At 30.2% G+C, this 72089-nt stretch overlaps 1 protein-coding gene and 1 long non-coding RNA gene across 2 annotated transcripts; one reads left to right on the plus strand and one right to left on the minus strand.

Annotated features, from left to right (window-relative positions):
• Positions 1–1979: 1979 nt before the first annotated feature.
• Positions 1980–13908, plus strand: LOC129919856 (uncharacterized). Its single transcript, XM_056000945.1, has 6 exons — positions 1980–2159; positions 9967–10451; positions 10540–10625; positions 13081–13164; positions 13464–13714; positions 13782–13908. The coding sequence occupies exons 2-6, from the start codon at positions 9968–9970 to the stop codon at positions 13906–13908; spliced, it is 1032 nt and encodes a 343-aa protein (XP_055856920.1). The 5' UTR covers positions 1980–2159; position 9967.
• LOC129919858 (uncharacterized) lies at positions 13055–32613 on the minus strand. Its single transcript, XR_008773129.1, has 3 exons — positions 32137–32613; positions 22030–22070; positions 13055–13156 (listed from the first exon to the last, which is right to left on the minus strand). It is a non-coding gene; the product is annotated as an uncharacterized LOC129919858 (long non-coding RNA).
• Between the last annotated feature and the right edge of the window lie 39476 nt (positions 32614–72089).

The raw sequence follows: 72089 nt of genomic DNA on the forward strand, positions 1-72089 counted from the left end.
ATACAGACAGACAGACAGACTGACAGACAGACAGACAGACAGACAGACAGACGGACTTCCGGGACCCACTTTTTTGGCATTGTCTACCATCGTAATGTCATGCAAAAATGTTATCTCAACTTTTTTTTTTGTACAAATGCATAGCTTGATATATAGTACCTATATCGCAAGTAAAAATGAATTTTTCAGTATGTAACGAAATGTAGCTATTCAGAACGAGAAATCAAATATTTTTTTTCGAATTAATGATATCTACCAATGTTTGAATTTAAATTAATATTGCTGAAATGAGCATATTTAATCAGCAAACAAGCTAACAAACTTCCACGCGATGAAATTTCTCACAGATAAAATAATATAAAATTTTGCGCCTTGTGGTCTTAAAAAAAAATTAATTCAGCTATTCAGCAGTACAAATTAGAATTTTTAACAATATAAAATCACATTATCAGTATGTGCTCCAAATACTTAATTCTAATAATTTATGGTTCAAATGAAAACAATTTTTGATATGAAATATTTTAATTTAGTTATTTATTACAATGATTTTGAAAATTTTAATTATGTAAAATACTTCATTGTTCAATAAATATTTTTTTTTCGACAAAAAACCTAATTCAGCGTTTCATCAAATAAATATTAGCAGGATTAACAAGATGAAACTACAAAAATGTCTATTAACAAGAAAATATCATACTCAGCTATTCAGCGTTTTTATTAAATTTAGCTTCCTCATGCCAAAATCTAACATTTTTTGTTAAAAATAAGGACTACTTTTAATAGAAAAAAAATTCAGCAATAGAAACAGTTATACCTTACGAGTCTCAGAACGAAGATCAACTATTCTAAGATTTGCTGTTTCAATCGTAAATGTTTGTTTGGGGAATATTTGGCCATTCAGCATATAAACTCGGCTTCTTTTTCGAAGTAATATTACTAAAATGTAGGTATCCTAAATGTAAAATTCTAATTGTTAATAAGTTAATTCAGCTATTCAGCTAATTAAATTATCTGTTTTTCTCTAAATTCATCATCAAATTATCTCAATTAATGAACTATTTTCTAATGCAGGAAATATGTTATCTTCTCTTCAGGTAAGGAAAAGACACTTTGTGATGATTAGTCAGCAAATCTCTCAGACAATATTTTATGTATACCTAACAACCTTGTATAAAAGTACATTTAATAACGTTTAACTGTCTTTTACTTCAACAAAATAAATGTTTGACATAAAAATAAAATTGGCAAACAGCAATAGCTACAGTTTTAACTTTCTGTCATTTTCTTGTCCATTAAGTGAATAATTATTAATATTTTTTTCAACAGCAAAAAAAAAAAAAAACATGTATTAACTAATTAAATATAATTAGACACTTTAGTAACTCATCATTTCTCCAAAGATGAAAGATAATCTAATAACCATATTATCATGATATCTTTGCCACGGTTGTTGTTGCTGTTTGTTTATATTTTTTTTTCTCATCTTCTCTAACTTTTCTAATATTTCGAACTCATCATTTTTTCACTGATGATGGTTTTCTTCGAATTGCTATTCTTTTAACTTGCAATATTGAAGGTAGGAACTAACTCTTAAGGGTAAGTAGAGGAATAGAGAAAAACTAATAAAATTTAAATAACTTTCCAACGAAAATAAAATACAAAAACTGTACGGATTTTTACGGAGTTCAATTTCTTGTTGTTAATTTTTTTCAATCGATTTTTTACATTTTCCAAGGAAAATAAAAAAAAATATCAACCACAAAAGCAACAACGTTCAACCAAATCGTTGACTTTATCTTTGATTTTTTTTTTCTTCATCCATTCACACCTGTGCAGAGCAAGCACAAACTTTGAGCACACACAATCCAAACCAAACGATGCATAATAGAGTGAAAGAAAAGAAAGAAAAAATAGGTCAGAGTATATAAAGTGAAGTTCAAGGCGATCGCCGTTTCAGATGTAAGAAAAAGTTACTCGTGGTTGGATCGATCGTTGAAGATATACAAGCGGAAGTGAAAGAAAAATTAATTTTTAATTGAAAAAAAAAAGACTGCAGAACCGATAAAGGATTTTCTATCAACAAAAATTGTGGATTAATAAAATAAATAGCCGAAGGACTAAAATAAAGAAAATTGAAAAAAAAAAAAAACAAAAACCAGGTGAGATTTAATCAGGAGATGATAAAGTTGGTTTTAAGGATTTGAGAAAGTTTTTTTTTTTTTATTGTCGTTAAAATGTCATAATTCAAAAATCACGAAGGTTGAGTTTATTTTATTTTTTTTTTCATAATTGAAAAAATTGTGACTATGTAAGGAGATTCCGTTTGTTGTCACTATTAACCTACTTAATGCCAAAACGTGTTCTTTTCTCGTGAGTACTTTTCTGTGACGACAATAATTTGTGTGTGGTCACACCCTGTGCAAAAGAATGTGACCCATATGATTTTTCCAATTGATACCTAAAGTGCGGCTAGTGACTGTAGTTTTTTTTTTTTTATTTGTTTGTAATTTCAAACTGAAGCCAATACTTTCATTTGAAAGAAAAAGGAGAAAGTTTGTCGTATCGTTTGGCTTGATTGAATTAATTTTACCTTCCAATCGACAGTCAAATGAAAACCAAAATATTCGGATTACCATCAGAGATAATATCAGCCATAAAAAAACTGGCAAAAATTAACAACAAAAAAACTAAAACCGTTAATTAATTGAGTGATATTCATGTTAAAGTAGTTGTTAACAATACAAAAAGAGATCTCTTCATCTTTCATTTCTTTTGTTAGTTAGTTGGTTATTGTTAATGAAAAGTTTCTCTATTCGCACAAACATTGTGATCACGACACAACAACGCGAACAATATGGTCGTTTGGAGAAATTTATTGTTGCACTTTGCCAATGTGCATTTTTTTGCATTAGGTTTTGTTATAATATAGGTGAATAGTTTTTTTTTGTTAAATGAAAACTATTGATGCACAACAAACGAAAGAGTTGATGCACGAACTTGAAATTGGAGTTGAGAGCGATTTATAATTTTCTATAGGTAGTTGATGTGATGGTTTCTTTCTGACACAGAAACACATTAAGGATTTATGATTTTGAATTGTTTTTGGAATTAGAGTGATGAATGATGTGTGGTGTTTTGATTTGTAAAGAAAGAAGAATAACGAAAGAAAGAAGTTGGGAGGTTTGCAAAAATTAATGATAAACGAAAGAGCTGACGCACGAACTTTAATTTGATTTAAGAGTAGATTGCTGAGTCATTAACATTTTTTTTATTAATTAATCTTCTTTTATCTATGCATTTTGAATATTTCATGAATATAATTTGGGTTTATACAATTCATAGAAATATTATATTCCAATAGCCTAGGTTGGCTGATAATGACTAATAGATACAAATTATGTTGCCAGCCTCAGAGTGATTTGATGCAAGTTCATTGACAAATTAGGATTGGTAATACCAATCAAAATATGTTGAATTTAAATTATTGACGCACTTTGAAAGTTTTTTGGATTTTTTTGATTTTTTGGTTAATAGGCAGCAAGCAATTGAATATGAATACAATAATAGATTTGTATTATTTCAAATACAAATAGAAATCTACGATTAAAGAGCAGGATCTCGTTAGTCGATATATTCAACAAGAATTTTTTAATCAAAATATTAAGTAAGGTCCAGGCAACCTTTTGTATTGATGTTATCCTGATAATTTTACAGGAAAATAAAAATAGCACACTTATTGCCAAACATTTTTATGTAAGCTATAACAAATTTTTTGTTTGTGATTCTTAAGATCAAATTAAAATCAATTACTACATTTTAACAGTCAATATACAATAAGTTACGTGCGCATTAAAGAATTGGATTTTATATGAGAAAAAAAGTGACACAAAATCATAGGAAATAAAAAAAGTAAAAATTTTAGTAGAATTTTAATATTTTTAAAGACTCTATGCATTTTGATTTGTAAAAATAACGCAAATTAATAGTGAGCAAAATTTTCAATTGAGCAAACAAAAAGATTTCATATTTTGGAACAGAAAATAAAATTCATTAAATTATTTCTCAAATTATTTTATGATATAAAAGGTGTATCATCTTTTTTTTATCTCAATGACAATTTTCAACTCAGTTTCAGTGTACCCAAAAATCACTTTTATTCTTTCGGATTGTTGGTTCAAAATTGATTCAGCATGAATTAACAACTTGTTTTGTTTTTTAAATTCTTGATTTGTAGTTCAATTTTATGTAATCTATAAAAAAATCGTAAAATTTTTAACCACTCTTGAATGTTGCTCTTAAAATTCATTATGTAAGCATTAAAGTTGTGAAATTTGATGTCTATTTGGAAAATATTTTTTTACCATAATTTAAAATAAAAATAAAATTGTGATTTTTCATATACGATTTTCAGTTTTCACTAGTTTTCAAAATCCCGACTTGTGCGTTCAATTTGCTAATTTCATTTAACTTTGGTTTGGTAAAATTAAGCGCTGGAATGTGGAAAAAAAAAGTTTTCCTCTTTTGAAAAGTTAATCTTCAATTTGCATTTTATGCTAAACAAAAGAACTGAGCTGAAAACTTTTATATTGTTTATTTCTCTGCACAATAGAAATCTGGTTCCTACATAATTGTTGACAGAAAAGAAATATTTTACAGTAAAAAGAGATATTCAAACTAAAATAAAAAATATTATTATTTTAAGTTCAAGCTCTTTTATTTGAAATTTCAACTTGAAAACCAAAATTAGAGTCCATATTATTTATTTTAAAGATGATCATCACATTATGTAAATTTCATGAAGTGAAAATTAAAATTGAAGCATAGCTAAATTTAGTTTCGCTTAAAAGATAAATTTGATCTACAAAGGGATGTTTTTAATTTAACTAAACCCGAATGAGTAAGAACTCAATAAGAACTCATATTAGCAATCATTTTGCTTTTTTATCATATCTGCAAAAACCGGAAAAGACCCTATGTCACTTATTTATAACGCTAACGATTAAAACTAGTTTCAAAAGTTGATATCGCAGAATATTTTTTCGATGAACAAGGCAATTCTTAAATCATCCCAATCGTTATTAATGACAAATATTTGTTATCAATAATTGTTTTGATGTTTTTCCCCACATAATCCGTCACAATTTTTTTCCTCTACATAATATTTTATTATAAAATCTTTAAACCTGAAAGGAATATCAATTTGACCTTAAATAGAAAGTGAATAAAAACAAACACGCATCAACCAAAACAGAAATACAATTATAACTGAATTATAATTTGACAATTTATATGAAAATCTCATTCGTAAAAAAAAAACTCCAAAAGTGTGTGACAAACTTTCAATTTTAATTTAATGATGATATAGCTAGTCCCTTTTGATTTCGTTTGAATTTTACCTTGAACCATCATCATTTCTTCTTAAACACAGATTGAAAAGATAATGAAGGTACATCTTTAGTTTCACTTATTTTTAGGTTTTCTTCTTTTCTCTTTCTGTATTCTTAGTTTCAACTTAAGTTTTGTTGATCAGACCACAAAAACAAAAAAAGAGAAAAAATATTTAACTTCGAAAAGAAATTAAAATCAAAACCACACAAAATTGGGTCATTACCCCCAAAATAAAAATTTGTCGTTGGTCTCATAATAAAAATGAGATGCTTTCAGATATTTCCAAGACGTTGATTCCGAGAAAAAAGAAAGTGAAAGTAAAATTTTAATAAAGGGAATTCCAAAAAAATTAAAATATAAGCAGATATAAAATTACTCATCAATTATGTGAAATTAATTTTTATGGAAACGAAAAAAAAATTTAACAAACATTAAATTTAGATATTGCAATATTTAATTATTTTCAGATGCGTCATTTGAGATCTCTCAGTTTTTTATTTCAACTTGTTATCTTGTTAAAAAAATTATTCATAGCTTCGATAATCTACTTCAATCTCTCTACTTTTAAGATGAGTAAGAAAATTTGTAGAATAAGCTACTGAAACTGTTTATAAATAGCAATAATTTAGGGTAAAAAGAAGGGGACCAAACGTGCAACTCTGAGGAACATCAGAAGAAACTGGAAAAGGACTGCAAGGGACACATTAGTTTTAATTTTTTTCTATACAAATGTTCGTTTCAAGAAGAAATGTTCAAGGCCGAAAGGAAACAGTTTGAAAATCAGAAAAATTAAAGACTTAAGGTTAAGAAAATCAGTTCCTATATTTACATACAACGTGAATTAAAGTCAATTTATATAATTTATAACATGAAGTACATTTTTTACAAAAGGGGTAAATTTGATTTGCAAAAGAGTGAATTTGATCGGAAAAAAAGTGACTTTGGTTTGAAAAAGGGTGAATTTGGTTTGCAAAAGGGTGAATTTGGTTTGCAAAAGGGTGAATTTGATTTATAGAAAGGTGAAATTGGTTTACAAAGTAATTAATTTATATCGGAAAAGGGTGAATTTAATGTTAAAAATCTGTAGCCGCCATTTGAAAACTAGGAAAAAATTAATTCAATTTTAAAATTCATATGCCTTGCAATCAATTTAAATGAAATAGATCTAAATGTCTACATTCATTATTATATTTATTGTAATCCAACATTAACCTCAAATTTATTTAACTCTTTTTGTAATTGAGTGAAAGTTCTAGAGAAAAATTTCTATTCAAATTCTATGCTTGTCTACACAAATAAGGTTAACAAAATGACCACTCATTACTTCCATAAATACAAAAATTATAGTCCCATACTGAGACAGAAAAATAAATGACTTGTCATATTTTTTTTTCAAACAATAAAATTGCAAGAGAAATTCTTTACTCCATTAAATGCAAAGGTCACAAGACAGACAAATAAAGTTAGTGTATTTGGAATTTCTCAGCTATATACAAAACTCTATAGACCATGAATGAAAACTAGAATGACCGCCTGATTCTTTCCGCAACGCAGTTCAAATCTCACAACTTGCCACTTTCATTTTTGTGTGCGGTTGGTTTTGTGTGGCTAAAGATTAACACAAATCACATTGAATTAGGTCAACTTTATAATTTTTCTTTTTTTTTATTTATAAAAAATAAAATAATAAAAATTCATGGAATTAAGAGATACAATATCTTTATGCACGCATTGAAGAAAAAAAAAAAATGTATCTAGACTAACCACTAATTTGTTGTGCACATTTTTGTTTTCTTCTTCATTTCACGATTGTGTGTGGTGAATACGAAAAAAAGGTTCTTAGGTGTTTTTTTCTCTATGCAGGTCCAATGACTTTTGTCTGGCTATGCGGTGTAAGCCTAAGCATAAAAACACCATCAGGTATCTAGAAGAGTAGAAGCTCTTTTTTTGAATTCATATAAACTGGCTATACTCGTATTATTATTTTAACGGAACTTCGTGTACGTATGCAATTGTAGTGTGCCTGTATTATATTCGTTAACTTAGAGCATTGAATTGATTTTTTTTTCCATTCTGCTACCTGTTTATATTTTTTCTTTTATTTTATTTCTATTTTTTCCTATCTAATTGCAAAGAGTGTGATTGTGAAAATTCTACTTATGGGTTCTTTTCTATTCTGGACTTAGAATCTGTCGATTAAGTGTAACGAAAGGTAATCCAACGGATTGGACAAGTTTTTCAGGAAGTCTTTTTATGTTGGTCGGACGGCTTTTATAAATTTTTTTTTCAGATGATGATGATCATAATGGTATATTGCATAGGTCAGGGGCTTTCTTACATACTCTTTTGTAGGTACGTGTTGCACGTAACTGGTAGCTGGAAGAGGAGTTTAGGTATTAATGTATAAGTAGTAGAAAGATATTCCATTAGCAGTACGTTAAATTGTGATTTGCAAGTCATTAACATTTTGGGTTTCATCCATTGGCACAGGAGCATGCTTGTTGTTGAGTTTTGTAATAAAATTTTTGTGTGTGCCTGTTTGCCGGTTGGGTGCAAGCAACTTTGAATTTTCTTGAATTTTATGCAAAAAAGGTATCTACGTATACCTTTGACGACAACGAAGACGACGCGATGAAAACGTGCTGTGGATCTTAAAATAGGTGGCTTGTGTTCCATTTTTGTTTTTTTTTCTTGTTTTTTGCTGTCTGCAGTTATGTAGTTATAAGGTTTCGCTTCATAAATTATTTAATTGGTGTTTATTGTGTTCATTTCCCGCGTGTAATTCTACGAAATAGTTATAATCTATGCCAAAGATTAGGTTTTGGATGTTATGAACACACATTTTTTTTTTCATAATTTTATGTTGGTTTAATCCAGTTATTGAAAGATTATTCCAAAATATTAAACATGTGCCGGTGGCTGATTTTCAAACAAAAGAGTTGAGCTACAAACTTTTATTCAACTATGTACTTTGATTTAAAAGTCTAATATTAGAACTTTTATTAAAATATGTTCTAGATCAGGATAGTCAAAAAAGTCTTGGATTTTTTGAAACAAAAGAGCTGAGTATCAAACTTGAAATAAATGAAAAAAAAAAATAATAATTGGATCACTCTTTAGTCGGGAGAGTGATATAATATTTTTTATTTTTTAAAACTATTTTGTACAATTTGGACCAATTTGCAACAAATTTTTGTGCCAAAATTGATTTAAATTGAGAACTGAGGAGAATAAATATGAGTAGAAGTTTATTTCTTACAAAATATAAGTGAATCGAAGTTATTAAAAATTTGGTACGGCCAAAATTCTTATTTGATACATTCTGATCAATATTTTGAATTAACAGATTCTTGAACGAAATCCTTGCTGAATAGAACTTTTTGCCTAAAACAAAGCTATAAAATATATAATGAAGAAAATTTTAAATCAAGTGAATTGAGATCAGAAGTAATATACCTATATTTAAAATCTTCGCTCTAAAATGTTAGGTATTTACAAAAGAAAAAAAATATGAACTAACGTTTCACAAAATTCAAGCTATTTAGACCATTTTTTTTTTAAATAAAAATAGTATGTTCCAAAATTAATATCATGTCAAAATTTTTGAAAAGAGATGTCTAAAATAACTTAAGTCTTAATTAATTGATAAAAAAGTCCTTGTTACGAAATATTTGGTACAAAATGCTTACAAATCAAAAATAATTCTGTTGATCAGAAATTTCATACATATTTAAAAATATTTAGTCCAAAATGTTGCTGACTGAGTGTAAAAAATCAATGCTATTTTAATTTGTTTGATGAATTTTTTTTTTCAAAGTATTTGGTCCAAAATGTTGAACAAGTTCAATTTTTAAAAATTAATTTCTTTTTTATCAGAGTTCCGTATTTCAAAATACCTATTCCAAATTATTGCAAAACGGTTGTCAATGCGTTTATAATTTTTTTGATCAAAAATTATTCTATTCAAAATATTTGGTCCAGTATTTTTAACAAGTTCAAAATTTAAAAATTTAATTTTAATGGTCCAAATCCGAAATTCGAAACGATTGCTCGTGTGTTTCTTTATTTGTTTGGTTTAAAATACTTCCTTTCAAAGTATTTGGGTAGAAATTGTTCAAAAGTTCAATTTTTGTAAGTTAAATTTTTTGATCAGAGTATTCTATTTCAAAATACATAGGTATTTGGTCTAAAATGTTACGAAATGATTTTTCATGTGTTTCTTAATATTTTTGAACAGTAATTATTTTTCACAAAATATGTATTTAGTTTACAATTTTAAACAACTTTAACTTTTGTTCTTTTCGTTTAAAATGTTACAAAACGGTTGTCCGTTAGTTTCTAAATCTGGTTTCTTTAGAAATTCTTTTCAAAATATTTGATCTAAAATATTCAGCAAAATTGAACAAAATTCACAAATAAAAGGGTTGACATACATACAAATATTTTACAATTTCTTTTTAAATAAAAATTCTCAAACATAAGACCTGACATGCAAACTTTTTAAAATACTTCTTTAATCATAACTTTTAATTCTATCAAACTAAAATATAATTAGATATATCTTTTTTATTCCCACAGAATGATTAATCAAAGAAAACTCACCGGATGGACTTATCTTACCATCCTGCTTGCCCATTGCACCATGATGACATTTGCATATCCGCAAACAGAAATGATTATGCCACGTCGTATGGATTTTTCCACACAAAACCAGCCCGAACCATCAAATCAATTAGCACCTGTATATCGTGCTGACCAGCAACAACAAGTACAACAAACACTCCAGCAGCAACAACAGGATTCAAGAAAATTTGCCGTCAAACCAAATCATTCAAAGAAAGTAGAACTCGATGATGTAGAGAATGATATTGAGGCCAATCAATTGCCTGAGGGTAATGGTGCAAGTTTTACATGGTCAAATATGTTATCGACATTTTTACAAATGTTCTTTAATGGTGGTGCAGCAGGTGGCGGTGGTGCATTGGTTGGTCCCAATAAATCTGATGATGTTGATAATGTTGGTGGATTTGGACAATCGCCATGGGCTAATGTTATTTCAGTTGGTAAGTAGACGTTTATACAAAATCAATAAATTGAACATTTATTTTTTAAAGAAGATGTATAATTTTTGAGTTTTTTTTTTAATTTTAGGTTTGAAAATTATCAACACACTTTTGGGAGGTGGAGCACCAAGTGATGGCATTGACAAGGTCGACAATGGTGGTTCTCCAATGCAGGTAAATTTAATTTGACAGAAAATAAAACTAATTAATTTATAAGAAAAAAATCCTTAGAGCATTTTTGAAGTTCTGTATGAAAAGTATAAAAATTTATTATATGGACATTTGTGGTACACTGTAGTTTAGAATTTTGTTTATTTTGTTTGATTTTTTTTTTTTTTAATTTGAATGTATATACAGAACAAATTGCACAATTTTTTTTATTTATTATTATTTTTTTGTATAGAAAACAAAAAAATTTCACCAAACAAAACACTAACCCCTGCTTTAAATGCTTTTATATTTTTTTTAAGTAAGGAAATAAACTTTTAATAAAAGTTTAACTATATATTTTTTTAATAAGAATGAGGGATATTATAAGAGGTCATAATTTTCATTTTCTTTTGAAGAGAGATTTATTAATTTAGTTATGTCAGCTGAAGTAGGCGTTCGGTATGGTAAACTTTTTTTTTTGTTTAACCTTAACGGAAGAAAGATTAGATAACTGAAAACGAAATAAAAATAATTATTGGTAAATGAAAATAAGTTTTTCATTTTTGAAGATATTTTGTTAGCAATTTTTAGTTTTTTCCGTGTTACGGTATATAATTGCTTCAATGATGGCATTTGGTCTTGACTCAGGTCGTTCCCACTTTTTCCATAAAAAGCTTTTCATTGCGTTTTACATTTTTTTTTTCAAAGCATTTGCTTGATGGAATTTATAGAGGTGCTGGTTCATCAGAGCTCTTGCCAAAAATATATTTCCATATAATTTGTAGTACAACTGAATAGATAAATATAACAGTATAAATCAACCAATATGTTGGTGTATAGATTCAAAATATTTAACAGATCATGACGTTTCGCTAAAATTTTTGATTCTCAGTGCTGAATAGCTGAATACGCTTTGTACGATGAATTATCAAGTTACAAGCACTAGAATAAAAATTAGATAAGAAAATTTTCCATTAGAAAATATTTTAGAAGAATACGTTAATACTGTTTCTAAAAAGCTGAATTGTAGTATTATGCAAAAAATATTTATTGCTGAATGTTTAAAATATACATGTTTAAAAAATACATTTTATTTTAAGCAAATTTCTCCAATAATTTTTTAGCTGCTGAAGAATTGTGTTAAGGATGAGAAAAAATTTGTTCGATTTTAATTACCTACTCTTTGCTTAAAATTAAATTAAATGCTAGTGCTGAACAGCTGAACGCCTTTTGAGTGAAAAATTATATTTTGAGGTTGTAAGAAATTTTTTGAAAAATTTTTCAGAACAAAAGGCTTAGTTAAACATTAACTCGAGAATAAATAAAACAAAAAATTTTCCACTTTTGATACATTTTCGTTTTTAACAATTTTGCTGAATAATTGTATATAATATTGTACCTAATGGAAAGAAAGGTACATAAATTTCAATTTTTTCGATGGACATGATTCCTTTCCAAGAAATTTATTGAATACTAGTGCTGAATAGCTGAATGCCTATTGAATGATCAACAATGTGAGTGGATGTTTATAACTCCTAAAATACTATATTTTTTAAGGATCTTTTAGTGTGAAGGTTTAGTTGAAATTTTAATTCGGGCTGAATAGCTGAACAAAGCAATATTATAAAAGAAATAGACAAGTTATTGAAGTGGAGCATTTCCTTTGCTGAACGCTTAAAAATTCATTGGTTCTGCTATGAAACAAAATTTGTTGGTGCTGCTGAATTATTGAACAATTGCACTATGTGAAAAAAATAAAGCGGCATAAATTACAAAATTTACTAAATTTTAAGGCTATCAGTGCTGAAAAGCCGAATTCAATAGCTATAACTCCAGTCAATGAACTTGGTGGTAACACACAATAATTGTTGTTGTTAACAAAAAAAACCTTCAATTCAATTAATATATTACATATTTTTGAGACATAAGTGCTGCTGAATAGATGAAAAGCACCTCTATGGAAATAAAAATATATTGAACTATGTACAATAAGAATTTGTGAGCATGTCAACTTTAAACCCAGTTTTAAAGGGCTTATAGCTGAATAGCAATCAATGCTGAATATTTTTTAATAATTGGGTAGAAAAAAACGTCAATTTTTAAGAAACAATGTTATTAGAACTACTGAAAACTGTTCTGGAGCAAAGGTTTAATGAATTTTAATAAATCAATAGATTCGGATGACATTTTCAGAACAAAAATTATTTAGTAAAGTCTGATCACTGCCAGCTCAGTTACCAAATTTCATCTATGAAAAGTTAACCTAAAACTTTTAATTTTTGTTGACACACTGTTAGTTAACTACTTTAAACTCTCAAACAAAATTAGTTAGGGAATCCACATAGTCCATTTTAAGTTTTATTTTTTTAATTAATTTCAGATTATATTTATTCTTTATTTAACATTAGAACAAAAATTAAAATAAAAAAAAAAAAACAAAAACAAAATTTTATGGTAAATGGTTTCTCGCTTGCTACAGGGTATCTTAGCCGCGGTACTATCATCAGTTCTTGGCACCAAAGATCCGGAACAAGTGAATTCGATGGCCAAACAAGCTGGCGAGGTAAAAAAAAATCAACAAAACAAATCAAAAAAAATCAAAACAAAAAATATTATTTAACATTTACACCAACAATAATAAAACAAAGCTAAAATAATTTAGTTTAATTTTAAATTAACAACTAAAAAACTCTGCACAATACTATTATCTTTCTTATTTTTTTTTTTTTTATTTTTTTGCTAAATGGTCCTTTGTAAATTTTCCGCTTTCTTTAAGCAAAATTTTCTTTCAAATTTTTGTTTTTTATTTTTTTCTAAAACTGTTTAATTCAATTAGCCAAAAATCTATTTCTTTATCCACAGTTCATTAATATTGTTATGAATCTATTGGATGCTCTCAAGACTTCATTCTCCCATCGTTCTTTGGCTGCTCGTTCAATTGGCAAACGAGACTCGATGAGTGATGCTACTGTAGCTGGAATTTCAATGCTTAAAGGATATGTAAGGACTTATCGCAATGCCGAGGACAAATGTATGCAAAAATATATTTGTGATGCCAATACAGAGTGTGTTAAGGAAATTGGTGGAACAAGCATTTTCTGTCAATTGGGAACGTGAGTTTTGTTGTCTTGCATCAAAATTCATTATATTTTTTCAACTTTTGAATATTTCATTTTTTAGTTATGCCACAAGTTTGATTCTTGAGCGAACAAGCGGTAGCCAATTTGAAAATCTATACGATGCTGGTAAACGTGGACGATCTGGCTTGGATTGCAGTCAACTTTTCTTAGAATGTAATGAAGTCTAAGATTATGCAAATGCATGGACGTGATTTTGATTATTTAATTTAAAACAAAAAAAAAAAAAAAATAATAATAATTTTTTTTAAATCGACTGGGGTAACATTTTACGTGTGATTTGCTGCCACTAGCTAGCTAATCATGTGTTCATAGTGTTTTAAATTAGATTTGTAAGATTAGCTTAAGTATTTAGTTAATTTATTTTGTATTTTAAACACACAAAAAACAAAACTATTATTTATTTAATTTATTTGAATGAAAAACAACTTCAAACATCTCAGAACAAAAAATGGACGATGAGAAATAAAACGAAAATAAAATAAAAAAAAGCGTTTTTGTTTTTGCTGAATAGCTGAATAAGGCTCATATATCATTAAATTAAAGAAAACAACGATTCTTCTTGATGATTTTGTGGTCAATTCAAATTTATACGTGTCTTTGAGTGGTGCTGAATAGCAGCTGAATATAGAGAAAAAAAATATTTGCTACAGAAAAGTTTTAAAGACAAATTGAAGCATGAATCTTATTGCTGCTGAGTAGCTAAAAAGAAGTTTTATGCGCAGCGTTGAATAAATGAAAAAATTGTAAATTAAAAAGCCGTAGTAACCACTTAAATTTTTTTAAACCAGATTTATCTGATTAATAAATGATAAATACATTAGTACAAATATTTTGTGGTTGCGTGAAAAATAAAGTGCTTAAATAGTAAGCCAAACAAAATGTTCTTATATAGATATTTTATGGAAACCAGGCTTAATAGATTTGTTGTCAATGCTGAATATCTGAATAAAGCTTATATCATAAAATATGGAAAAATAATATATCTGCTTGATGGTATTCATATAAAAAAAAATGAAATCTCGTCCTTAAGTGATGCTGAATAGCTGAAGAATGTAATGAGGCAAGAAAATAAATACAATATAAGTATTATAGTTTTGATTAGCTGAGAATAAAAATAATTTTTTTTGTAGGTAAGTTCTAGTGGTTGAAAAGGTAACCTTACAAAGTCTTTGTATAATTTGTTTTAATGCTGAATAGCTGAATTGCTTATTATCTTTAAAAAGAGTGATTTCTTGGCTTAAGTAAGTTCAAAATTGTTCGCTTACAAGTTCTATTTATTAAAATTTATAAATTCCTTCCTAACTGCATAACATTTAATGGATCTATTTGAAATTCAAAATAAAAATTCCATTTCATTAATTTTCTTCCTATTGGCATTTTAGTTAAACGAAATATCAACCAATTTTCCTTGTTAAAAGATAAAGACGTACTCTTATTAAGTCGACATGCAAAAAAAAAGACGAAGAAAAAAAAAAGAGTAACTTTTCTCAATAAAAATAAACTCAATTCACCCCCTTAGGCCATTTGAGAACCCATCATAAAAACCCTTTTTTCTAGTTGGACTTGAAGCACTTTTTCAATCAAATAAAAAGAAAAAAAAAATATAAAAACGCCCAAAATAGGAAAAGAAAATCAAACTTTCCTACCGAATAGACTATCATTTACCTATTAACCCAACAAGCTGAATAGCAATCAACCCAACTTTTTTTTACAAAAAAAAAAAAAAAAAAAAAAAATGAGAAAGAAAATGTTGTACAAGTCTGAATAGACAAAAAGCTATTTTCATAGGGAAATTCGAAACGCTACTTCCTCCCTCGTTATCACAGTTGTTGTCCGCTTCTTTTGGGGATATAGTCTGTTCCGCTTGCGGCAGATGTGATTCGATTAAGCGCAACGTTTCCTCAGCTTGTTGCTGCTATTCGCAAAATCCCTTCGGGATGGGTAGGATTGGGTATCTTTCTGGATAAATTCATGGACACGTTTTTTTTTTTTTCTGTTCATCATCATCATGCCTATCAGTCTTTCTATAGGTATGGAAAAGTAGAGGAGACCTTTAAATATAACCAATTTCGACAGGCTATATGGCAAATGGAGAGAAGAGAACACTTAAATTTGTGAGTCGTAACTCATAAAATGTTGTACATCTGCCAATGACATGACTAAAAGGCATCAATTTATCGATCGAGTGTCACCAAAGGCAAAAGCCAGCCAGGCAGCCACTGTATTCATTTGGCCTGAAAGGTTTCATTCCAGAGTCGGATTGTTCATGTACATTCATTGGATTAAAATGTTGGCTATGCTGACAATTTTTTTTAATGAAACCTCATTTTTATATGTAGTTTTAGGAGCTGAATAGCTGAAAAGAGTTAATATGTCAAAAAGAAAGGCACCAAGTAATGACTCATAATTTTTTCCACTCCTTTTAAAGATTTAAAGTGTTGCTGAATAGCTGCAACTATGACAAGATTGGTAAAAAATTAAACTAGCACAAATTTATTTGTACTAAGTTTTTAAAAGCTGAAGAATAAAAGTATTCTAATGATGCTCCTTGCAGTTAAAAGCAAATATTACTACATTTATTAATTAAATCCAACCTCATTTTTAATAGTATGAGGCAAAAAAAAAGTTTAGTATTATGGGGATAAAAAAAGGTGTTTACATGCAAAGTATAACAAAAATATTTGAAATATAAGTGTCTAAGCACAAACTAGAAGATTTAAGGTTTTCAGTGTTAAACAAAAAAGGATAAAAAGAGTAACAGACCCATTGATAGAAATAAATACGACTAGGTATACCGTAAATACCACAGTATAAGTGCTACTGAATAGCTGAATAATGGCATTTCATACATTAAACTCAAGATGTATGAATAGATTTTTGAATAAACAAGCTTAACTAAAGATTTTAGTAGTGCTGAATAGCTGAATATTGTCATTATAACGAAAAAAATGCAAAAATAGTATTTTAACGGTAATTCAATGTTTAGAGACTTCAAAATGAACTGATTTTTACATAAACTCTGAAGTTGATAAATCTCTGAATTATAGTTTTGTATAGAAATGACAGTGGGACAAAACAGCTAAAAAATTATTATAATTTTGTTACATTTTTTTTTATTGAAAGAGTCATTTTAGTATCAGGAGCTCCTAAAGACCTACTCCGCTACTGGTTCGTTTCCGTGGTTTTCGGCTCCTTGGTGATAAATCACTCTCAGCACGTTGAAGTTGGAGTCTATATTCCTACCAGCTCTCACCTATCCATTTGCAATCCCTGGAAAAGTCCCACTTCTCTATTCAGAATAAGCAGTCAGGATAAACATCATCAACAACGCCCAACACCCGACCACCCCACTTTTCCAAAAAATACTTTGAAAAATAAAACGTTTATTGTTTCAAATTTAAATATGAAGAAATAAATTTACAGATTTGTCAACGCTGCCGCTGCTGGGTGCTGTGTCCTTTGTTGGGTCCCATTTTCCTTTTTTTTTTTGTTTTGTTTTTGTTCATGGCAAATTGTTTGGCTGTGATTTCATGTTGCTCTCCAAGTCAGATAGTGAAATTTATTGCATGACCCCTATAATTTGAGGGCGCATTACCCAACAAAGGTAGAGATACACACACAGACAGACAGAAAAAGGACATTTTATGGAGCAACAATTGCGTAGGTGAATCCTTACTGATGCTACCCCAAAATACTAAATTAGTTCTGCAGATTTTCCAAAAATTCCTAATAAGTCTATGGAGGACAAATGAGAGTGTATGTGTGCGTGTGCTGCTTATGATATAACACGCTTTTTGGCAAACGATATCTCTCCTTTCTTTATTATAGAAAACTGAATTTCGTTGAACTGGTATTTTATGACTCATGGGAAACCAAATCACACAATCCCAAAAACCATCTCTCTTGTCGAGTAAGGTCGTCCACCAAATTGGGAAGCGAGAGAGAAAGAGATTCGGATGAAATTCAGAAAACTAATTAAAATTAATTATACGACATTTTTGCCAATTTGCATTGCACGTTGAAACAAAAGCTGCGACTTTTAAAATTATTCAAATTTATACAATTTCTCATTGCAAAGCAGAGAGCATAAGCTTTATATAGCTAGAGCTGTTTTTTGGGTGTTTTTTTTGTTCTTTTTTTTGTATTTTTGGACGAAAGGTGGTGAATTTTATTTTTATATTTTTTTGTTGGTTCATTATTTTAATATCATTTATGTCGTGACATGTCACTGGAGAATTGTATTGCTGCGTTTTGAAATTTAAAGTCAAAATAATAGAAATAAATGGATTTTAATACAAGATTTGGTTTCTTTAAGACCTCTAAGTTTTATTTAAGTTAAACTTTTGAAATGGTAAATTTTTTAAAATTTGATTCGAATTTTAGACCTCCTGAAGCAATCACTAAAAAAAGGTAGTTTAAAGAAGACCCTTTTTCTACTTAAACTTCGACTTAAGGTCTCAAAAATAAATTTTTATTAAAACACAAAATATTTTGGAGTAGATGATAAAAAATATTATTAAGGTCTCTAAGTTCTTAATGTATATTAAAATTCTAATAATGTTCTATTTGCATTTATGATCTTCTAAGGCAGTCCTAGAAAAATGTAAAATATTGTCAAAGAGAAGGGTCTTAACACGTGAACACTTTATAAAATATGTGTCGAGGTCTTTTAATAGTATTTTTTTTATAGAATTTCACAAGATTCAAAGAAATATTTTGAAATGTCAGATTAAAAAAAATGGTAAAACTTGAGTTTGAGTCACTAAGACCCCTAAATTTTTTGAGTTCGAAAAATATTTAATAGACAATAGATCTGCATTTTTTACGCCTTAAAATTAAAGTGTTTTCTATTATTTTGACTAAGATTGGCTTCGATCGATTTTTCTCTATGAGTTAAGGTCTTAAATAAAATTTTCATATGATTGCTCAAAAACTAAAAGAAAAAATTTAAAAGTTGCGTTAAGGGATTCAATATCAGCCAGGCTAAGGAAATGAGAACATTTCAATTTGAGAGCAGCATTTGTCAGCGATTGGGAGTTTGCTATCTGACGGACCAAATAAGACAATAGAATATAAAATATAATGTTCGGACCTCTAAAAATTTTAAAATCAAGGTAGTAAATTTTAAACCTAACCTTAGAACTTTTAATACACTTGGTAAAAAAATATAATTTTGCTTTTTTTTATGAGGGACTGAAAAGTTTTTAATATATGGGCCAATGAGGTTATGAATGTTATTGAATTTTATATCAATGAAAAAAATAGGCTTTTGCCGAGTCACAGAGAAAGTGAACATGATTTGAATTTTTTTTTTAGGGTCTCAAAAATTTATTTTATTGGAATTGTTCAATTAAGTGAAGAAGATTTGCAGAAGCATTTTATCGCTATTTATTTGTAACTAATTTTAACAGATAGAAATGAGAATATTTAAAATCGGAAATGGGATTTTGAGAACTCTCAATTTTTATATTAATTTGTAAAGGTCTCAGAATCTAAATATTCTCGACACAAAATTAGATTTCTTATAAATGTAAAAGAATTTCTTATAAATGTTTGTATTCAGTCAAAATATCTAATTTATTTTACCAAGGACTAATTTTTCTTTCAAGGTCTAAAATTTTTTACTTACGGAAAGAGTACTTGATTACAGTTGAACAAAAATTATCTTTCTACGTGTTTTTTTTTAGCTTAGCATCAAAATACGATTTTTGCATGACTTCATCCTTTTTTATGCACAACCTAAGCACTCGAAACTGTTGAATTATTATTTGTTGATGATGAATCAAGCTCATTTCCAATTTTACACTTTTTGACATATTTCCATGTTAAAACAGGATACAAAACAAAAAACTATGATAACCCTTCGTTGAAATTCCATGGCAGCGGAATAATAATAATAATTTTGACAAAAATTTCCGGTTGCCTGTGCTTGGTGGTCAGAAGGTTGCATGCATACAATGAGGCGTAACTTACGGTTAGAAAATTGTTATTTCCGCATTGCTTTTTTGTTAAAAAAAAAAAATGTATAAAAAAACAAACACAATGAAATAACAACAAGAATTAAAAATTACGATGAAAAACATCTGAGCTAGTTTTTCTTTCATATTTTTTTTTTTTTTGTTTTAAGTTCAAACAATGAAACTTCACTCAGATGTTTCTTGACAATAAGGGTTTCTCTCTTTAGAAGAAGAAGAAGAAAAAAAATTAAAGTTCATCCTTGGAATGAAATTATTTTCACAAGTTCGTTAGAGCCAACAACTATGACGATGGACGCGTTTTTGTTCAGTGGTGGATTGACGACGACGGACCTAGTAAATTTAAAAGCAAAAATCGCAAACAAAATTAGAGTGCTGCTGAATCAAAGAACTGCAGTTAGTAAGAAGAAAAGTATGGGTAATTCAGTGCTGATGAAAATTAAGAGGTGCTGAATAGCTGAATAGGATTATTTTGTGTTGAAATAAAACAAAATACAGGAGTCTTGATAGATTTTTCTCAATAAGCAAACCTAACTGAAAATTTTACTGCAGCTGAATAGCTGAATTCAAAGCTGGTGATATAAAAAAATCGTTTGAGTTTCGTTTTGAGAAAGAGAAAATTTAAAATAGGAACTACCTCATAAGGAAGTTACGAGACCTTGAACATCTGGAAATTTTAACTTTATCAATTCCGGTCTTGATTTCGAAGGGAAGGGCAAAAAACAAAGAGTGGCTATAGTTTTTGTTTGCGTTTGAAGGTTGATTGTTGTAACTTTTTTCTTTGCTTTTTTTTAAATTTTGTTTTGAAAAATGAAGTGAATGTTTTGACTTAAAATATGAACAGTAAACAAGAGAGAAGGATTTATAATATAATAATTTATTGCAGTTTCTTTTTTCTTTTTTGCTGTAGTAAACTTCATGCTAGACTTAACAAATATTTTTCCATTCGTTAAGAAATAATTTGATGTTTAAATGGAAACATTTTAAGGTAAAGTAGGGTCAATAAATACTAAAATACTTTTTTTAATGAAAAAAGTTTATAGTTTCAACAAAAATTAGACTAAAAATAGAATTTGTCTCTAAAACATGCTTCTAAGAAATGGATTCTCATTAATTGATGACGGAAAATTTGTGTATGATGAGCAAGGTACTTATTAATTTTATTGAACTTTAAGTTACTCAGAATTGGTTTAAAGGCTGCTTACATAAATTAAGTTGTTCCATTTTTGATCAATAAATAATTGAATTATAAATACATTTCGTTGAATAAAAATGTAAAGAATTAATATTTATCAATGAAGGATTTCGTCAGAAGTCATCCAAAAGTGCTTAATTTCACATGCTCAATAGAGCCTTACAAAAGCTCTAATTCCTGGATTTGAGTAAAAGTTTAAAAATCATTGACCTTTTTTAAACTGTTATTGAAATTTTCGACAAAGAATTTCGTAAACTCTGAAGAAATACAAATATTTTGCTCTATTCTTGGAATTGTATGCTTAATAGATGATTTATTCATTGGTATTAATTTTCTTCTTGGAATTGCAGAAGACATCGGGGTTAGCAAGTTGTTTTGGTTTTAATTTTATTTATTCAAGATTAGATGAAAATAAAATGAAATAAATTCTATAATGCTAACCAGCATAACAAACTATCACCAACTTTTATTCAATACTGATTTTCAAGGAAGCAATTTTTATTTCCTATACCTTGCCATGTCACTATGTCGCAACGTCACCATATCGCTATGCGCCATGTCACAATGTTGCTATGTCGCTATGTCGTCATGTCGCTGTGTCACCATGTCGCTATGTCACCATGTAGCTGTGTCGCTATGTCGCCATGTCACCATGTCGCTATGTCGCCATGTCGCCATGTCGCTATGTCGCCATGTCGCTATGTCACTATGTCGCCATGTCGCTATGTCGCTCTGTCGCCATGTCGCTATGTCGCCATGTCGCTATGTCGCCATGTCGCCATGTAGCCATGTCACCATTTCGCCATTTCGCTATGTCGCTATGTATTCACGTCGATATGGCGACATGTCGCTCTGTCGCTATGTCGCCATGTCGCTATGTCACTATGTCGCCATGTCGCTATGTCGCTCTGTCGCCATGTCGCTATGTCGCCATGTCGCTGTGTCGCTATGTCGCCATGTCGCTGTGTCGCCATGTCGCCATGTCGCTAATAACACTGTCCGAAACCATTTCCTGTTATAAAAAGAAGTGTTTTTTTATTGAAAGTATTTAAGTTTAAGAACGATTCGTATTCGTAAATGTTAATTAAAAAGAATGGAAATAATTAAATATTACTCACTTTTTGTTCAACTGGTTCATAAATTAATTTGATTTCCTTACCTGGAATGAAAAAAATAATCATTAAATAGAATTAGCTGAGAAGTTGATAAAAGTTTAAAGAGTTTCATTAATTCTACCATAAACAACATTGCTGACTTAAATTGCAGTATAGTAACAATTTTAAAGTGAACTGTATTTGAAAATTTTAAAAGAAAATAAACTTATTCTTATTGTACAAGTTGATTATGTGTAGTTTAGAATTAAAAAAAAGGGATTTTGATATTTTTCAGTATTTGAATAGGGTTGCCGAGTATCTATTTGCATTTTAGAAATGACCCCCGACATCTTTGATGTTCATTTTAGCCTATAAAAGATTATACATTTTGGCTGAAAACACAAATAGAAGTCTACTAAACTCAAACTGGTGATAAACACGAAGGAAAAGAAATTATGAAAAAAGAAATGTTGAAAATTATTATATCTTATTTTTGGATCCAGAAGTTGCATACCATGAATATACAATATTTCATGGTAACCAGTGCAAGATGACCTAGAATTGCCATAAAGACTTTGGCTATAAACCATTGAACAGACAAACAAAACTAAAATATACAACTTGAAGCTTCTTCCTTTTGGTTTTACGATGTGTTCCTACCTAACTCAACAGTGGCACCAAAAAGGGGCAGAATGTTATAAAGCTTATTTTTCCGAATTAGTTTCTTAAAAAGGTTATTTTGTATTGTTAAATTTAAACTTAATTTTAAGATCACTCTTTAGGTGCTCATTTATTTAAATAAAAAATTATGCAAGATGTACCTTAACTCTGGCTACCAGCAAAAACGACTCTTATATTTCAATTTTCAATGGTTTGAAATACAATTCTGATAAATTCATAACCCTTTCTAGACCCCACTGTTAGATCCATAACATGAAAAAAATTGCAAAGATGCACAAAATAGTTTACTGTAGAAAAAGAAGGATCTGTTTTGTAAAAGACCAACTCTTCTCTCGAGAAAATAAAAAGAAACAAAATGTACAAAAAAAAAAAAGAAGAGGACTGACAAACAAGACCATTTGGAAAATGTTGAAAGTTAAAAACTTCTGTCGTGGCCAATACTTGTATAATTCTCTTCCTCCTTTCTTCTTGAAGAAACGAAAATCACACCAAAGTAGAAACAGCAGTAGCAGCCAGCCAGCCAGCCAACAGTACCATCATCGCCACCAACAATTTCTTCTTCTTCTTCTTCCTTTAAGTACATTCGGTCTGCGTTCGTTTGTACTTCTCATCGCCATCGTCGTCGTATAAAACACAAGTCCTTAACCAAAAGCGAAAGAATGATTTGCTGCACTTTTAATTGCATTTCCTCGAGGGAAGAATTTTCTGCCTCTATTGCAGCAAAACGGTTTCCTCTGTCCTGTGTATACTGTGTTGGGCAATGCATAGAGCTATTTTCTATGTCACAGATGGAACTGAAGTACCCAGAGGAAGCACCCTACCACGAGTAGCAGTAGTAAAAGTAGCAGCAGGACTTACAAAAATTATTGTTAAAAGAAAATCTACAACAAAAAACAAGAAAATGAAAGAAAAAACTTTTTTGCCAAAGAATGAAAAGTAAATAAAATGATATTTCTCTTTTTCCCTCCACAGAAAAACCCTCCCAAGTTTCGTCCTGCTCGACTTGCGTGGTCCAGAACTTATAGCCCAGAAGGCAGAAAAGATAAATACCCATATACCTACCCCCCTCATAGACAATGGGCAAAATGAGGTGATATACGAGGTGAACGGTTAAGGGTGGTCAGAATTATTAGTTCTCTTCTGGTGGTGGTACACAACAAAAGACGCTCGGTGGCTGCTGCTGTGTCGTGTGTTGTGCTTAAGGCCATTTTTACTATGTTGAATATCTCTTTGTAAACTAATCTTCTATTGAATAAAGTTAAAGCCATGTTGGGTAGAAGTAAACAAACGTTATCTTTATTAATTTTATAGACTTAGAGAAGGTGAGATTATATTTTTCATTTTTACTTTTTATCTGATCTGATGGTAGAGAGACATTTTTGATAAGAAAATAGAGTGTGTTGTTGACATTTTGGGAATTAAAATGGCTTCGGGATGTTTTTGGATGCTGTTTTTTGGATTTTACTGCACTTAATGCATTAAATTTGGCTTTCGAGCATCAGCCTGGAGTAAAGCTTGATTCTGAAGTTTTCTTCAAGGGAAAAATATCTCAAGCGAACTTTTAGTTCTTTTGACATAAAAAATATTGTTGCCGTCATAAGGTTCAGCTTTTCATTTATCTGGCCTGTATTTAGCAATAATAAGTTGACTCTTGATATAATAAATTCTTTCATTTACTGAGAACGACTTGAAACCTTTATTTGGAGCCGTATTCAGCTATTCAGCATGTCATCAATTGGAGACTCTCAAGTAATTCAGCAAATCTAGTAATGCAAGTTTTAAATTCTAAAATTTTCCGCTTTTCACAATATGTGTGCCCATGATTAAAGTGGACTAAGTCACTTTTTGCATTGTTTGAAGAAAAACTTACATAATAATTTTCTTATAACGATTTAATTATATTTCTTTTATGAAATCACTAGAGGAGCAATAAAGAAGTTTATTTACTGCAATTTCGCTTTCAAATAAACTTTACCCCTTAAATAATAATTATTTTTAGGCTAGATTTGATGCCATTTTTAGGAGTGACTTAGTCCACTTTCATAATTAAGGGCACATGTCATCTATGAATAAATAAAACAAAAGAGGGCCTTAGCTGCAACCTTGTCTTATACGGAATTTCACCAGACTGCTGAATGCTTGCTAATTGTAACCCTTCTGTCACTCAGTTAAAAAATAAGATCTTATCGTTCGATATTGTCGGAGGTCACTTCAAAACATATGTAATACATGTGTAAAGAAACCGTATTGCTGAATAGCTGAATTGGATTATTAAGACTATTCACATTATCATTTTGATCAATTTTTCTTAATAAGGTTATTTGCAGAACAATAAAAGGTATTTGATGAGACAATCTTTGTTCTATAAACTTTGTCACTGATTTGAAAACTGAATATCTACTCCATCTCAAAATTCCTTCTTTTTTGTTCTACCCGTGACACTAAAATAAATCCCCGCCTATTTTGAAAAATAAGGAAGTTGATATTTTTTACTGTAAATTTTTCTTTTTAAACCAATTTTACTTGTCATAAGTGATAGGGAAACAATACACTCATTGTGTATGTGTCCCACCCGTGACTATTTTTACCATAAAGAATTTTTTAAACTTAAAACATTATTTAAAAATTTTCTTTCTAGCTACCCTCTCCATTTTGATTTAATTTTGTCTCCATTTCTTTCTCCTGTTTAAGGATTCTTTGATGAAAATAATCAATATGCAAACAAAAACAGAACAAGAAAAACAACAACTAAAACAGATCCAAAAAAGAAATTGTATCTTTTTAAAGAAACATTCAGCAGAAATAAATAGATACACGAAAAAAGAAAAAAAAACCTTCTTTTTTTTGAATAAAAATGAAAAGAAGACCAAAGTCACATACAAACCAATTTGATACATCTTTAAGCACAAAAACACATTCAGGGAATATAATTTGAATATCGCATTAGCGTAATGAACCATTCAATTCGTGAGGCACACACAGAAAAGCAAGAAGAAAAAAGAAACAACTCTCACAAACATTTCTAAGAAAAAGAAAAAGAAAAAAACTGTAAACGCGATGATCTGAATATGCGATTTTCTATGATCTCATATTATATGAACCATTTTCAAAGAAAACAAGAAAATGTAGGTAGGGTGTACCTACGTACCTATGATTTTCTGTCTCTCTACCATATAACCATTACCTTCATCAACATTTTTTTTTTTAGAGAAAAGCAAACAGAACCTTGAGTTTTTCTTTTCATAAAATGAAAAGACAAGGAAAAGAATACATACATATCTACACATTGTCGTGTCTGGGTTTGGGAACTTTTTTTTCGAAAATCGATGTCTTTTGCTCCATCCCCGCACCTTAGACTTAATTTCGCCTTCTCTTCGCGAGCTTATTCAGCAGCTGGTGTGTCTAAGGACTGTGCATAAGGACAAAACATCGCAAAGGTAAAGAAGATGAATATTGAAGTTGAGATGATGATTGTAATGTTAATGGGGTTGGAGCTTAGTGCGGTTTTATTTGCTGGGGGATAAAATGAGAAAAACGATGGAGGGAGGAATATGATAAGAGAAGTTTTAGAAGTGAATTTCGTTTTCGCGATAGTATGGTAGAGAAGAAAACCATCAATTTTTGGATCTCTTTGACCTTATTTTTTTCCATTAGAAATAATTTTCAGTGCTGAATAGCTGAAAAATTGCTGAATGATGTAGTTAATTATTTGTAAAAACATCCGAAAGCAATAGGGGCAGGTGTATTCTTCAAACAATCATGCTTTTCAACACAATTGGTTTGCAGTGCTGAAAAACTAGGTTAAAAAGATTTATGGGATTTATAATGATTGGATACAAAATTGAAGTACTCATTTTGTACATACTCGTAGTTGCTGACATTTTTTGCTGAACTATTTATGATTAAAAAGACTTCTTAAGTACGAATTTGCTGAAAAAATCATGTTATGTGTTATAAGTTTGAGTGCGGAATAGCTGAAAAAATTTTTTTTTCTGCTCATAAGGATTATTTTACCGAAAATTTACAAAGATATTGATTAATTTTTTCATAAACAGTAGACAACAAAAAAAGTTATTAAATTTAGTTCTTTTTGAATAGAGCAGAAGCCAGGAAATACAAGAAAATGTACTTCAAATTAATAATAAAAAAAATGTTTATCATTGAATTTTCGTTACATTTTCGTTGACCAAATCCTAGTTAATATCTAGATTTTTGTCAGAAAGCAAAAGATAATAGCTCAGGGAAATTAGTCAAAATATGGGCATGAAATCGCATTTTTCGCGGGACAAAATTTTTTTCATGGAATGTGTTCGGGTGGTTGTCCTTATCATAAAAGTTAATTTGTTGGGATAATTGGAGGTTGGGAACAGCCGCCATCTTGGAAAAGAGATTGGTATCGTTTTTATTGGATAGCTCCAATGTTATTCCCTGTAACAAAAAATGACCAAGGTAAGACTTATTAAAAATAAAATTATCTAAAAAATGATATACAAAACAATTCCGTGAGTTGATTAAATAAAATTTTATAGTTGGTCAAAGTGCGGGTTTGTATCGCAAGGTTGGGACAAAATGACATTTGTTCATATATCTGACGAACTTTTGATTTGTTTGGATAATTCTTCAAGAATGAATTATAGTACTTATAATTATCTATAAAATGAGCCCACAATCGTTATTGTAACCATCGTATTGTAGAAGTAATCTTACACCGAAACTCTGCATGTACTAGTCAAAAGTGAGAAAAAAAGCTAGTTTTTTGCTAACAGGCCGAGCAAATTTTGGGAGTAGAGGTATAACCAAAATATAAGTACGCAGTTTTGCAGCCATACGCGTCTTAATATCGATTTCAAAGGTCTGACAACTCTAATTTTGTGCTTTATACGGTTTTCGGGTGGTTTAATAACGTAAGTTTTCCAGTTAATGTGAATGGGCTAAATTTATACTATTTTAAATTATAAATATAAAAGCTGATGCTCTATCATTTTTCCTAAATCTAGACACCCTAATCTTGAGTATGTGACCAATAGAACTCAAGATATAAGCCATTTATGCGATTATGTTTCAAAGGATTTAGTACAGGAAAGATAGACTTTTTCGTGGAACGAAATACAGGACGGCTGAATTTTTCAAATCTGAAAAAGGGGTATTAGAAAAGCTTAAGTCCTGGTTTTCGGGACGCCACCCCCCTGGCGAAATCCGCCATTTTGGAAAACGCGAATCACTTTATATCTCCAAAACTATGGGTCCTATAGAAATGGTTGTCAGACCAAAGTTCTTGGAAATTTAATTATCTTTTTCTTTGTAGTACATTATTTTTCTCAGGGGGCAATAGTTTTGAGGTTATGTTGTTTTAATTTTTTTTTTTTCGGTTTTCTTAAGATTATAACAATCCCAGTACTAGTTACATAATTTTTTAAACAGTAAAAGTTATAGACCATCAAATTTCCAATAATTTGGTATATTTTCAAAAGTCATGCGATGTATGAGTCGAAAGTTATTGAATTGAAAACTATAGTCTAAGTACAGGAAAGTTAGTAAAGAAATCAGGCATTTTGTGGAACGAATTAAAGGGAGGCTGATTTTTTCAAACCTGAAAGAAGGGTATTAGAAAAGCTTAAGTCCTGGTTTTCGGGACACCAACCCCCTGGCAAAATACGCCATTTTTTAAAACGCGAATTGGTCTATATCTCCCAAACTATTGGCTTGATCGAATAAGTTACTGAACCAAAATTGTAGGTAATATAAATAACTTTTCTTGTGCATGCACTGTTTTTCAGCGAGGACAACACTTTTTAGGTTATGTTGTTTTATTTTTTCTGTTTTTTTTTTAATTTTTCTCAGTCTCTATGATAGAAACATAATTCTGTAGCATCATTAAAGTTGTAGAACATCAAATTTACATTAATTTGGGATACTTTTGAAGATTATATGACTTTTCAAACCAAAGATACGGAACTTAAAGAGCAATCCCTCTCAATATTTTCAAAAAATATACTAATATGTTTTTGCATAAGGTATGAAAAAAAGGCTAAATCGGGTACCTAATGTAAAAACAAGAAAAATATGATATGAGGGGGAGTTATTAAGGTGGGTAATGGTAAAACTTACAATATTGAGGTACACATATTTTGTTTTAAGTCAAACATCATACTTTTATGATGCTAAAAAATTATGTTTCTATCTTCTACTGAGAAAAATTAAAGAAAAAAAAAAAAGAAAAAAATAAAAAAATTAAACAACATAACCTAAAAAGTGATATCCTCGCTGAAAAACAGTGCATGCACAAGAAAAGATATTTATATTACCTACAATTTTGGTTCAGTAACTTATTCGATCAAGCCAATAGTTTGGGAGATATAGACCAATTCGCGTTTTAAAAAATGGCGTATTTTGCCAGGGGGTTGGTGTCCCGAAAACCAGGACTTAAGCTTTTCTAATACCCTTCTTTCAGGTTTGAAAAAATCAGCCTCCCTTTAATTCGTTCCACAAAATGCCTGATTTCTTTACTAACTTTCCTGTACTTAGACTATAGTTTTCAATTCAATAACTTTCGACTCATACATCGCATGACTTTTGAAAATATACCAAATTATTGGAAATTTGATGGTCTATAACTTTTACTGTTTAAAAAATTATGTAACTAGTACTGGGATTGTTATAATCTTAAGAAAACCGAAAAAAAATAAATTAAAACAACATAACCTCAAAACTATTGCCCCCTGAGAAAAATAATGTACTACAAAGAAAAAGATAATTACATTTCCAAGAACTTTGGTCTGACAACCATTTCTATAGGACCCATAGTTTTGGAGATATAGAGTGATTCGCGTTTTCCAAAATGGCGGATTTCGCCAGGAGGGTGGCGTCCCGAAAACCAGGACTTAAGCTTTTCTAATACCCCTTTTTCAGATTTGAAAAATTCAGCCGTCCTGTATTTCGTTCCACAAAATGCCTGTTTTTTTACTAACTTTCCTGTACTAATTTTTTGTTTAGATTTTTGTTTGTTTATTTGAATTGAAAAGCCTGATATGGTAAGTTAAAAAAGCTTATATCTTGAGTTCTATTAACCTAATCGCCGAGATTGAGGTGTCTAGATTTAGGGAAAATGATAGAGCATCAGCTTTTATATTTATAATTTAAAATAGTATAAATTTAGCCCATTGACATTAACTGGAAAACTTACGTTATTTAACCCCCCCGAAAACCGTATAAAGCACAAAATTAGAGTTGTCAGACCTTTGAAATCGATATTAAGACGCGTATGGCTGCAAAACTGCGTACTTATATTTTGGTTATACCTCTACTCCCAAAATTTGCTCGGCCTGTTAGCAAAAAACTAGCTTTTTTTCTCACTTTTGACTAGTACATGCAGAGTTTCGGTGTAAGATTACTTCTACAATACGATGGTTACAATAACGATTGTGGGCTCATTTTATAGATAATTATAAGTACTATAATTCATTCTTGAAGAGTTATCCAAACAAATCAAAAGTTCGTCAGATATATGAACAAATGTCATTTTGTCCCAACCTTGCGATACAAACCCGCACTTTGACCAACTATAAAATTTTATTTAATCAACTCACGGAATTGTTTTGTATATCATTTTTTAGATAATTTTATTGTTAAAAAGTCTTACCTTTGTCAATTTTTGTTGAAATGAATAACAATGGAACTATTCAATAAAAACGATACCAATCTCTTTTCCAAGATGGCGGCTGTTCCCAACCTCCAATTATCCCAACAAATTGACTTTTATGATAAGGACAACCACCCGAACACATTCCATGAAAAAAATTTTGTCCCGCGAAAAATGCGATTTAAATTACTAATTTCCCTGGGCTATAAGTAAAATTATGATTTTTTTCTGAAATATTGATGTGCTGAGGAGCGAAATATAGGTTTCTTTATTACTGCTGAATAGGTGAAAGCTTATAAAAAATACAAAAAAAACATGTTTTTTGAGAAGAATTTACTTCCATAGTAATTTATTTAAAAAATACCCTTATTTTCAGCGCTGAATCAGCTTTTTATTATGCGTTAATTTATAGATGGTGGTATAAAAAACAAACTTTTCAATATATTTATTTACCGAAAAATAACTACATAGCTGATAGGATTATAAAATAGTCTAATGCCTTTGCAAAATTGAGGAAAGAACAAAGAATGAATCAGTTTTCACATGTATTTACTTGAAAAAAAAAAAAACAATAATTATAAATTTCACAGCTGAATTGCAAAGTTAAGTCACTATGCTACATCAGATTATAGATAGCTGAATGAAAATATGTAAGCATTAATTTTAAACAATTATCTGCTGACTAAACCTTAAAGAAAGTCTGCCATTTCAGTGCTGAATAGCTTGATACACTTTTTGTTGAATAATAAAAAAAATTGATAGAGTTTTTAAGCTGAATTAAAAAAAATAAATGTTATTCAGCTGAATTGCTGAAAATCCTGCATCAAAAATATTTTCAAGCATTTTTAATTACTTTCTTGTTCCCCAAACTGTTATGCACTTTGTTATTTACATCAGGCACATCACATTTCTATGCGGTTTCTATATATTTTTCACGGCAGCATTTCGCTGGTTGACATTATTCTCTTTTTGAAAACCTGAATTCCCTATAGTCGTACACCGGTACACGACTTCGAACTACCAACGACACGATGCATTTACTATCTTTTAATGCTCCAAGCCATCGTTTCTTTGAATTTACTCTCGGAATTCAGCGAGACAGCGCAGCGTAGCGCAGCGCATTCGAAACATTCGTAAAAGTGGATGCAAATACCCACACGTGCATGGGGGGATTTTTTCAACGTCGACGAGGCACGACGACATCAACGACAACTACAATACTACACTACTACGATGTCGACTTGAACTCGAAGGCTTATAAACGCCCAAGTATTTCACGTTGCCAAAAATTTTCATTTCATTGTTTACCCGTTTGAAGTTGGAAAAGTTTTTTTTTTTTTTCTACCAACGACGGTTTTTTTTTTATTTTCTTGTGTTTTGAACTCGTTTCGTTTGGGAAATTGTTCAAAAAGGTAGAAGATTTGCCAAAGGATTACCCCCTCTGTGTGTTTGATATGGCACCACGATGTGGTGTATGTGTGTGTGAGTCGATTTAGGTACCCAAAATCGTGGATTTCTAAAAAGCCTGTGTGTGTCGAGAAGTACAACAAAGTACCTCCTATACATATATGTGTATGTTTATGGTTAGGCAGCGACAAACCGTAACCTTCTGCATGCATCTCATTAGAAAAAGGAAAGATCCCCAAAAGCGACAATGCAAATGTTCATTCCGCGCTATTTCAAGTCTTTTCATAGAGCAGCTTCTCTCTGTGCTGTTCTTTTTTTTCCCCCAAATTGGCAATGAGCTTCGAAAATGAGGAGGAAAAAAAGGGATGGGAGATTGAACAAGGATTCGGTGTGCGGTATTTTACCTGAAAACATAAGAAGCACACACGTAAAATTGGATTTCTTTCAAAATTAGCATAGTTTTCAGCGGCTAATTGAAGTGGATTGAATTTCTATTGCATTCCACCTGATTGTGTGGCATCTTTGCTGCATTCTGGATTTAACCCCTCCCAGCACTTTTCTACTTTAAGCCCCCCTCTTTCGAACATCAATGACACAAATGACGACATCAGCAGGAAAAAGGAGCCTTGAAATGAATTTGAGCTTGAAAATTGCTTGCTAACCAAAACCAAACCATTCTGGATGCAATATTGGAGCATCGTTGAAGTATAGTCGTCGTTTTTGTTGTTGTTGGGTTCGTTGGAAAATGAGTCTTTGTTATTGCGCGGTTTTATTGTTAATGACATCGATGACTGAAGGTTTTTCAGCTTTTATTTTTTTTTTCTTCTTCTTTGTTGTGGCAGGTAATTTGCGTTTGTTTTTCTGCCGCATCGTTGAAGGGATATCTGGGATTATTCAAAAATGAGAAGAAAAAAAAATAATAATTGGCTCACTATGTGAATAGAATTTTCTGTTTTTAGACAAAAAATAAAAATCATTCAGTTATATGAAAGAGAGTGGTTTTTTTTTTAGCTATGAAATTGAGCTCATTACGCAAATTCTGGGTATTGGATTGTTGAGTGTGGATTATAGGACTAAACTGAATTTTAATGGTCCAATTAGCCTTAGAGGCAAATGTGCATAAAGGTATTCGCTTTAACAAATAAAGGTAAATTCTACGAAATTTTAAGACTAGAGCTTAGATAATTGTTATGATATGACCTTTATGTTGTGGGCTATATATGTTATACTTCAGTTGGTCGTTTTTATAAGGAAAATTAACGTGGGTTCTTTAAATATAAAGTCATATTCTCTGCTGAATAGCTGAATTAGATTATTTTCTGCTAATTAAAACTATATTTTGTGTAGGATATTCGACGTAGAGGTTTTCAACACCAAATTCCAGAGTGAAATTGTTTGCTGAATACAACAAAATAAGTTTATTAGCAAATCTTTTGTAAGGAACATGTTTTTTTTTTACAAGGCTCTAAATAGTTACGCAACAATAGCTCTTAAATGTTGATTATACCTTAACCCTTTAGAAATCTGTAAGACTTGTTTTATTGTGCTGAATATTATTAAAGTTTTATTTTAAGATGAGAAATTATAAGTTACTAATTCAAGGAAGGTTTTATAGCACTAAAATCTTCAGATTGTTTGGTTTTTCTGCAATTTTTGTCATGCGTTGAATAAAACTTCTTTAAAAATTTTATAAAAATTGTTTGATAATTTAATTAAATAAATGATTTTCATTGAATAAAAGATTCAGTATAAAATTCTTGTTTAATTTAATGAAAAGTGCACAATATACATAATAGTGTTCAAAGCCAACTGGCTGAATAAAAACTTGTGCTGAATAAGACCAGAAGTTGTTGGGTAAAAAACTCAAAAAGAGTTTTGAAATTTTATCCTGCAGTTGAAAAGAAAATAATTATTGTAAGCTTTGATTTCATATGCTGAATTGGTATAAAATTAATAAATAATTGTAAGCGTTGATCCCAACTTTTACTATGAACAAAATAAATTATTTTTATCCATGGCTTTGAATACTTTTAACATGCTAACTCTAAATTTGTAAGCACAGAATTTCTAGATTTTTGTGTTTCATGTTCCCCTATTTTTTTCTATTTTAATGTATTTTATACTCCAGACAAAAACCATCACTATCTTCATTACCTTCTGACCTATTTTGTCCAGTACACGTTGATTGGATTATTATTTGTTTTTTTTTTTCTTTCTCAAATCTTATCCACACATTGAATTACATTAAGTCCATCATCATGGGGACGACCTTTATCTTTGCACAGAAATGTATGTAAGCATCACAGAGTAGAATAGTACACTCACCTGTTATTGCGACCTTAATATCAAAGCAAAGTCAAAGGTTCAAACTTGAGGTGCTAATGGAAATCCAAGTAGGTAGAGCTAAAACATGCTGGCGAAGGACATAAGTCCATTAAGATGGGTGGCCCACTCATATTGTCAAGGACATCTGATTTTATTTTATTCTATTCTACATTTTTTGTATTTTTCGTTTCGTTTTAACTTTTGCTACTTTATCTCTCTTTCTCTGCTTCTTAACTTTGTGTATGAGTGTGTGGTTCCTTAAGATGGTCCTAAATTTCCTTGCCATCATCCTTGCCTCACCATCTAGATAGACAGATAGAAAGATAGGTAGGAAATGTAAGAAAGGTATGCTCTGCATTTGGCTTTTCTTTCCCCATCTAAACCCCTCTCAAAAACTGCGCGAGAGGAAACGAAACACACACAAACGGAATACATAACTGCATGAAATATCCTTCGTTTCTTCTTCATCTTTCTAGAAACTCTATATAAAAAAACATTATATCTACATAACTATACACTGGCTTTCCATGTGTCGTTGCTTTGATAAAAGTTTAAGCAGCCGACTTAGGTTGACTTAAAGAGATAAAAACGAAACGAATTGAAGAGTGTCCTCTCTCTCTCCCCAACAGCCTCAGCCTTCGGCCTTATCCTCATAACCGAATCTGAATCCTCCTCACTTAACTTGGTACAAGCTCACCTTGTTAAAACTTTTTTTTCGTTGGTTCGTTCATCTTATTCCTTAAAGGAATAATCGCTTCATCTGTGCTCTTATGAAGCTCTCTATGGGAATTGAAGATGAAGAACATCGGTATGCTCTTTAAAGAAAAATACAACGACAAAAAAAACACACAGAAGACGAAAAGATAAAAGTCGGAAGATAGTTTGTGAGCAAAGATATCACCAAGAAGCTGCAAAAGTTATGTATGTTATGGAAGAAAAAAAAAAGGAAGTTGGTTGTCCCAAAGGTATGTTTTCAATTAAGAGGCAATTCCTCTACGTCTATAAGGATCTTCAGTCATCTCATACGTGAACCAGTGAACACGGTACACACACGCAGGCAGCATTAAAAAAAAAAATTATATACAAAAATATTATTAAGTCGCGATGTGAAATGTGTGCGCTGAACAATACAAGAAAAGTCCTTTGATTAGGCTCATATTTTATCAAAAAGATAAGTAGTGATTAGCTGATTTTTATTGTGTATATTTTTTTTTCACAAATAATCCCAGAAGCTCTTAAATCTCAGTGCTGAATAGCTGAATATACTTTTTTAGCTACTAGCTTTAGAAATACCTATCTAAAAAATGAGTTTAGTTATGAAATTTACAGCTACCCGATCTGATCCTTCACAGTGCTGAATTGATTCATTTGAATTCTTACTTGTTTTATAAAATGTTAGACGAAATTGTATATTAAGGGTAAATTATTGTAGTGTATTCTATTTAAATAAAATTTTCAAAATATTTTGATGAGCTGAGACTTTTTAAATTAAGTGCTGAATAGATGGATTCATGCTTTATATGAGGTTTCTCCTACGAAAACACTTTCTTAAGTAATCAAACAAATTAAATGCGTTTGATTTTTACTGCTGAATAGCTATAAACTAGCTATATGTACAGAAAAGAAGTCTTTTATTTACCAGCCATTGAATAGATTCTTGAAACTGGGCTGAATACTTTTAATTTTGCTATTTTTCAAGAAGACTCATTGGACACAAATTCAAAAAATAAATTTAATTGCAAAAGAATGCTGAATAGGAAAATTTTCAATAAGTTTGTTTGCATATAATTTCTAAGAAAATAGGTATGTATTTAGAAACACATTTTTCATCCAATATGCAAAATTTCTAGGATTTTTGAATTTTTCGACTTAAACTAATTCTGTAATTTTATTATTTATAACAACAGTCAGTTCAGATCTTCATCATAGGTGCTGACTGAAATGCAATATTCCTTTGTTTGTTTTTAGTGCTTTCTATGACAGTTAAGACCTATTTTTGTTTCATAATTTTAAGATTAATAAAAGTTCTTTCATTATATAAATCATTCAGGAGTTTCTGGAATTCGTTTCGAATTATTATTCTTGCATTCATAAGAAGTGACGGTGGAAAAAAAAAACAACTATAATACTAACTTGTTATTCAGCAAAAAAAAAAACAATACTTGAATTCGAAAAATGGATATTTAAAATATTGTTTGGTTAAGATATTTTATCTTGTAATCAGAAACCATTTGTCTAATGTGCTGAATAGCAGATTTTCTTAAAAATAAGCTTTTGATTCAAAATTTAAGGGAACGAAACTTCGAATTCAAAAAGACAAATATTGTTTTTCGTTGTTAAGTCTTGCATGTCTTAATTTTGGGTGCAGTTTTTCTTATTCAGCACTGAAATTTGAGTAGAAATTCTAAAATTGTTTCGGTATTCAGCGCTATTCAGCAAACGGCCGCATTTTAAAACTTTACAAATTTTTTATATTGCACTTAAATGTTTGAGTTTGGAGAACACTTTATTGACACTGATATTGATTTTCAGCTGAATATTTGGCTGAAAAGAATTTAAGTCTTAGGTGCTGAATAGAGCGAATCTACCTTGATTTTTATTTATGATTCATAAGTTTTATCAGCGATTTCTTTTTTGGACAAAATGATAGAATTTACACAAAAAAATTTAGGATAATTTCATTATTCAGCCCTTTTCAGCACATGACTTTTCAGTGTTTCAACTTTCAGAAATAAGTTAACTCAACCTTTTTGGTTTGAATAGGCTTCAATCAATTGATATGCACTGTGAAAGTATGTTGATATAAATGTGTTTTTATTTTTTTTTTTTTTTGTATTTATATTCTCTGCAATCCAAAGACCTCCAGGGTATATTTAATATTTATCTTTTGCCATTCTGCAACCAATGCTTGAGGAGGTAAGTATGTATATGTAGGTAACAAGAGTGCTTTTCTAAATTTAGATAAGAAGTCGCTTGAGGGCGATCAAGGGGTAATGAATGTGTTGACAATTTCTATTAAGGAAAATTTAACAACAACAACAAAAAATGCAAAAATCAAAAAGAGAAAAAAAAAGAAAAAAATATTCAATAGAAATTATCATGAGGATATAATGATAAGGTACATTTAGATGGATTTGAATGCTTTATAAGATATGTGTGTTTGCCATTTTAAAAATGTTGAAAATAAATGTGTTGTTATGGGAGTTCAAAAAGGCGAGGAAGGTAATTCTGCTGAATATCTTAAAGAAAATGTAAGCGCAGGACTTTTTTGAATTTTGACCTCAAACTATTGGAGGAGGATAACTACGTTATTCCATAACATTCAACTGAGAATGCCAATTGATTCAAAACATAGACAAATCAATTTGCAAAGTCCAAAAGTTTGCAACTGATATGGACCATAAATTTTATGAATAGTTTTGGATAAACTGCGTAGACTTTTAAAGCTTAAAAAATATTGACCAAAACTTTTTTAATATATTCCACCATTATACGTTTTTTATCTCTCAAAATCTATGTCGAATTTCTTTTTTTCTTTCATGTCGGCCACAAAACCATAATCGTTAAGTTCTTTGTATGAAGTTTTGAATTATTTTCGAGCCATTTTTACATTCTTGGCTGTTACTCGTCGTCTTGGGTGAGGGTTTTTTAACTCTTTTTCTTTCTCTCCCTATGGGAAACTTTTTCAAAATCTAATAACGACCATCATCCCTTTAAAAACAACAGAGCTCTACACAAAGTAAAACATAAACATGATGAATGTTATTCGAAAAACTTCAATTTCAAACCTGAATGTTAAAAACGTGCCACAAAGCTACTGTATCTATATTCTAAAACCTATATAGCCTTAATCCATTATATTCTACGCATCAAGTTTAGTGAGAAGAAGTTGGGTTTTGTGTGTTGGATGCCACATCCCAAAACATTCCATTATACTATACTTCTTCCATTTCCGCTTATAAGGACGACAACGGACGGGCCGTTCAGTCTTGTGTAATATAATTCAACCGACAGTAATAATTATCCAAATAAATATTCAAGTCACATATTTGATGTTTTTGCAGTTTTTGAAATTAATGCCTGGCTCACTCCAAGACTTGGTACCTTATATAGAGCCACCCGCCCTTGGAGGCCGCCGCCGCAGGCTGGACAGAATAGCCAGAGCGACTCATCTCTTTCTCTCTCCCTCTCAGAATCGAAGTTTTGGTGTCTATGGAAATGGTCGAGGATATACACTTTGGTGTAGTCAGTATCTAGTGGATTCGAGAAGCGGCAATTTAACACAGATGCTACCGGACAAAACTTCATTAATTTAATACCGGAGACTGGTTCCGGTGGTGTTGCTTTTATACTATGGTCTGTTGGTAGATATACAGTGGTACTGTTGCTGTTGGTGTTCCCTTATGGCGGAGAGCTGAAGGTTGACGAGATACAAAAGTATGGTATTCTATCTGGCATATTAATTTCTCCCTCTTGTAATAGCTTTAGGTTACTTGTTGTTGTTGTTGTAATGTTTGTTGTTGATTTTTTCATTGTTTTTTTTTTTTGGAAAAAGGGTATACAGTTTATATGGAGCGTAGAAGTTTAATGTCTGTCTAGCTTGGCTATACCACCAGTTTATCAGCCTAGATTATGTCTTGGTCTTGTTTTTATTTTTTTGGTTTTTGCATCATAGAAAACTTCTGGTTTTTATTTCATATTTTTTTTTTTTTTTTCAAGAAAACTTCTGCTTTTCAATTTTATGATAATAATTTGCTTTTTTAAGAGAGATGATTGCTTTTTATTTTTATGTTTTTTTTTTTTTTTTGTTTCTCTCTGTGTTCCATCGTTGGTTTATGTCTTACTTATAATCATGGTTTGTTTGTTGAGGATTAATTTTTTTGGAAATATTATGCATTTCTATATTTGTGGGAAAAATTTATTTTTGGCAATTATCAGAAGAAGAAGTAGGTACTTGGAGAGAATAAAAATTACAATTTCAATTATTTTGAATGTTTTTAGTTTGTTGGGATTGTTTTTGTATGTAATAGCTAGCAGCACATGGAAGAAAATGGTAATTTGGTTGAAATTGTAGGAAATAAAATTTGATGTTTTGCAATTGGATGTTAATCATGCTTTTTTAAGGATTTCAGTTGTATAACTAATTCAGCATATGAATTATAGAGTTTTTGTGGGCAAAATGGTGGCTTACGACTTTTTTAAATGAGAAGCTAGCTTATTTTTACTATATCAGAGTGTAGATGAACATAATCAGCTATTCAGCACTTTAAGAATTACCGACTTTTTTGTGATTCATAATTCTTTATTTTAGAATATCCTATTAATATTTTTTGTAGTAGTTTTTGGAATATATTTTAACTATTCAGCACTATGAAAAATTGAATAAAAATCATAATTATAATAACAAAGTTTTTTTTTATTCCAGTTATGATATAAATCAGCAGATCAATTGAAGATTTTTTTGTTCGCAAATAGGTGTTTTAAAACTTTTTTGATTATTTAGATGAACTTAATTAGCTATTCAGCACTATAAGAACTACGACTTTTAGTTTTTTCTTTACTTTATTTCAGAATCTCCTATGGTTTTTTTTCGATGGCAACGTTTGGCTTACGTTGCTTACGACTTTTTTGAATGAGAAGCTAGCTTATTTTTTACTATATCAGGGTGTAGATGAATATAATAAGCTATTCAGCACTTTAAGAATTACCGACTTTTTTGTGCTTCATAATTCTTTATTTTAGAATATCCTATAAATATTTAATGTAATAGCTTTAAGAATATATTTTAGCTATTCAGCACTATGAAAAATTGAATAAAAATCATAATTATAATAACAATTTTTTTTTAATTCCAGTTATGATAATTAATTCAGTTCATAAATTTAAGATTTTTTTGTTTGCAAATAGGTGTTCTAAAACTTTTTTGATTATTTAGATGAACTTAATTAGCTATTCAGCACTATAAGAACTACGACTTTTAGTTTTTTCTTTACTTTATTTCAGAATCTCCTATGGTTTTTTTTCGATGGCAACGTTTGGCTTACGTTGCTTACGACTTTTTTGAATGAGAAGCTTGCTTATTTTTTACTATATCAGAGTGAAGATGAACATAATCAGCTATTCAGCACTTTAAGAATTACCGACTTTTTTGTGCTTCATAATTCTTTATTTTAGAATATCCTATAAATATTTAATGTAATAGCTTTTAGAATATATTTTAGCTATTCAGCACTATGGAAAATTGAATAAAAATCATAATTATAATAACAATTTTTTTTAATTCATGATAATTAATTCAGTTCATAAATTTAAGATTTTTTTGTTTGCAAATAGGTGTTCTAAAACTTTTTTGATTATTTAGATGAACTTTATTAGCTATTCAGCACTATAAGAACTACGACTTTTAGTTTTTTCTTTACTTTATTTCAGAATCTCCTATGGTTTTTTTTTCGATGGCAACGTTTGATGTGTATTTTAGCTTTTAAAAAAAGAAAAATCAAAGAAAAATCTAATTTTAATAATAAGAATAATCAGTTATAGAAAAATTGCGCTTATAATAAAAATTCAGCAGATATATTCAATTATTCAGCCCAGAAAACACTCGTAATTAGGTAAATGCTTAATACCGTGTATTTTATCGCAAGCTAATTAGATTTCGATTTTTAACACTCACGATCTACTAAGCTCAGCTTTTAGCACATTTTACCAAATATGTGTATTTATATTTCGGAGTGTGGTGTTATAGATTTAAATCTAGATTTTGTCAGTTTTTTTTTTGCAATCTAAATATTAAAAACCTTGTTTAGCTATTCAGCACATAAAACCAAAACTTTTTATTTCAAATTATAGCTGCGTTATATTAGAAATATCAATACAGCATCCTTTAAAAAAACTTTCATCAAACAAACTCTAATTTTAGTTACCATAAATTCTAATTCAGCTATTCAGCATTTAATTTTAAGACTCTTTTCCTTTATAAAACACAATCACAATTCCAAATAAAAATAAAAATAACTTTTGTCTGTCTGATGAAGGATTAGCTGCAGACCAAAGTTTACGTTTGTTTGATTGTGTTTTTCCAAAACGTTACCCGTAACACCTGAGGCAAATCATTAATATCAAATCTTAAGCAACTTTGCTTAAAGGTATTTCTCTTATATCACTTCACTTTTCATTTTGGATTAATATTAAATCATTTATCTCACTTTTATTTATTTATATATAAAGACACAACAGAAACAAACACAACAAAGAAAAAAAAAAAAGAAAAAACGACACAATTAATTAACCAAACTTTTCAAATTCATTTCCCCACTTTCCACACCTATTTTCTGAGTTTGACTAACTTTGAAGGAATAGGTAGAAAATGAGGTACGGTAATTTCATCTTGTGTCGTCTACTCAAGAACACTTGAATTAATTAAGCGATTCTTCAAAGTTAAACGAAAAAAAAAAAAACAAAAATGGTTCTTGGCATCTTTGTTTGCTTTGTTTAAAGGTTTCGTCTTGATACTGGCAGCTTCTTCTTTTCATACAAAATAATAGGATCATCTCTCTTAACCCTTAATTAGCTTAAAAAAATAATATTAAATACCGACAAAGTCATATTGTATCCTTTATTTTTTCCTCTTATACTAAATATCTATTCATATGTACACTGTACAGTACATACATATTTTCTCCTTTATTACCCTATTTTTTTTTTTTTTTTTTTTTTGTGAAAGCGCATGAATTTGAAAGGTGACTGAAGGCCGCTCTAATTTTTTCTATCCCCGCCATTAATCATTTCCTGTTTATGAAAGTTTTTTTTTCCCTTTAATTTTTTTTTTGTTCTGGTGGATTCGCGATAAGATTCTTGAGAAAGTGCTTTCAACTGTGAACTCTTTATGGCGGGTTTTTATATTTTTTTTCTTCTTCTGTTTTTTATGTGAGAAGGTATCAAGAGCTCTTTTCGAGGAGGAGGAAGACTTGAAGGAAATCTTCTGTCATCATTTACGTCTTACCTTTGGGACATAATATTGTATTCATCACAGAGAAAGGAAGCGCGCTTTTCTCCGCAGTCAAGAAATCAACACACGTTGAAAAAAAAAATAAAACAGAAGCAAAAAATAAAGGGTTTCCAAGTGTTTCTTAATCTTTTCTGTGAGAGGGTTGTTGTTTTTTTTTTTTTTTTTAGAAAAATTTGCCTTTAGATTGATGACTTTATATGGAAAAATAATGAAATCATATTCAAAAACAGCCATTCGCAGCCTTTAGCCTGCGAAAGTCATATTTCTTTAACAATAAAATTGTATTATGCAAACCAAAGCAACTTGAAAACAGACTTTTTTGATAAGCGAGAGTTTTGAGTTGTGAAATAAGGGAATAGAGGGTTATTGGAGCAAGAAGAGTTATTTCATTTTAGAGCTTTTATTTACATTCCTCGTAGTTTTGGACATATAAAACCTTGGTTAAAGAAAATAAAAAAATAGGGAACTTTTGGGTAAGTTGGGCAAAACAAATATTTTTAGTTTAATAAATTGTATTAAACAACGAAGAATTGCTTTTAAATCAGGATGAAATTCCACTTTTAAAATAAAATTAAATTTAATAAAAATTATAAATAGGGCAAATCAGGGTAAGTGTGGCATATTCTATTTATTCAAAGGGAATACTTTACAACTTTAAAGTTTCTGGAAATCAAAAGGCAACAAAAGTCAGACTTGTAATCTATGACTTCATTCCGACAAGAAATTTGGAACGTTGAATAAGGTAAACAGGGAAAAATGGGTCAGTTACAACAATTCTTCAAATTCAGCAAACCATATTTTAGATCGAGAGTGGTTTCCAGAGCAAAAGAAGAATATTAGTCCGTATGACTCTGAAAGATAGAAGTACATTAGTATGAAATAATTTTGTATAGGGTGAACAGGGGTTAATTTCTTCAAAAAAAAAAAGCTGCTGAATAAGAATTTTTAAAATATTTTTTAATTCTTTTTTGACAAAATATTAAGAATTTTTGTTTTTTTTTTTTCAATTTAAGGAAAAAAAAACTTCCATATATTCCCCATGTCAGCCCTTTCTCTCCTTTTCTTTTGTTTTTCCTTATTTCTTTGTAGCTATTCTTAGAAATGATTTCTTTTTTTGGAAAGTTTTTTCTTTGTTTTTTTTATGGTTGATACCATGCAACATGATTGATGGTGCGTTTGCACTTCTGCAACTCTTTGTTGGCAAAACATACACACCCTCAAGACCTTTCCCACATACGGAAGTACTTTAGGAAGGAACAAAAAAATAATACAGAGAGAGAGAGAAAGAGAGATAGAGTTAATCAGGACAAAAAACTGAAGGTCGTAGGTTGAAGTATAGTAACAGAAAAAAAAATAGCCATCTGGGTTTGGTGAAGACTGTAAAATGCAGGCTATGCCATCAAGGCGACTATGAAGGCGACCCCCGACCCGACAGGCAATGGATTAGCGTGCAAATTGCTGCACTGTTTTGACACTGATGACGTTCTCTCTTACTCTAGCCGTTATAATCGTTCGTATATGTAGGATACTCGTAGTACAGGGAATTGAGCAAGCCAGATGGATTGTGTAAGTGATAGGTTATCACACAGCAGGGAAGTTAAGGAAATCACAGAAAATGTGCATAGACGAGCGGAGAAAGGTCTTCAAGCTCTTTTTTTTTCTCTCTCTTAAATGTTGGAAATGGTATTTTCTTTCCTTTTTTTTTTTAATTTTACAACAAAAGCATAAAGTTTTGACAGTTTTTTTTTTTTGCTTTGTTTTTTGAGGAAAAAAGAGGATAAAGAAGTGAAAAAATAACACATGATAAAAACTAAAAAAAAAATAAAACTTTGATGGGAGGATATGAGAGTGCATGGTCTTGCGTTTCTTTTGCTGTCTAAACTTTAACAGTTGATGTCAGTTTTATACTCTCTTTTTCTTTTCTCTCTCTGAATGGCGGAAGTAATGGTGAGCTTGATGGCTAAAAGGTTGCAATATGATGGAAGTTGAAGTTTAGTTAATAAGGGCTTATATGGGTTTTATGGTGTTGGATAGTTTTTTTTTAAATTGCACCTCTAGACACATATACGGCTAGGAGTGAATTGATTCTTATTTGATATGGAAGAAAGTAGAAACGTAGGAGCGGTAGGGAGTAAGTTGGTTATCAGATGATTAGTATTTGGAACGACTTATATAAATATCACAGAGTTCTTTTATGTGGTATCACATATAAAGATACACCATTTCTCCATTAGGTACCTATCACAGGTTTCAAAATAAGCTATCACCGGCCACTCAGGTACTCATTTTAGTTTTTTAGAATTTCTTGGAAAAGTATCACGGATTGCTTTGGTAAGTATCACACAGGTAAAAAGATTAATGTCACGAATGTTTTTGACGTGATAACGTCTTATAAATCGATGAACCATGGCAGCCACCACAAAAAAGTGACGCTATTTTCTAAAGTTACACTCTCGCACTTTCGCAGTGCGGCAAAAAATTTCAATTAAAAATAAGCTATTCTATTAGAGATACGAAAATCTTCAATAACTTATTTGAAAGACAATAACCTAAAGCTTAATCTAAATGAAGGATTTTTAAAAATTCCGTCATTTAATAGGGTAAACAGGGGTAAAACGGAAAGATGAAATTTGGGCTAAAATCTAAACGCGAAGTCGTAGAGAATTGATTTTTTTTTTGCTATAGATACACAGAGAAAAATATGACCCGCTAAAAACTAACAGATTGCCGTATTGTTTTACCGTCCATACATTTCATAAGGAAATCTTATTAAAATCAACGATTAATAAGGTTTTTTTAAGGAGATTTCTTATTATTTTTATAGAGAAAATCTTATTAAAATTTGACTGAAAAGTTGATTTTTTTTTTCAACTTAGCACTAGAACAAAAATCGCGATCAATAATATCATGGCAGGTTGGTTCAGGTGGTAAGGTGGGTGACTAATGATTTGAAGTCTCCAGTTCGATTCCCAGCCTGGTCATCGTTTTTTTTTATTTTTTTGCAGATTTTAAAACAATAAGGAAAACCCGATTGTTTTAATAAGGTTTCCTTCTTGGATGAAAACCATAGAGAAATCTTATTGTTTTTGTTCTATTTTATGTGGTCTATTTTTCTCTGTGTAGATGAAATTAATTTAAGAATAGCAGTTATTCTTTCTTATTCTTCTCAAGAAAAAATTCTAAAAAACTTTGAAACTAAGCTAGGTATAACGTTTTGTTTGAACGTTGTACAAGTGTTGGGGCTATGACCAAATGGGTAATTTTGGGTAAAGGAGATTTTTTTTGACAATTCTAAAGATGCCAGGTGAAAGATGGGGAAAAAAAATTAGGTGTCTGATACGGATTTTTTTTCCAACACTCTGCGTTTCGAAATATGAATTTTTGAAAAACACCTTGTTTTTTAGGGGTATTTTTGGGTAATTTTTGATTTTTAGCTTTTTTTTTAACGTTCAAAAAATCTCAAACTTATAGGACATTTAGGTTTTGGCCTTATGCATACAAGTGCAAAAAATTGGAAAAATTGAACACGTTTTTTGACCGTTTTTAACCGATTTTCATCGTTTTTTATTTTTATCTTTTTGTAGATGTCTCATAGACCTGATCAATATATATGTTTTGAGCTAAGACAAAAAGCTTTTAGATGGTATAAAATTTTCTATAGGTTGTTAGTGAAAAAAATTGAATTAATGACGTGAGAAGATAAAAATACATGTTTTTTTTGCTTTTTTTGATGAAAATGATTGTTTTCCATAAATTATTTTTATACTTTTGGCGCATTGTAAAAATTTAAAAATGGTTTTATTCTTAAGAAGAAATACTTGGCTTTTACATTGCATAATTTTTTTTTGTAAGCTTTTAAAATAAAAAATTTAATATAATGAGAAAATAAAAAAGGTATTAATTTTTAGCTTTTTCTTGTAAATTATGATTGTTTGAAAAAAGTAATCGCTTCAATTGACTCATTTTAAAAAAAAGCACACAACCTGTTTTCTGACGACGTTATCACGTAAAATCATCGTCCGTAAACCGGCTTTACAGACAACCTCTTTTTATGAATTTTTTTCTGCAATAAAAACTACTAAGTTTCTACCGTCATAACTCCTAAAAAAAAAGTAATGGGGTTTTTCCAATAGGTATCATAGGCTTCCAAATATCACGAACAGCTAAGGTGATCATTTTCAAATTTAAGGATCCATTTAATAGACTTGAGTGAGTACCATGAATTCATTCAGAAAGTATCATAATTTGCTCAAAAAAGAATCACGTATTATTTTGGTAATTGGTTTGCTATTCCATATTTCACGATCGGTAAGACATTTTGACAAGAAAAATGTTTAGTATCACCGAGTGTCTTGTGATACTTTTTCTGCTTATGAATTTCCCTACAAAAATATCATGAGTTTCTTTTTATTAGTTATCACAGGTTTAAAAATTAAGTATCACGGAAGGCTTATGTAAGCTATACCACTTTTATAAGGTTAGTATTACGAACTACTTAAAAAAAATCACAGATTGTTACGGTATGTATCAAAAGTTCCTCCGGTGACTAATATTTGTGACAGGTATAGTGTTTAATTCACGAAGATTTTTGTGATACTTTTCTGCATTTAAACTTACTACTTTTTTTATAAAGTATATTGGATTTTTCCATAAGGTATCACAGGTTTTCAAATTATGTATAAAAGGTCCTTACGATCCTTACTGTTGCTTCGAAAAATGTTACTAGCTTTTCAAATGATATCACGGTATCACACATTTTCCAGTCACAAAATGTTTGGCAGCTATAATGTTTTGTATCACAGGTTTTTTTGATATACTTTTTTAACTGAAGTTTTATAAATTTCAATGGTGGTTATAATTCTTAAAAAAGCATTAAACAATATTTACGATCAGTATGAAGAACAGTAACATGGATTGGTTTCTTTCAAGCAAACAAACCATTCTGGTAAATATTATGTTTAGTATCATAGAATGTTTTCCAATATTTTTTTCAGAAAAACTATGAAATTTGTCTGCTTAAAATTCTTTACAAAGTATCATGGATTTATCAAGTACTACGCCTCTTTTACGATCCGTACAAAGGATTACTAAGTTGAGTATAACGAGTTGTATTGAATTTTATCACGAATTTCTTCAAAAAGTATCGTATTTTTTTAATAGCTATCACAAATTTTGAGAGTATCATAGATTTCGCAAAGTAATCGTTGTTTCCAAATTTGCTAGCACGTTAAATTACATCCTACCACATTCCTGTGTTCTTAGGATTGGGAATTTTTTTCAAACAAAAGTATGATACTGATATTTCAAAAAAATATCATAGATTTTTTCCTATGAATATCACAGCGTGCTAACGGGTTTCTCTGGTAAGTTTTTTTTTTCTTCGAGATGTTTGAGAGTTAAGTTGAGAGTAACTATCGTGTGACAGTTTGTTTTAAATTTTACAGAATAAAGAAAGAATTCCTTTTAAAAACAATACAGATTTTTATGTGTATAACCAATTTCTGTAGTAAATATCACAGATAAAAATAACAGAAATTCTGGAAAATTTCTCGCATTTCTTTGGAAAGTAGATACAAGAAATTGTTCTTGTATCATGCGTTTGTCTAGTAAGTATCACAGATTACTTTGTTGAGCAGGTATCACAAATTAATTCCACAATTATCACGAATTTTGTTTCATTAGTCAAATGGATTTCCCCATCAAGTATAACTGCTGTGTTATAATTGGATTCAAATTTTCGAACAGCACCAATATCAAAGATTGTTCAAAAAATTATCACAGATTCTTGCTATGAGTATCACAGAATCCTGCAGCTTGTCAAAGGCGGTTTCTTGTAAATTTTACGACTTCTATAGTTAGTTTGACAAAATATTTGAATAGCTTTGAACGTATCTTCCATTTAAGAACTCTTCCCCCCCCCCCCCCCCTCTGGATATCACAAAATGTTAATTATACCTTCTGACTGTTTTCAGGTTTCGAGGATAAGAAAATATCGATTCTTGTTCGATAACTCTTGAGCATTTATGCCTAAAGCTTAAAAGCTCACAAATATTTTGTGTATGTTTACATTGTCTTGAGGCCTTGAGGATGATGCAAAACTACGACGATGCTGCATTTCGATTGAATTCCTTTACTGTCAGAATCCCTGACTGCAGGTACTTTATCACTTTTGTTGATGGTCCCCACCGCCATCCTTGCTTGTTGAGTAAGAGTACTCAATAGATTCATTGCATATACCCCCATAGCCTACCCCCATATCGCTGTCGAGTCGTCACATGTCGTGCATGTGCATAAATGCATGCAACGCATGGTTGCACTTGTGGCAAAGAGGTGGAGAGTACCTACATACCTCTGTCGCTTTTTAATCCTGAAACCTGGCTGTCATGTAAATTTAATCCCATGCATGTATATGAATTTGCAATTTTTTTTTTTTTTGTTTTTTTTTGTATGTTTTGTGTTGCGCTCTTGTTTGTTTTTTGTTGGAACATTGAAACGAAATCTAGGCTTTTTGGTATTTATTTTTCAAATAAAAAACAAAAAATACAAAAAAAAAATAACGAAATTTTCTAGGAAATTTTTGAAACACGATGTTTTGGTCGGTTAGCCGGGGTTTGTGCGCCTGTGATGCAGTGTGCCTGTGCAGCTTGTGAAACATGTGTTTTGCTTCGTTTATTAAATTTGTTTGCATTGCACTGCAACTCATGTTATGAATATGAGTTCTAGCCCGCTCGCACAAAATTATGTATATTTTTGTTTTTGTGTGAGAAGGGATGGTGGGAGAAGAGGTTGGCAAAAAATTGGGTGAATGTTGGTTTTTGAGGCCGGGGGTTTGCTTTTGGGATTCATACACAAAAATATTTATAAATGTTTTTTCTTAGTTTTTTTTTTTTATTTTAAAAAAACTGGAATTTGTATTTTGTGGCGGTTGAACGCTCTCGTTTACCCCGATGAAAAATTTTTGAAATTCACTGCCTTGTTTTGTTATGTGTGTTTCAAATGTGTGTTTTTATGTCGAGACCACTTGTGTGTGTTAGCTCAGTTATGTGCTTTCTTTTTAGCGATTTTTTTCCTAATTTTTTTTTTTATAATATTTTTTTTTTTTTTTTATTTTTGTTTATATGAAAACGAAATCAAATGAAAATTCATACACGAGCGAACGGTTAGTAAAAATTCCTCATAAAAGGAGTTTATTTTTCACATCAAAAATGTGCTACACCTCGATGGATTTTTATTAACATGTGTATGTTCATTCAATTTTCAAATTTTTTTTTTATTTTTTTTTTTAATTTTTACCCAACTAACAGCAATTAGCAGGAGTTTCTTTTTGTGATAGGATGGGTGTTTATTTTTGTGGCACAGATTTTTGTGTTATTCTTGGCAGCACGTGTAATTGAATTTTATGGAATTCACTTAAAAGTGAATAAATAATTCTTTTTTTTTTTTGGTAGTCATGCTTTATTTCAATTTGTGATATTCATAGAAGAAATACTGTGATATTTAAGGAGAAATCGGTAATATTTGCAGCAATTATCTGTGATATCTACAATCTATCTACAGGAAAAATCTATGAGACCTTTCGAAACACACCGTGATAGATTTAAGAGCAGTTTGTGATACTCTCTGAAGAAGTATCACACGGATAACGACTTATCCGTGATATTAACGGAAAATTCTGTAATAACTATCGGAGGAAATATGATAGATTCCAATGCAACTTATGATACTTTCTAAAGAAATTCATACTACTTCTTGAAAAATTTTGTGATATTTATATAAATTTAATTTACTTAGAAAACTATCCGTGTTAATCCTATGATACTAATTCGATCAACTGGTGATTCTTATACAAGTGATAAAAAGTTATGATATCGAAACTTGTGTGTGATACTAAATAGAGATGCCAATAATACTTTTTGGAATAATTTTCCGTAAATAAATTCGTGATATTTATCTCAGAAATCCGATTTTTAATTACTGAGTGATACCCAAGTAACAATTTCAAACCTCGGTTACAAAATAACCAAAGTTATAAAATAACTGCAAATAACCGCGGTCAAAAAGCGGCTATAAACGGGTTGTTAAAAGTCTGTGGTTAATTTTAGGTTAGAAAAAAAACCCAGTATTTTCGAAGGTTTGTTTTGGGTTAAAATTATACGTAAAATAAACTTTTTAGTCATAAATTAGTTTAAAAAATTCCATTTTTAAACTAAGGAAATATTTTGGCTATTTATTTACTTTTATTAAACCCAGGTTACATTCTTGTTATTTTTTCAACCCAATTTTTTTGGTTAAATTATAACCTCAGTTTGAAGTTGGTTTTAAAATAACCAAATTTCTTCAAAAGTTTCGGAAAAGTATTTAAATAACTCGTTTTTGACACAAAGTCATAAATAAGTTTTCAAATAACTTCTAGTTTTGTGTTTTAAGGGTTAAAAAATAACCAAATTTTGGCTCCAAGTTTGAAGTAAGTATTTTAATAACTTTTTTTTTCGCACAAAAAGTTTTTTTTTAAGTTAGAATTTAACCAAATCTGATCCCAAAGTTTTAAGTAAGTATTTTAATAACTCTTTTTTTACCCAAAAAGTTATTTATAGGTTATAAATTAACCAAATTTTATCTATAGTTTGAAACGAGTTTTTAAATTACTCACTTTAAGATGGAAGTTGTTTATTGGTTTAAAATTAACCCATTATAGAACCTAAGTTTAAGGTGAGTTTCTAATTAACTTCTTTATTTTTGTCTTTTATGGGCTAAAAAATAACCAAATTTTCATTACAAGTTTCAAGTAAGTATTTAAATAACTCCTTTTTTACACAAAAAGCTATTTATAGACTAGAAATTAACCAAATTTGACCTTAAGTTTGAAACGAGATTTTAAATTACTGACTTTTTACCATTAAAGTTGTTTATTGGTTTAAAATTAACCCATTATAAATCTTAAGTTCAAGGTGAGTTTCTAATTAACTTCTTTATTTTTGTCTTTTATGGGCTAAAAAATAACCAAATTTTCATTACAAGTTTCAAGTAAGTATTTAAATAACTCCTTTTTTACGCAAAAAGCTATTTATAGACTAGAAATTAACCAAATTTGACCTTAAGTTTGAAACGAGATTTTAAATTACTGACTTTTTACAATGAAAGTTGTTTATTGGTTTAAAATTAATCCATTATAAATCCTAAGCTTAAAGTAAGATTTTAAATAACTACTATAAGTACGTATAAGTTTTTAATCAACTCGTTATTTACCTTTTAACAACCCTGGCAATTTTTCAACTAAGTTCCAACCCAATTTCAACTAACCAACAACTCTCCACACATACACATTCACCATACTCGAGCGTCGCGCGTCGCCCATCATATTTTTGTCTCTCATTTTTCTCAGATCTCTCAGTATTCTTTTGTGGCTGGTGGTAGCAAGTTATTGTGCGAGAAAGTTTTTGTGAAAAAATATAAATTAAATAAAAAAAAATATCTGTCTGTGAAAAATTATTAAGAGGTAAGTTATTTGTTTATAATTTATTTTAAATATTGTTATTTGTTTATAATTTATTTTAACCCTTTGCTTCCTAGTGGTTTCAGCATGATACCACCTATTAATTACTTTGTTAGTTTTTTTTACTACAAAATGGACTTTTCCTTTTGTACTCTCAGCTCAAAACATTCCTTATACAATGTTATTACTAGTACAATCATTATTTTTTTCATTTTAGTGTGTTGTTAGAAAATATCAAAACTTTTTTTCAAGATATTTGTATTTTTTTCCGGGAGCGAAGGGTTAAATATTAAATATTGTTTAATAAATAACTTCAGAGTATAAAAAATAACTTCTGAGTTTGAAAAATATCTTCTGAGTTTGGAAAATAACTTCTGAGTTTGAAAAATATCTTTTGAGTTTGGAAAATAACTTCTGAGTTTGAAAAATATCTTCTGAGTTTAGAAAATAACTTCTGAGTTTGAAAAATATCTTCTGAGTTTAGAAAATAACTTCTGAGTTTGAAAAATATCTTCTGAGTTTAGAAAATAACTTCTGAGTTTGAAAAATATCTTCTGAGTTTGGAAAATAACTTCTGAGTTTGAAAAATAACTTGAGAGTAGGCATACAGATAACTTAGCGCGTCTTTTCATTTGTCTTTCTCATTCCGCGTTATTATTCCAAGCTTGACTGTTGATAAAATCACTATAATAAAAATGTATTCTATCATTAAAAATAAAATTTGTAGTAGAACTACTTTTAAAAGAAAAGTTAAAAAAATAATATTAGAAATGCGTGAAAAAGAAAGAATTAAAAATCTTGAACAAGTTTTTCTTAGCAAGAGGTTATTTGAAGTGCAGCAACACCTTTCGGAAAATGAAATAAGTGCTAATTGTGAACAAGGTTTTTCTAACACGAAATTTGAAGAGTTGCAACACCTATCGAATATTATTTCTGAACATGAAAGTGACAGTGAAAATTCTGGAAACAATTGTGTCGCTGTCTCAACTAATTTTGAAGCTATTCCAGAAAATTTAAAAAAAAACTTAGTATTATGGGCTATTCAGCATAACATATCGAATATTTGCTTGCGTGATTTGCTTAACATTTTGCATAATTCTCATCCTTATTTGCCATTAGACCCTCGAACATTATTACAAACTCGCGTTTCCCTTGAGAAAATTTTTATCGAAGTTCCACCTGGTAGATACTGGCATTTCGGTTTGGTTCGCGCTCTTACTAAGGTTTTTGAAAGTGTTCAGACATGTCAAACAGTAATATTCTTGGACTTTAATATTGATGGGATTCCTGTTAGCAAAAGTTCAAAGGGCCAATTTTGGCCTATTTTGTGTTCACCAGATGGTTTTCGTGTGCCGCCGCTAGTAATAGGTGTTTACTACGGAATGGCAAAACCTTCAAGTGTTAATGAATTTCTGCGATTATTTCTTGAGGAGGCTGTTAACATTGATGATTTGAACATTGGTTCCAAAAAAATAAGTTTTAAAATCAGGAATTTCATCTGTGACGCCCCCGCTCGTTCTTATTTAAAAGGAATCAAAGGGCATAATGGTTATTTTGCTTGTGAAAGATGTAATGTAGAAGGGGATTATAATTACAAATCTCACCAAATGTGTTTTCCAAACCTATCAAAATCACTTCGCACGAATGATTCTTTCCGGGCTGGGATACACGAAGATCATCATACGCAACCATCTCCATTAGAAAAACTTCCAATAGATATTATTATGAATTTTCCTCTAGATTACATGCACTTGTTGTGCTTAGGTGTCATGAAAAAATTGTTGGTTACATGGATTAAGAATAGAACCCTTAAAACAAAATTCTCGGCAAAAAACATTGAGAGAATCTCTAAGACCTTAGTATCACTACGAAAATATGTTCCATGCGACTTCAATAGAACACCTCGTGGACTTGATGTGATAAGCTTTTGGAAGGCCACTGAATTTCGTATGTTTTTGTTGTACTTAGGTCCGGTTGTTTTGCAAAATGAAACTCATGAAGAAGTATATGCCAATTTTATGGAACTACACTGTGCTGTTTCAATATGTTTGAGTAAAAATAAACAAGTTTTTGTTGATGTCGCACAGAGTCTGTTCAAATCATTCATATATAACTTTTCTAGTATCTATGGAGCTGAAAACATAAGTTATAACGTTCACAATTTATATCATGTCGTAGATGATGTTAAATACCATGGACCTTTAGATAATATAAGTGCTTTCAAATATGAAAATCGTTTACAATATTTAAAACGTCGAATAAGATCTGGAAACAGACCCCTGGAACAAATTGCAAATAGGATTATCGAAGATTTTGAGAATGTAGATCTAATTGATGTAGATGAAAACAAAACTCCTATGCTTTATATGAAAGATAGGAATAAAATATGCAAAATTAAACACTGTGTTGGAATCTATAGAGCAATTCAGCTTCAACATTTTGTTTTGAAGTCGTCACTTGCAGATAGTTACTTCTTAACAAACTCAGAAGAAATTGTTAGAATGGAGTTTGCAACATATCGACATGGCATCCCAGTTATCTATGGTTCAAGCTTAAAACAAAAACAAAATTTTTACGAAAAACCGTTCTATTCTAAATTTTTAAGCGTTTATAAATCAAATGAAGAAGAAAATTTGCCTAATTTTTATAACATAGAAAATATTTCCTCTAAATTTTTCAAAATAACTTTACCAAACACTGAATCTGTTTTTTTTCCATTAGTACATTGTTAATCAAAATGTATTGTGTTGTGGAGACGCTCGAAGATGAAGGGAAGTTCGTGACGGCAGTTCCCAAAAATTGGGTCATCGATGGAACGAAGCTATTATGGCCAAAGTCCAAGAAAGATTCCATTTGCGGTCGGAAAAATTGCATCACAGCATCGGATGATTGGCAAAGCATAGCATGCAAATTAATATTTGATGACATCGGTAAGATACAAGTTTAACTACATCTTTTTTATTTTATTTTTATTAAGTTCACTTAGACCACTTTTCTCCAAGTAAAATTTTATTCGTATCTAAACTTAAAGCAGTTTATCCTGGGGGCCTATTTTTGACAGCTTAGTTACGTTAATTTTGATACACTTTAGGTCCCCTTTCATATACTTAAAGTAATCGCGGTTATGGCCTTTCAATATTTTTATATTTGAATAACGCTTCATAATATTCTACACAATGAGATTTATTACAGAAATTAAAGTTTTTTAGACCGGTCTTTCTTATATAAACACATTACATTGTCATCGAGTGCAATTCAGCATCAGCCAATTTGCAAAACAATATCGCAAATTTCGCGAAGAACAATGGCGCCTTAAAACACGACTAGCAGGTGTTTTTGCGAGCGGGTGCAATAGCAAAACTCACAGCAACCCTTTTTCTCTTCGTTCACGACAGCGTGCGTGAACGAAAAGGCGTCACGGCGCGGCGCCCACGACTACAATCGACATGTTGATCTTGTGTGATCGATACAAGAGCAATAAAACAATAAAACATCGACCTTTTTTCACTTCACTTCGTTGACAAAATCAATAAGTGTACTGTACAACAATAAAACAATAAAACCGCGACCTTTTTTTTACGTCGTCCAAGACAGCGCGCTTGAACAAAGCGCCACCCGCGACCGACGGTCGACTTGTTGTTCTTGTGTGTTCGATACAAGATCAATAAGTGTACAGCGATAAAACAATAAAACAGCGACCTTTTTTTCGCGAAGAACAATGGCGCCTTAAAAAAAAATTTTCGACCAGCAGGTGTTTTTGCGAGCGGGTGCAATAACAAAACTCACAGCAACCCTTTTTCGCTTCGTTCACGAGAGCGCGCGTGAACGAAAAGGCGCCACCTACAACATTTAAATATACATTTTTAAAAAGCTAGAAACTTAGTCATATTTGTAAAATTAAAATTAAGTTAATTGAATTAAGAGCTTTTGAAAGAATGGTATCTGAACTCAGATTTTTGAAAAAAAAAAATTATTGAAGAAATTTTAAGATGTCGTTTTTTAAACTTTTTCGTAATATAAAATGCATTTATTTTCAAATTTTTCTGACCACATTTATTACGATTTGAAATTATAAAAGAAAATGTCAATATGTATTACGGTTTATGAAAAAAATTAAAAAGTATTTCATTTTCGAAGAACTTTTTTTAATAGAAGTTTTGAAAAAAAATTTTACTTATTTGTTTTTTAAAGTTCAACATCTAAATATAAAGTCATTTTTTCTTCAGTCAATAGCCCTTATTGTTGAAAGTTAAATAGCAAAAATTTAAAGTTCTTATTTACCAAAGTCTTTGAGAAAATTAATTATTTCAAAGCAAAAATTCAGTTTTTATAAAAAAAACCCATTGAAATTGAAATTTTTTTCAAAAACTCTTGATTAAATTTAGTGGATTTAAATTTAGGAGATAAGAATGAGCTTCTGGCTTTTTAAAAATGTATTTTAAAATATTGTAGGTGTTGCCGTTGTTTTCAAAATATTTTTTTTGTGTTTAAAGTCAGATTATGAGAAAATTGCATTTATCTCTTAAACGATGGAAGATTGTCCCTTACTCCCTTATATTTTTTTTCCTTAAATAACCTAGAGAATCTTTTGCTATCATTTGTTTTATGAAATTTAAGAAAAAAAATGGTTGTGTTCAAAAAAAATTTAATTGTAATTTTAAAAAACAATACGGTAACATCGGCAATTTTTAATCTATAGACTTTAAAGCATTTTTAATTGCCTACGTTTGAAAAAAAATCGTCAAAATCTGAGCTGTTCGGCCGGTCTTAAGCCGCTTCACCTTTTGAACAAATATTTTCTTGTATCCCTTTCATGCCACTTATATTTACGACAAAACATGTATTTCCTTTTAAGGTTCCTGGGAGGAAGCAGTTCAGAAGGAAAAGGATGCCGAGTATTTGTCTTCTTCTGAAGAAAATACGGAAGAAGTGACCATCGACACCAATTCTTCGGAATACATGACAGATATGAACAAATTGATGTCAACTTTGATTCCTAATTCTGGTAAGTTTAAAATGTATAAACATGGGAACAAAGTTACTAATTTTGTCATACTTACTTCTCATTTTCAAGACGTTTCCTCGTTCACCCCCCCAAATGAAGATGTTACCATCACTAATGTCATTTCCGACTTATACACGTTTGAAGGTAAAAAATGTATTTTAGCACTAGTACAATTTTCAAAGTCGTTTTTAAACTCCAGCTTATCTTAGACTGGGGTTTATCCAATGTTATTTGAATAGGATAAACCCCAGTCCCTCTTAGTAACAGCTGAGATAGCATATTAGTTCTTTCACTAACCGTATTACTTTTTTTTGTATATTACTATAACTCTTATTTTTAATTGTTTATAGGCCCCAGCACCAGTACCCAATTCAAGGAACTGTCGTCCAAAATAGACGAAATTTTGGAAAGACAGCGTTCCACTGAGGTGAAGGTGCAGGCCATGCAAGGAATGCTGGAGGCATTCATGGCGAAGTCCGAAGTTTCGGTCAATTTGTTGGCGTCCAAAATTGCAAAAGAGAATGCAGAGGAAGTGGATGAGGAACTGCAACTGGATGAAATTTTCCCACTTACCTCTGTCCAACAAATTGAGGAAATCGAGGAAAAACTCCATCAAAATGCAGCATTCAAAAAAAAATTGGTAAGTACCAAAATATACGAAATATGCAATTTTCTCACAATCCGACTTCAAACACAAAAAAAATATTTATAAAACAACGGCAACACCTACAATATTTTAAAATACATTTTTACAAAGCCAGAAGCTTATCTTAAATTTAAATTCACTAAATTTAATTAAGAGTTTTTGAAAAAATGGTCCTCAAACTCAGAATTAAAAAAAAAATTTATTAAAAAAATTAAAAATGACTTTTTTCCAAACTTTTTCTAATAAATATTATCAGTTGAATTCCGAAGCAGAAAAGGTAATATATATCACACTTTTGAAAAAACAATTAAAAATAACTTCAATTTCAATTGGTTTTTTTTTTTGATAAAAACTGAATTTTTGCATCCAAATAATTAATTTTCTAAAAGACTTTGGTAAATAAGAACTTTAAATTTTTGCTATTTAACTTTCAACAGTAAGGGTTATTAAATAAATAAAAAATAATTTTATGTTTAGATGTTGAACTTTGAAAAAAAATAAGATACATTTTTTTTCAAAACTTTTATTAAAAAAAGTTCTTCGAAAATGAAATTCTTTTTAATTTTTTTCATAAACCGTAATACATATTGACATTTTCTTTTATAATTTCAAATCATAATAAATGCGGCCAAAAATATTTGAAAATAAATGCATTTTATATTACGAAAAAGTTTAAAAAACGACATCTTAAAACATATTTTTGTTTTCTTTCAGGTCCGTAAGTTGAGCTCCTATGGGGGGGCCAACGGAATGAATACGATCCGCACTATTTGCAAGTGCATTTTTACGGATCCACTACTGGCAGAACATTCTTGGCTGGGGACTAATGCCAAAAAAAGTTTCAGCCAATACAAATTCCTGTATAAAACTATATTGGAAGCGGTCCGATCAAGGTACCCCACTTATAGTGAAGCTGAGGGTGCTTCATTTTTTAAAGGCTTTTTGAAGCAAGCCCCATTTCGAATGGGAAAACCGTCCACGTAAGTTAAAAAATAAAATTATAATCAACATTTAAGTTAACATTTTTCTCATTACAGAAATACCAGTTCCAACACCAGCTCCTCTGCCTCTGACGGGCAATCCACAACATAATTAAGTTAAGCTATTTTTTATTTTTAGTTTTAGTTTTACTTTTACTTTAAGTTTTAGTTTTAGTTTTACTTCATTAAGGGCCAATTTTTCAATAGTCAGATAAACCTCAGTTAGAGCTTATTTGTAGGAATAAAAGTTTTTTTTATATTGACATTTGGCAGTTTTTATTCTTCTGATAGTCTAACTGACGATTGAAAAATCAGGGCTAAATAATGTTTCACTAAACTTAAATTTCAGCGTTCTTATTTCAAATATTAAATTTTCAGCTGGGAAGAATCTTATGGTTTGCAGCATGTTGGTAAGCAAACATTTTATAGGTTTTTTAAAATCTGTAAATAACCGGTTATAAAAAAGCTGTGAAGTAACGTTTATTACAGGTTTTATAAGAACCTGTACGAAGTTATTTACAGGTTTTATAGAAACCTATAGGTAAGCGGTTATAAAAAAAACCGTCAAATAACGTTTGTTATAGGTTTTATAAAAACCTGTACAACGTTTATTACAGGTTTTAAAAAAACTGGAAGAAAACGGTTATAAAAAAAACCGTTAAATAACGTTTATTACAGGTTTTATAGAAACCTATAGGTAAGCGGTTATAAAAAAAACCGTCAAATAACGTTTGTTATAGGTTTTATAAAAACCTGTACAACGTTTATTACAGGTTTTAAAAAAAACGGGAAGAAAACGGTTATAAAAAAACCGTCAAATAACGTTTATTAGAGGTTTTATAAAAACCTATAGGTAAGAGGTTATAAAAAAAACCGTAAATTAACGTTTAATACAGGTTTTAAAAGAACTTGTTATATTACAGGTTTCAAAAAAACCTGTAATAACGTTAATTACAGGTTTTATAATAACCGTAGTAAAACGGTTATAAAAAAAACCGTCAAACAACTCAGTACAGGTTTTTTTTAAACTGTATAATAACGGTTTGTAAACGGTTATAAAATAGCCGTAAATGGTTTATTTCAAGTTTTTCTTTGACTAAAAATAAACAGTTATTTAATAACCGTGAAAATTAGGTTTTTAAAAACCCAGTATTTGTAGAAAAAAGTGGGTTTTTTAAAAACCCGATTTAGACGAAGTTAAAAAATAACTGACCATTTTCGGTTGTGGAGACGTTTCTGGAACGTCTTAAATACGTTTATTTAACGAGTTTAGTAACTTATCCGTTAAATAACCAGAGTAAATATCCGGTTTATTTTCCGCTTTCTAACCACAAAATGTTATTTGGGTACTTTTCAATGTGTAATAAAATGGGGAATCTGTGATACTTTCTTGAAAATAAACCGATTGGTGCTTGATACTTCTTCAAGCTATTTGTGATACCTACAGTAGCTTTTTTGTGATACTTAATACATACATATATCCATGATTTCTTCTGCAGCACTTCTTAATTGGAAGTTTCTTTAAACTGTGAACCTGTTATACTTTCTTGAACAAACCGATTAGTGCGTGATACTTCTCTAAGCATCGTGTGATACCTACGGAAGCTGTTTGAAATACTTAATTAAGCAATCCTCAGTACTTAATGGGATGATTTATGATACCTTCTGAGTCATTCCTTAATGTGACGTTTCCTTAAAATAAATGGGGAATCTGTGATACCTTTTGGAATAAACCGGTTAATGCTTGATATTTCTTCAAGCAATATGTGATACTTACAGGAGCTGATTGTGATACTTAACGGATCTATACATGCTCCCCTATTGAAGCACTACTTAGTGGGACTTTTCCTTAATTATGGGTAATCTGTGATACCTTCTTGAAAAGCCAATTAGTGTGTGATACTTGTCCAAGAAATGTGTGATACTATTATTACTTATTATTTTCAAACTTTTCTGTGGAATATATTTACAAGAATGGAGCGAATTTTCAATATTTCTGCCTAATCCGAAAGTGCACTGCACTTTTTCATGACAATTATACTCTTGGAGGCTTTATTATTTCCCCGCAAAATGTAGTAACGCGGAAAACAATTTTTTTACCACTAATAGTTATCCTCCAATGAAAGTCAAGTAAAACGTTAAATTAAGATTCATACAATTTCAAATAGAAAGCCATAACAAGAAATTACAACTTTTTTAAATCGCGCTTATCTCCCTTGGTTACATAATAAGCATTTTCTATTAATTAAGCTTATCGCATCATGGAATTTTGTAATCACAAATTCAAGAGAAATTTTATAATCAAACATTCCAGATCCACTGTTTATCTCAGATATACTAACCAACCATCATATCACCCAGTTTACCCACTTTTCTATGAAATTTGTACAAAATTGTTACACAAGAGTATAGTGCGAGTGACCTATCAGTTATGTTTGTTTGTTTAAACTTTATGTGAAAGTACTCTCGTGCATTTTATTGAACATTTTGTGTGTGCCTCTTAAAACTTCTACTGCGCTGGATAGTGGTGGTGTTCCCTTTTACTGATGCTGCTGCTGCCATAGTGAAATGCAATTAAAACTTGGAGTCCGATGCCACTTTATTCTTTCAAAAATTGTTTGTTACGGCAGACACATAAACACGCACTCATGCAGCAACATATCGCATCCAGTAGCCAAAGGTAACTCATGGTAACAGCCTCTATTGTGAATGCATTTACTCATATCCCTCTTCTCTTTTTCCTTTTTGTTACCTTTTTGTAACGAATAGGAACGGGTCACTTTTAAATATTTCTAGGAAATGGGACAATAGCATGCGATATTAAGCTGGTAAAGATAAATTTTGCACTTTCGCAAGCTTTCGCAAGCCTTTGCAAAGATAAAATTCGCCCCTAAAAATTTATATACATGTAGGTTTAAATTTATCATTTCAGCGAGAATTATATTTTTAATTGCGATATTAGTAAGATGTAAACTCCAAATAAAAAAATTTCGCATTCTTACGGCTTGTTCTGCAAAGCCTTGCAATTTCGCACGCGAGTAGACAATTTTAACTCTCTTTTCAGTCTTTTGAAACGAATCGAAACAGGTCACTTTGTTGAATTAAAATATTTCTAGGAAGTGGTAATTACAATTGCACGCGAGATTAAGCTGGGAAAGTTCAATGAAGTGATTTTGCAAGCTTTCGCAAGGACAATATTCGATATTACAAATTATAAAGGTATAGAAATACGGTGACATTTTTTGTTACAACTACGATTTTGTAAGATGCAAAATCAAAAGATCAAATTTCGCAATTTAAAACTCGCTTCGCAAAAGGCTTGCGATTTCTCAAGAGGGTTGAAAAATAATTTGATTCAGTTTGATATTTTGTTTTTTTTTATTGAATTTGACTTCTTTCGTAATATGTCTTTTTTTCTAGAATTATATAATTCATAGTATCTACTTGCAAAATGTTTAATCTGCAAGTTCCAACTTATTTTCACAAACTATGAATTGTAACAAACTTTTCCCATTTACAGAAAAAATACACAAACTGCGGGTAGCTGCCATTTAAACCTGGCTGATTGTTTTACCTCCCCTAAGGCTAAAAGGGTCACCAGCAAAGAGCACCAGGAAACACCAACAAAAACAATATAAAATTAAATCCAATGTATGTATTTGTTTGCATCACGTGCCGAGTGTCCTATATAATTTGTAACATTGTATCTGAATTAATAAATTTTGTGTAAATTTACATCCCACTTCAGAGTTTAATTTTATATTTTTTGTTAAATCTAAAAATATCCCAAAAAGTCCTGCTGCATTATCCTTTATGAATTATTCAGTTTGAAAATGTCAGTCATAATGATTTATCAACACATCGTGCCTTTCAGTTTTTAAAGCTTAGTTTTTCAATTTTTTGATTCCTTATGTCACCGCATAACTAAAACACCCATAGCAGCTGTGATTTTAGTAGCTTCTAGTATTTGGTGAAAAAACCCTTTCGTTCTTTGGGTTTTATTTTCTATTTTTTTATTTTTCCAAAAAGCTTTCCTCTCTGACAGTCGTTGCTCGTTGAATGGATGAGACAAGGTAGAGTAGGAAATGATTTTGTATATCTAGGTTTTTTTTTTTTTTTTTTGAAGATAACATAGGTTTTTTTTCTGGCTTTGAGAATCATGAATAATTCAGTGAATTCCAAATGATATTTAACACCGAAAAATATAGAAAAGAAATCCACAAAAAATACAAAAATGTGTGTCGTAAGTCCTTATCTTCTTTGGTGTGTTTTTTTTTTTTTTTTTATAAGAGATGTGAGAGCTTGTGAGGTTTACTCTTGCTGCGCCTTTGCATGAATTTGCTCTTATTAATATTTATGAGTTTCGACATAACGCCAAATAAATTAAACAGTATCAATGTAAAATTGCAGGATTTTCCTTGAACAATGTTCTTGTTGTTATGTTTTTTTTTTTTTTTTTTTAGGTTAAACCAGGTAACCCACAAATGGGATATGTGAACTTTGGTGATTAATACAAACACGTAGGTGTTGTTGACACAGTTTTTTTTGTGTTGAAATATTTTTTCTTGAGATATACCACGTGTATAAATATCATTAATTTTGTGTTATAAAAGATAAGATCAACGCAAAATGATATACGGTTTCAAAAAAATAAAATATTCTTGATAGTAAAATGTTATAATCCATTATGTAAGATGATTACATGCTCAATGATATTATTGCTATGGTTCAAAGGAACATCAAAACATAATCTTCGCAAAACTGATTTTCGCATTTGCGAACCTTAATTAAAAAAGTTTAGTGGATTCGCAAGCTTTCGCAAATATAGACTTTGGTAGCTTTTTAATTACTTTTATCAATTTTCGCATCGATGAAATTGTATAGTGCTTCTAATTTACATTTTTTGCTAGGTAATAATTTAAAATAAATAGTTTTTGAATTTTTTAGACAAGCTTTGCAAAACTTGTGAAATGGTAAAAAATAAATTTAACTTTGCGATGGCTTGCCCAAGTTTGCAGACACATGCTTTTGGCGGCATTTCAATTTTTCATATCAAAAGTGAAAATAAAAATAAAATTAACTGATATTTTTTATTTGATAAAAATCTTGACTTGGTAAGATTTAATTTCGTGATACTATCCATCGCACTGCTGTGAATGCAGCCGCGCAATGCTAGATACTAAAACAAAATTTATTTAACAATATAAGTTCATTTGCAAATTTACTCGAATTGTAAAATTATTGCTAAAGCGTTTAGATTTCCAGAGTAAATATTCGCAGAGTAATAAATGCATATGAAAAAGTTGCAAATTTTTGCGAAAATACTCAGTGAGAAATATGTTTTCTTTGAGAAATTGAGTGAATTTCACATTTTTATCTTTAGAAAAATTTTGCATGAAATTGCGAAATACATGCAAAAAACAAGCATTTGTTTGTAAGTAATATATATTCAAAAAATTGCGAAATGTTTACTCAGTAGACCATTCTTAATTGTTTCCGAAAGTTTCGCAGAAATGTAAAATCGAGAAAAAATAAAATAAACTTGAGAGACATTTGCAAAACTGTGAAAAATTTTATTTACTTTGCACTGCTTTGCGAAGTGTTACAAACTCTCATTGCGAAGTTCAAAACATTTGACCTAAGCAAATAAGATCGCTGTTTGGAGGATGGTTAGGTTATCTCACATAAAAATCTGACTTTCGCTTGCGTTTTTATGTCTCTATCCGAGAACTATGTTATTGCTTTAAAACTTTCTTTCATCAACTCATAGTAAATGGCAGGAAATAATTCTTCTTGATATGGCAATTCAAAACCTCATAAATAATATCTCCCCCATTTTGTTTGTGCGAAACTTAAAAACAAGACTCACAAAATGCATTTGAAAAAGCAAATCCAACAATATAAAGTAATGACAAGAATACTAAGCCAAGCGCTAAAGCTAATGCAATTCATCTTCACCGTACAACACATCGCAACGTACAACGAATTAACTTCCATTGCGCAGAATAAATAAACGTAATTAAATATATTGCAATTTCCATTTGAGAGGGACTGTCAACACTTCGCACAGTCAACACCCACAATTTGCAATGCAAATTTTGGAGCAAAAACATTCTTTGCTGATGGGATGTTTCTGCAAAAATAATATTTTTATAGTCTCTCTCATCCTATTCCTCTCTTCCTGCCTCCCTATCTTTGGATGGATTCCCATCAAATCTTTCCTTGTTGTAGAGCAACATCCTGTGCTTCCTTCCTAATACCATTTCTAGCTTAAAAAGGATGTACGTCTTTGGTTGCGTTTAGGGAATGAAACCCAAAAATTTGTGTTCTACTGCACCACACGCAAACAACACTTTCTCTCTCCACTCTCTCACTCACTCGCATCTGTCGAGATAATGTACAAATATAGTTGGACCCATAAAACCCGGACGTGGGGTGTTTATGTCGGTTCCAGGCCGACCGAGTGACGACGAGGGACGTCAGCAAACTATATACCACGCGCGCGGTAAAACGATGGCAACATTTCGCAAAACCTTCCTCGTGGAAAACATTCCTTCTGTGCTCAGCTAAAAGTTTCCCCAAGCGAAATAATTAGATGCAGATGAAGCAGGGGCTGTCGAACACTTTAATTGCATTGCATTTATACTGTGAAAGTGTTTTTGGGGTGGCAATGTGCGATGCGATGATGGCAAAAGGGCTGGTGTCGAAGAGAGAGAGAGAGATAGAGCGTGGGGTTGCTTTTGCATTCAAGACTTGGCTGAGATGCCGAGCGCTTGGGGCCTCTGTTTGCCTTCGCCGTTCTTCTTAATTAAGAATGAAGTTAACGCGAACAGTTTTATTTATTTGCTTTAATTTTTTTTCTTCTTCTTCTTTTCTTGTTTTTTTTTTAAGACAAAAAGTATCTAAGAAAATACCAAACCTCCTTGTTGTTGGTTTTATTTTATTTTTTATTTTACTTGTTGTTTTCTTTTTCACTTTTTTTTTCTCATCTTAAGTATGCCGCCCTAGGACCTGGTTATAATGACTTTGAAGTAGCTTAATAAAATGCTTTGTCAAACATGAAAAAGGCACAAGTTGAAAAGAGGTCACTTTAGCTTTGGAAGGTGGATAGGTAGGTACCTATACTTTCTCTCTTTCTCTTTCTGACGTCTAGTTGTGGGCTTGAGATTATAGCCGAGAAGAATAAAGAGTGTGGGAGTAGGGTCAGAGACCGAGAGAGTGGTACTTGAGAATTTTGTACAAAATGGAAAGCTTTTTTTTGAGGTAAATTATATGTGACGTCACTCGAGTGGAGAATTTATCCAAAATGCGCAGGTTTGTAACACATTTTTTGTTTGTCTTTTTGTTAACTTTCTTTATGGTTTACGTGTTGGGATAGGTTGTACTTTGGTTATGGGTTTGGTGGTGGCAGTAGAGTGATATGTGTGCTTTAAGACAAAACTGACCTAAGATGATTTTGAGGGCACACAATATAATAGAACTTGAGGGGGGTTGTTTTCAATGCGAGTACATTGCTTTGGGTAGTTTACTTTGCAATTTGAAGTAATTACGTAGGTAGGTAACGATATTTGGAGACTATTTGTATATTTTTAATTAAATTTTTGAAATTGTGTTGCATCTTTTGAGGCTCTAATGGATGATACAAAAAAAATGATGAGCATATACAGATACAAATTTGTGGCAACTTAATTCCAATTTCTATTTGTTTAAGCTATATGACTAAATTGTCTATTTTGAAGATTTTTGTAGACTTTTTCATTAATAAATTATAAATTGAAGTCTGAGAAACCTTTTTGTACTTATATGAAGCTGTCATTAAATTTAAATCAGCCCCTATATGTTGAGTTTTGGAGACTTTCGTCAAATTAACCCGAGAGGAATAAAATTAAACAATCGTTTTGTATCTGCTTTGTCTATACCTATGACATAAACATAAAATAAACTATAAAAATAAGACGCAGAGGAATCAGAAAATAAGAAAAAAAAATTGTGGAGACTTTTTTGTTTTCTTTAAATGAACTTAAAATATCTTTTTAGATGAAAGGACTGAAATTGATTATCGAACCGTGTGTTTAAAACGAGTGTCTAGAAGTTTAATAGAAATTTTGGAGATTTTTTTTTACATTTTGTGATGACAAAAAATATTATCTTATTTTAAAGTTCATAATACTACAATTATCATAAATCAAAGATTATTAGATTTTTATTAAATTTAGTTGGTTTTAAAGACTCAAAATTCAAAATTGATATTTGACGATTTTTTTTTTATTCAAATGTGGAATTTATGGTGTTCCGACTGAGGCATTTTTCACATAGGTGTATTTTTAATGAGTTTTGATATTGACTTTTGGAGACTTTCTTCAAGTAGTAATTGATTGATTTAAAAATAATATTTGAGCAAAGAAATTTAACACTAATTATTTTGATTATATCATAATGGGTTGAAATAAAATAGTGTAAGTAATAGAATTTAATTACGGAGACTTGTTTTTTTTTTCAATTAAAGCTTATACACTCCTGCTCAAATTTAACGCACATCATATTTATTTTACAAAAAAGTCCTACTATTACTTTATCTCACAGCATCGTGGTTATTTTCTCAAATAAGACAGGATTTAGCTTAAATTGAAGGTATGGAATAAAATGTTTGTGGGGAAGATTTGGAGAGGTATGCTGAAGTCTATCTGTCAACCCGCGAACCTTTTAGAGATGAGTCATAAATTTTCATGGAGTAAACTCTGCCTCACAACACCTACGGAGTTAGTGAGATCTCTTAGACCTAATTTAAGTACCCAAAGATACTTGGCTGATATTCTCGAACAGCATGCGGTTCCAATCACCCCTAGATTTGGTCCACAAATCAGTCTGATGCACTATAATGCATGCTAGAGTGGTTTGAGAATATCTTCATGATTAAAATGTGCCACCTCTGAATTGACCACACAGATATCCGGATGTAAATTCAATAGAACATGTCTAGGAAATGTTGAAAAAAATGCATTTGCGGCCGAAATCCACCTCCAAGCATTCTTGATTAACAGAAAACTGCAGTGAAAGAAAAGTTACAACAAAACCTTCAAAACTTAATTCGTGGAAAGAATAGACGACTCCAAATTACCATATGCGCTAGAGGAGACAATGCCAAGTATTGAAAAAAATTATTGGAAAGAACTGTCACGCGTTTCCATTTTTTTAAATTTTTTTTCTTAAAAAACAAAAATTATTTTAATATCAGTTTTCAGACCTTGAATTGCTAAATTTGGTTTATCTTTTTTTTTGGTTAATAATACTGTTGCAATTTAGCATTTTTCTGACTTGCTAAACAATAAGCAAACACAAAAAAATACAACAAATAATTGTAAAGCCATTTCAAACACGATGCAGGGGTATAACTAAAGAAAAAAAAAGTGTGCGTTAATTTTGAGCAGGAGTTTATTTATATCTGTAAGGATAATACTTTGGAGATTATTTTCGGACTTATGATTGAAATGGTATAATATCCCGTTTTTATCTAAATATTTTGGTTTCGGTATTTAAAGACCAGTTTGACGACTACTTTAATAGAAATAATGATTTTTGTAGACTTTTGATATACATACATGTATAATGTACAGTATTTATTTGCTTTTCTTTGCAGATCTAATAACTGAGAGTAGAAAACTATTACATAAATGTTGTATTAGACTGGGCCAAAAAAATAAAATATTTTTTTTTTTTTGAAAGTTACTTCGAAAATCTTGTTCAGGATGATGAAAAAAAAATTTGGTGAAAATTTGAGCCGTTAAAAAAAATTTTAAGAGGTCTATCATCGGTGTTTTTTATTTTTATACATGATATGATGTTTTACAACAGAACTGCTAGACGATCAAAGTAAAAAAAATTTCTGTTCATTTTTTCTTATATAGAATTAAATTTCCTACAAAAAAGATCTAATTGAAAATTTTCGTCAGACGAGCCGTATTCGAGTAATTAAGCTTTTTAAATCGAAGTGTTTTTTCAATTTGCCTGTTTCACTTTGGAATTTTGTGATGAGCAAATAAGTGAATAGAAAAATAAAACCTCGACAGATTCTTATAGGAAATTTAATTCTCTACAAAAAAGGTCTTATAGTAATTTTCCCTAAATTGAGTTTTGAAGAAGTTATTCACGATTTAAATCTAGAAAAAAATTAAAAAATCAATTTTCAATTTAAAAATTTTCTAATTCACTGAAAATTCAATATTTTCAAATTAGCAAGATGTTTTCTTGTAGGGAATTAAACGTTCTATAAAAAGTTCCTTGGCAGCAAATTAATTGCTTTAACCGTTAAGAAGATAATCGTATTCAAATCGCAAATGCATACTTGTCATAAGAAAATTATTGAAATCAGTGGGCATTGGTTTTTATACGAATATCTTCTTAACGGTTAAAGCAATTAATTTGCTGCCAAGGAACTTTTTATAGAACGTTTAATTCCCTACAAGAAAACATCTTGCTAATTTGAAAATATTGAATTTTCAGTGAATTAGAAAATTTTGAAATTGAAAATTGATTTTTAAATTTTTTTCTAGATTTAAATCGTGAATAACTTCTTCAAAACTCAATTTAGGGAAAATTACTATAAGACCTTTTTTGTAGAGAATTAAATTTCCTATAAGAATCTGTCGAGGTTTTATTTTTCTATTCACTTATTTGCTCATCACAAAATTCCAAAGTGAAACAGGCAAATTGAAAAAACACTTCGATTTAAAAAGCTTAATTACTCGAATACGGCTCGTCTGACGAAAATTTTCAATTAGATCTTTTTTGTAGGAAATTTAATTCTATATAAGAAAAAATGAACAGAAATTTTTTTTACTTTGATCGTCTAGCAGTTCTGTTGTAAAACATCATATCATGTATAAAAATAAAAAACACCGATGATAGACCTCTTAAAATTTTTTTTAACGGCTCAAATTTTCACCAAATTTTTTTTTCATCATCCTGAACAAGATTTTCGAAGTAACTTTCAAAAAAAAAAATATTTTATTTTTTTGGCCCAGTCTAATGTTGTATGTTAATAAAGGACCTCTAAGAACAGTTTTGGAGACTTAAAATACCTCTTTTAGGTATGAGGTTAATCATTTTCAAAGAAAATTTTTGGAGACTTTTTGAATATTATTATAATTTAAGAAACAATTTTCTCAGAAAGAATATATTTGCTGTCTTAAGGCCACTTATAAGGACGAGAAATTCGTCCCTGATAAATAACATTCGTTACAAAATTTGATTTGAATCAAAGGATTTATGCAGTAAATTATCAAAAGCAATTACCACATCACTTTATTATTATGATGGAAATATTATGTTGTCAGTTGCAATTTAATTGTAAAATCTAACAAAGAGCTTACAAAACTAAACATTAATTAGTGAATTTTTTAAATGTTGAACTCCTTAAAATCAATAAGATTGACTTTCAGTCATGTATTACCATTCAGCAAGTCTTGTTACTGTCATTTTCGCTGCAGTATTTACTGGAAAGTTTCTAGAAGCAAAAGCTGATATAAATTTAAAGGTTTTTGAATTAATCAAAAATCTAAATAAAGTTGAACATTTTGAAAGTGTCTTTCTTCTAAAATCGTATAACAAACAATACTTTGCTGATGAATTCATAAAAAATGTTACAACTTCACTTGGTATACCAGTGATTCTAGCAACTGATACTTCATCATTTTACTTGAAAGGAAAATTCAATGAAAATCTGCTATCCTTAGTCCAATTTGATTCAAATGATGAATTTCTTCAAAAACGACTTCCGGAATTTCTCCAACACATACGATTCTGTAAAACGATTTTCATTCTCAACAATTCTTCACGAAACGAATTGGAACTGAAGAGACTTTTCAATTTCTGTTGGAAGAACAAAATGATCAATGTTGTAGCAGTTTTTCAAGATTTCTGGACTTCTTCGGCTTACTACAGTTTTGCAAATTTTGGAGAATTCAAAATTGAAAAACACACATGGAAAACAAATAATTCAAACAAAATGTTTCCAAATCGAATGAAAGACCTTCAGGGCACTAAATTGCCAATTTTATTCGGGGGATCTGAACCGGGAGTAATTTGTTCAAAAAACATTTATGGTGGCAGTACAGTGGTTGGTGGTTTCTTGGGTAATCTTTTCAAGGCTTTTGTTAAGAAGCACAATGCCAGATTAAATACTTCGAGTGTTGACATTTCACTCTCGAGCTATGACGTACACCTTTTTGTTTTGAATGGAACATTTGAGATATCAGGTGCTGCTGTTTTCGTTTACGAAAACTCAATGGAATGGTTTTCATATCCTTATATCCAGTTTGATTGGGGTCTGATGCTGCCAGTTGAACCAAACATTCCTATTTGCAAGATATTTTCTTTTATATTTCACTGGGAAGCTTTTCTTTTAACAGTGGTGATGTATGTTTTGCTATCTCTTTTGCTCAAGGCAGCTTATAAGCTCTCGGGATCAAATTGGAAAACGGGCAATTTCTTCTTCGATATTAATTGCTTTCGTGGAATACTTGGACAATCATTCACACAACCACCAAATTCTTCTGTCACTTCAAAGATTATCTTTTCGCTAATTTTTTTATTTGGAATCATGATGGTAACTTCCTACGATGCATTTCTTCAGTCCTTCATGACACATCCTCCAAAACAAAATATCATCAAATCATTTGATGATCTTCAATCATCGGGTATTAAAATCTACACTTATCAAGCTGATATTCATGAGACATTTCAAAAACTGAGACCAGATTTTATAAAAAAGTATTTAAAATTATTTAAATGTGAGCCAAGTTTTGAGACTTTTGCAAAATTCCGAGATACTTTAAATACTAAATATGCCTATTCTCTACCCCAACCTAAATGGAGAATTTATGAAAATCAACAAATATTTTATGGTCAACAATTGTTTCGTTGGTCTGATGAATTGTGTATGTTTAAAAGTTTACTATCACCAGTTTCGATAAATGAAAATTCAATTTATAAGAAAATTTTAAATTTCTATTTTTTAGAAACTCAGTCAAGTGGATTAATGGATTTATGGATAAGGAAGGGATTTTATGAATTAATTCAGATTGGAAAAATAAGAAAGTTAAATTTTGAACTTGATTGGAAATTAAGACCTCTAAAAATTGAAGATTTTAAATGGATATGGATAATGATGGGTTGCATTTTAATGGTTGCTACGTTGTGTTTTGTTGAAGAAATTTGTTATTTTAAGTGGTATAATAAGTAAATTATTAGTTTAAGGTTTTTTTTGTGATTTATAAAGAAAAACTAAATAAAATTTGGATTATCTCAAAAAGTGTTGAAAAATGCCAACACTCATTATTCGGATAAGCACATAGCACATAATCAAATATCTAAAAAAAAAACACAAAATCCATAAAACAAAATAAAATACTATTTTTCTTTTGCCTTGTTTTTGAAAAACAAATGTCGGATAAAAATTTTAATAAATTAATAAGCACAGTTTTAGTACTATTTTGGTTACCAATCATGGTTTTGTTTTAAATTGAAAGTTATGCTTCTTGGGTGATTTTAAATCATCAAAACTGATACCAATTGGCTTGGATAACTTAATATTGTGGATAAGTCTAGTATAAATTTAATATATTCACAAATTCGTCCGGATAAAAAGGATACTTTATGTAGATTGAACAAAAACTCTTTAATTATTGAACTTTTTAACAAGTTTTACAAAAAAACAATTTTTTCAGATAATTGAATATACCTGGATAAGGAACTGTATATGATTTTAAAATACAAATTCTTCATTAGATATACTCCTTTTCTAATGTTGGTTCTCCGAAGTACATAAGTAACCCGAATGTTACAAATTTTACGAAAAACAATGTTTTCGGATAATTTAATATAGCCGGATAAGGTACTGTAC

Source organism: Episyrphus balteatus, chromosome 4, assembly GCF_945859705.1.
Source record: "Episyrphus balteatus chromosome 4, idEpiBalt1.1, whole genome shotgun sequence".
NCBI lineage: Eukaryota > Metazoa > Arthropoda > Insecta > Diptera > Syrphidae > Episyrphus > Episyrphus balteatus.

What these genes read in the sequence shown, in the direction of transcription:
- LOC129919856 (XM_056000945.1), top strand. Translation starts at nt 9,968, where the DNA reads ATGATTAATCAAAGAAAACTCACCGGATGGACTTATCTTACCATCCTG. An exon ending in ATGGTGGTTCTCCAATGCAG is followed by an intron (nt 10,626 to 13,080) that starts GTAAATTTAATT and finishes CGCTTGCTACAG; the next exon opens with GGTATCTTAGCCGCGGTACT. An exon ending in ATTTTCTGTCAATTGGGAAC is followed by an intron (nt 13,715 to 13,781) that starts GTGAGTTTTGTT and finishes TTCATTTTTTAG; the next exon opens with TTATGCCACAAGTTTGATTC.